The sequence below is a fragment of the Ruditapes philippinarum genome, unplaced genomic scaffold (genome assembly GCF_026571515.1).
Source record: "Ruditapes philippinarum isolate M1 unplaced genomic scaffold, ASM2657151v2 ctg8317_1_1_1_1, whole genome shotgun sequence".
Classification (NCBI taxonomy): Eukaryota; Metazoa; Mollusca; class Bivalvia; order Venerida; family Veneridae; genus Ruditapes; species Ruditapes philippinarum.
Genome location: NW_026862209.1, coordinates 8,460 through 80,548, shown reverse-complemented (window position 1 = coordinate 80,548; position 72,089 = coordinate 8,460). Strand labels below are relative to the sequence as shown.

At 33.5% G+C, this 72,089-nt stretch overlaps 2 protein-coding genes across 3 annotated transcripts; one reads left to right on the top strand and one right to left on the bottom strand.

The window, feature by feature from the left end:
* Positions 1-23,653: 23,653 nt before the first annotated feature.
* On the bottom strand, positions 23,654-41,531 carry LOC132718285 (small ribosomal subunit protein mS31-like). 2 transcript variants are annotated; one of them, XM_060701973.1, is made up of 9 exons: positions 41,418-41,531; positions 35,742-35,915; positions 35,048-35,179; positions 32,973-33,224; positions 32,389-32,432; positions 30,769-30,802; positions 30,092-30,165; positions 26,242-26,382; positions 23,654-23,956 (listed from the first exon to the last, which is right to left on the bottom strand). In XM_060701973.1, the coding sequence occupies exons 1-9, from the start codon at positions 41,483-41,485 to the stop codon at positions 23,706-23,708; spliced, it is 1,170 nt and encodes a 389-aa protein (XP_060557956.1). In that variant the 5' UTR covers positions 41,486-41,531; the 3' UTR covers positions 23,654-23,705. The 2 variants fall into 2 exon arrangements, with proteins under 2 accessions (XP_060557956.1, XP_060557955.1); XM_060701972.1 differs by lacking the exon at positions 41,418-41,531 and adding an exon at positions 40,115-40,260.
* A 20-nt stretch (positions 41,532-41,551) lies between these two features.
* Positions 41,552-58,158, top strand: LOC132718284 (osteopetrosis-associated transmembrane protein 1-like). Its single transcript, XM_060701971.1, has 7 exons — positions 41,552-41,565; positions 42,474-42,693; positions 43,768-43,882; positions 44,735-44,850; positions 46,693-46,821; positions 49,509-49,674; positions 51,741-58,158. Exons 1-7 carry the CDS (start codon positions 41,552-41,554, stop codon positions 51,941-51,943), a joined length of 963 nt encoding a protein of 320 aa, XP_060557954.1. The 3' UTR covers positions 51,944-58,158.
* Positions 58,159-72,089: the final 13,931 nt, after the last annotated feature.

Here is a 72,089-nt window from a genome sequence, read left to right as displayed (position 1 = left end):
GACAACAATATAAAACATAAGCAAATAGAACAAAGACAGATATATACAAACAATAACAAACCAACCATTTATTCCCGCCAAAAAGTCCTTTGTTCTCCAAGCCAGCTTGTAAATTAGGTCACCTAGACATTCTAAATCATAGCTAACACGAACTGACAATGGGAAATCAAGCAGATCATTAAATAAACACTAATCTACAATATAAATAAAGCATAAAAAATCAATACTTACAGTTTAAACTTGCTAGTACATTTAAATTATCGCTCTGTAATAAACCCTCTGTCTTCCTTAATGGCTGCCTGTTTGTTGATGTTTTTTCATTGGCTTACATTGTCACGTGATCAAATCAACATAGGTGTGGACTAAGTTATTTCCATTGCAGTTCTGACTTTAATTGTTTTTATCACAATTTAATCCCCGAAAAAAATATGTTGAAACAATTCCAGAATTAACACAAATATTAAAATTACCGAAAACATTAAATGTTATATAAATTGTAAATTAAGGTTTTACATTTCACCCCTAAATAAAACATAATGGACTCCACCAAAAACAAGCGTCTCTCTCTTTATTTAATGATGTATTTACATGACCATGATCAACACATAAATCTCTAGACCAATTGTAAGACGAAACTATTGTAAAAATAATACTATGACCACAGCAGATTTCGTACAGAAAAAGTTCTCTGCCAGATATACTTCTAGGCACTACACTTACATTTACACACGATACGTCGATAACGATATCTTATTGAAGATTACTGACCCAGTTACGCTCTGTAGGAGCACATTTGTCTCGGAGCACATTTGTCTCACGAAATGTGACCGATGTGTTCGTAAACATTCATATTTGCGACAAATTGGAAATGAGACAGATGTGTTCGACACACAATAGAAAGGACACTCGAAGCACATTTGTCTCACATTTTTCCATAAAATTCTTAAAAGGTAATAATTATGCCCGTCCGTTTACCGGCAACCAGCCATTGTTCTGTGTTTCTGTATTTTTAGGTCACTTCCGGTCAGTCAAAAACTTCCTGCCTCTGCATGGGAGTCATATATTAAATTAAAGAATATCCCTGTTCTGCATGTCACAATGAAAATTTCTACAAGTGCAGCATCCAGAACCTAAACAAATATATATGCAGCAAGTCTATTGTTATCGTTATCAATTGTGATACGTTTATTTTAATGCTTAAAGTTTTATAAATGATTTATGGCACTAGCAATATTCTTAGCAAAAACAAGGTAGTATCTACGGTGGCATAAAGGGGACATACAATTTTCTTATTTATAACGTGCGCACACGATAGCTTTTACGTGACCACGCGATACTATTACGATAGCTATGACGTGCGCACGCGGATATGTATTCCGCATTTGGACACTGACCAGGATCCCCGCAAAGTTCGATCCCAGCAAACAAAAGACGTTGTACCAACGTTGTACTGACGTTAGACCCTGACGTTGGGTAAACGTTGGCAGAAGGTTGGATTTGAAAGTTTTTTAGACGTCAGAAACCGACGTCTATACAACGTCATAAAATGACCTTTATCCAACCTTTTCTGACCATAATCCAACCTTTTCTGACTATTATCTGACCATAATCCAACCTTTTCTGACCATTATTTGGACATAATCCAACCTTTTTCTGACCATAATCCAACCTTTTCTGACCATTATCTGACCATATGCCAACCTTATCTGACCAAATTTTCTGACCATGATTTAACCTCATTCAAAACTTTTGGAATATGATTTTTTTTCATTTTGAATCTCTTTAATAGGGTTAATAAATAAGCATTCTTATGATTTTAGCAATTTATTTTATACTCGGAATCACAAGTACAAAACAAGAAATGTGGTACTATAACAAATGCAAGATTTACATAATATTTTTTGAAACTATTAAACTTGACGGTATGTACTTTAATAACGCTTCATGTATTAATTAAGTATGTTTTAGAAATAAAATAAACAAAATCCTTAAAATCCTTCTTGAATATTAACACTGACATTTTATATAGCAAACATCCATGCATGTGTTTTTTCTTATATCACCACTGAACTGATCACTTTTCAATCATCTATCCAACTCACTGATTGTATATTTGTCTTTGTATTTTATAACTGAATCTAGATCTGAATGTTAAATTGAACAATATTCTGAATATTTTGTTATAACTATAAATAGCAATGTTCATGTATCTTCATTAGTCATTAGATTTCGTCCTCCTACACTATGTCGATCTGGGGCATACTATAAGCGTATCATTACCCTCTCCAACCTGAGATCTCATCACACTTTCTGAAATTAAAAAAATAAAATAATCAGTTATAAGCGCAAGAAATAAATCACTTATACATATTATAATTAAACGAAATTCTAACAAAACTCTCCAACTACTTAAAAAGATACTTATTATTTTTAATTTAGTTTAAACCATGTAGTTTCGTGTACCTACTGTATATATCTATTAATTTTGATAAAAATTGCTTCGTGAATTTCATTATAAAATCAAGGGTAATAAGATCACTGTATTTTCTATAATATTTTGAAATATACCTGTCACAAAATCTTGGTAGGTTTTCATTTTTCTTTTCCTCTAAATATTTTTATCTTCCTCCTGAACTTTTGACACATGTTGAATTATCATAGTTTTCACAATCTGAAAGACAAAATATAATCGTTTTAGAATTTAACCATGTGGTGGAAGGATATTTGTCTAATACAATAGGCAAAATCCAATTACTATTAATCTTATATAGTTAACTCATAAGCGCATGAAAAACTGATATAACAAATACCAAAATGAAATTAATTCTATTCCCGCAAAAATTCATATTTTTATTTTTTTATTCAATGTACTTTGTACAAATGCTCATACAACATCAAAGAAATTCACATGTTACTGTCATTTTTATAGATATCATCTCTGCCCAGCATGATCTGGTCTGCTAAGTGTATATAGGACATACTGGCTTAGTGTAAAAACGTTTTATGATACGAGCATACAACTTGTTGATAAGCAGGCTAATTAACAAACTATTACTTTTATTGATTTATAACTATGATAATGTGTTTTCTGATTGATAATATGTTGTTTGAATACATTAATAAAAAGATAGCTAGTCAAATACAATGTGCTTTCAGATAATTCTTAACAAAGTCGTATCATTTACATGTATCAAATGCCATGAATCATTATCAGAATATAAGAAACACATGGTATGCTAACAGTATGGGTATAGAACTTAAATTAACAATGAGTAGTTTAACAACTACACAGATATCAAAATCAAACTGCATCTGATACATGTGTAAATGACTGGCCCCTCATATAAGAGAAATTCATGTTGATAAGAAATAAGAGAAAATTTTATTTACCAGCATTTGAATAATAAGAGTCTAACGTGCTGCGATATTTCCTACCATTGATTGTGCATTTATTTGGCAGGGAAAAATGATCCGATTATACAGACTGTTCTATAGCAAATGATAAATCATAAAGTGTTCTTACGTGGAAACAAAAATATTTATCTCGCGAAATCACGTTACATTAATGATTAAGGTTTACCAGTCAAACATTTCAATGATCAAATAACCATCGAATCCATGCAAACATGCGGTAAATTAGCATTGAAAAACAATATGTACATGTTTGCCTACCTTTTTCTTTTGTTTGGAATATACAACTTTGTCTGTCAATCCGTCGTTTTTTTCCGCCAATACAATTGAATTTCAAATCCGATAAGTCGCAAATTCGAATTTACTTAATTATTTACCACTATAAAATGAAGCCCTCAAAATGATAACAGCTTCATTGTAAATTATATAAACACTTCTTAGACTAATTCGAGGAGATAAGATATTATTTAAACGAAAATAGAGCAAATATATTTCATACTGATCTGCGACTATCCGTTTACAGAGCGCCACCTATCGAATATCGTACGTTAGCCACCCACGTGATACTGTTGTTTTGATGGAGAAAATAAATAAATAATGTTCCCTTTCCAAACTTAAACTTAAAATTCTTGCTGTTTATGCTTTCATTTATATATATATTGGTTTCATAAATTAAATTCACCTATTGTCAGATTACCGACCAAAACCCGACGTCGAGTCGACGTCAAAATGAAACGTCTGTTAGACGTCGGGGATTCAACGTCGATTTGACGTTGTATGAAGGTCACCGACGTCGCGACCAAAATTCAACGTTGATCCAACGTTGGGTCAACGTCGGGTGTTTGCTGGGATGAATAGTTCGATGCCCTGTGTATATATCGAACCTACAGCGGTTAGGGACAAATGTTGTTTTTTTTAGTCAATCGGCCACGGATGCCCTTAAATGATCTATGGAAGAAAATAAGAAGACCATTACACACGTATTTTGTTTTCATCAGAAATATATGTATGTAAAAATCGTCATTTTCCAAGAATTGCGGCTTTCAGATCCGCCATTGAAAAAGCACTTACAACATGTATGAGTTCCTAAAATAATCCGGGTAATGCCATAATTATGGAATATCGGACCACTCAGAATCGTGCGAGACGCGACATTCCGATGAGACACGAAGCGAGGCACGATATTGTAACACGAGATCTCACAATGTCGAAGTATCCCGTACCACGAGATTTCAGAAATGAATAAATTTTTACTTCTTTAGATAGAGCAAGTATGAATTGATTGATATTCAAAAATGATTTCTGAGGAAGTTAGATGCTTGAAATCTAAAGAAATTCGCGATAAATGTGAAATAATGCGTCATAAAAGTAGCAAAATGTAAACGATGTAGTATTTTGACTTCAATACAAAATTCAAAATCACTTCAACTGTACAAACTGCAAAAAAGTAGCAGATGAAAAATGCTTTAGGTAATTAGCCAATGAGTAACTTTTTGGAGCTATAAAAGTATACCAAAAATACAAAGCTTTTAAGGAATACAAATAAAAGCATTTCTCAGGCATAATGGGCCTTTAAGTGATTTTATGTAGACTATAAAGGGAATACTACTTAGCGGTATATGACCTGGAATCAATTTCTTGTCTCGCGTCGACGAACGAGATGCGAAGCGAGACGCGAGATTTCGGCGAGATGCGAAACGAGTCACGATATTGTATCATTCAATATCAACCGATTACGGTGTTCCGTTTGGACATAAGTAACATTTTTGACTCCCTAAACAGCTATGCGCAATGATACAAAGGTGAAATTGAGATGGTACGATGATTAAAACACGATGACACGATGGTGAAATCAAAGTATCATCACGTTTTCATCATCGAACCTTCGTTGTTTCACCATCGTACAATCGTTGTTTCACCATCGTACAGTCGTTGTTTCACGTTCGTACCATTATGTTTTCACCATCGCACCATCGCGTTTTCATCAACGTAACATCGTGCCACCGCGCTGTCACCATTGTACCATCGTGAACGGGATTTTGTTTGTTTCAGTGTACGCCTTCAGGTTAAGCCAATCAATTACTTGAATTAGAGATAATTATTATGATCAATAGTTTTCATTAAGAAAGTATAAGCAAACATATTGCTGATTACACTGACTTGACATGAGGTAAAACGGCGAACCTCGATTCTAAAAAAGAATTTCTGCCGTGGGAATAATGTGACAAATAATTCATAAAAAATGACATGAGACAAATGTGCTTTCTTGTCCCTTAAAAATCTTGATCGGAGCACATTTGTCACACAAATGAACTTTTTGGGGTAGACATTTGAGGTCTCATTTGTCTCATGTTGGACAAATGCGACCGCATTGGTCTTACGTAAGACAAATGTGCTCCGAGACAAATATGCTCCTACAACGCTCGGTTTTAGTGTGGGGATTGCATTCATTGAACGCCGCCTTTCCTTGTTGATCTTGTTTATCATATTTTACACATATTAAGTAACATAAAACACATTTTGATCAGTAGAGGGGTGTGGCATTTAGACCAAATAATCAGAGCCGTCATTAAGTACCTCTGTAATAAAGGGATGTCCCCCAAGGAAATCCATGAAGACTTCATGGATACAATTGGGAAGGAGTCCCCTTCCTATAGCACTGTGAAAAAAATGGGATGCTGAATTTAAGAGGGACAGGGAGAGCATTGGAGATGATGAGCGGCATGGGCTACCAAAATAGGCCACCAACGATGAAACTGTCGAAGCTGTGCAGTGTCTGGTCATGTGCGACAGAAGGCGAAACCTGCGAAGCATTGCTAGGTAAGTGGGTATAAGCTTTGGTTCAGTTCAGGCAATTCTGACTGATGTCTATGGCATTTAAAAGTTTTCGCTAGGTGGGTCCCCAGACTGACGACCAGAAACGGACCAGACTTGACATTTCAAGATATGTTTTGTCTCGCTACGAGGATTAACCTGATTTTATCTACATGATCGAGACTCAGGATGAAACATGGGTCCATCAGTTCGATCCAGAATAAAAAACCCCCAGAGGATGCAGTGGGAGCACCATGGCTCACCCCTCCAAAGAAATTAAAGAGGTGCCATCAGCAGGGAAGATGATGGCTTCAATTCTTTTGGGATAGTCAGGTGATAATCATGATTGACTATCTTGAGCAAGGTCGTACCATAAACGGTACGTACTATGCTGACGAATTGAGACGTCTGCGTAAAGAAATCGTGCGTAAAAATAGGGGCAAACTGACTCAAGGCGTTCTGCTCCTGCACGACAATGCGCCAGTTCACACATCCCAAGTTGCGATGGCTGCTGCAACTGATTGAGGCTTTGAAATTCTTCAATATCCCCCATATTTTCCGGACTTGGCCCCCTCTGACTTCTACCAGTTTCCGAAACTGGAAACCAAGCTTCGTGGTAGACGTTTTGGAAGCAATGAAGGTGACATGGAGGCAGTCCAGGAGTTCTTTGAAGACCAAAATAGAGTTATATTTTGAAGGGTTAAACAAGTTGGAGCATAGGTGGGAAAAGTGCATTAATGTAGAGGGCGATATTATGATTAGTTGGGTTCTCTGACTGCCGGAAGTACATCGGGCCGAGGAAATTTTGATCAATCCTCTTACACTACTGTGAAAATGATCTGTATTAATTATATAAATATTTTGTTTTTTGCATGCAAACTATATTCTGCTGTGGGAATAGACATTGAACATGTTCGAGATATATATGTAAACAAATGGATTCAGCTGATTGGAGATGGTGTATCAATATCAGAAGAGGACTTGAAACAGTTCTACAAACGACATCTCCTGATTGAAGTTTCAAAAGACAATTAAAAAAGTGTCTGCAAAAGATACCAGGAAATACCAGTTTGACCAATGACACTTGTTTGACAGGAGAGGTATTGTTCCCAAAAAAATCCTTGAAAATTATTGATGACCTTCAGAGAATTTTAGGTAATGAACAAATCAAAAACGTTCAGCAAAATAAATAATCAAAATATCAAATAATGCACGGCATTGGTAGAAAATAGTGATATTTCATTAGAACTTCTCTTGTAACTAGGTGACATTACTAAATTTACCAAATTACATCAAACAATAAAATATGATAAGATATTAACATTTTATAAATATGTATTTTTTAAGCAATCTGTTATTCCTTATACACAGGTATTTGAGTTATTTACCGAAGATATATCCATTTATCAAATATTAAAGACACTTATATCTGATTCAATGATAACGCTTTGGGCGCAGATAAATGCTGCTAAACTGCAGGCATTTAAATGTGAAAGCTTGATTATTTAAGTATATGTGTGTGTTTGCGCGTGCGTGCGTGCGCGCGCGCGTGTGTGTTTTCGCAACACATGTTCAAATTGCAAGATGTACGTGTATTCGAATGTTCATGAAACACGTCCACAAAGGCCTTAGGACACTTTAACGTTGGTACATAATTTAAACAGAATTTGATTTCTGTAATGTTGTAAACATTTGAGTCTTTAATTTATCACAATACAGGGACCTGGTAATCTAAAACATAATAATGTTTTTGTATGTATTTTTACGCAAAGAAGCAAACATTTTCTTGAGGAAGTATCTATTTGAATAGGCACAATCAAACCGAGTCTGCAGCATTTTTAATTTTGCTGTTTTGGATTTTCTTCAGGGATTTTTTTTCTATATTTTTGCTTAAATACAAATAAGTTTTACACACACACTTAAGGCATTACGTGTTATAGTTTTGTTACTACTTTATATTTTTCAGACATAAGAACTCACCGAACAGAAACTAAACAAACATAGTTATTTATGGAAATGTTTTGTTATGATAAACGCTCTCTATTTCTCCTTTATAATTGAAAGACTATTGAAACATTTCTCGGAACTGAAAGAGGTAAAGGCATTGGAAGTATCAACATCTTTAATTGCTTACATTATTCTTCACTTAATATGTTGACAAGGTTTTTCAAATTATTGATAGTATAAAACTAAACTTAGACAACTTTGAGTATTTACAAATGTATCTAGGATTAAAAGTTATTCTAATTAAACGATTCTTTAGAAAAATAAAAGACTAGTTAAACAATGCTTGTCAATCGGTAGTTGATATACTTTTAACGAGGAATCAAAAATAAATCTTTAAGAATGGATGATATTCTTTCCGAGAGAATAATTTACAGATAAACAAAAAAAAAAAGAACTACGTCGTGTTGGCACTATATACTTAATAAAATCGTCACAAATTGTTACGAAAATAGAAGACATTCAAAGTTTTGCTATAAATACAGGAATCTTTTCCATCGAGTGGTGTAAAAAATAAATATTTCACGACTCTTGATAGCAACAAGTGAATATGATAATTTTCAAGCAACGAGTTGAAAATAACTCCCGCTTTTATAGACCAAACTTGAATTTTTTGTTCATTATACGTTTACTTTTTACCTAATAATTTGAAAGTCTTTCCCTTTAATTGTGTGTATTGGCTGAATTTAGAAGAAAGTAATCCGACAAGACACCAGTGAAAATACAAAAAAAAATGAAAATATTTCTTTTATTTCATGAATTATTTCTTAACATTTCATTTCTAAGTATATCATAAATAGGTTTTTTAATACCATACGCGGGGCGTCCGTGGCCGAGTGGTTAAGATCGTTGACTTCAAACCACTTGCCCCTCACCGCTGTGGGTTCGAATCCCGACAGGGACTTTAGATTCTTTCATGTGAGGAAGCTATCCAGTTAGCATACGAAACGCCGGTGGTTCTACTCAGGTACCTGTTCGTGCCTGAAATAATGCACGAAAAGGCACCTGAGGTCTTCCTCCATCAATAAAGCTGGAACGTCACCAAATGACCTGTACTGTGTCGGTGTGACGTAAAACCAAAAAAAAAACAACAACAACAAAAAAAAACAACAAAAAAACAAGAACGTGTTTGTTAAACACAAATGCCCCCGGCTCCGATTCTTGTCAGTAGCAATATTTCAAAAAATGTTTACCAATTCACTCAGTTATGGACAGAAACATTGCCAAAAAATTGTAAACACAAGTTATATAGCTTGACAGAGTCATGGCATTTTGTAATTTTGAAATATATAAGTTGCCAAGTCATTGCTGTGACTTGTGAAGTGATAAATATTCAACTTTATCAAATATATATAAATGTAAGAAATCTATACTTGGCACCCTTGACCTTGACCCACTGACACCTATAGAATATCATGCAAGTTATCTTCCTACCAAATATGAAATACACCTGTCAATAAATAAAGGCTGTATGGGCAAAAATGTTAAAATCTATTTTGAGCATTGATGCCCTTGATCAAACTGACCCCTAACTCCATCCAAAGGAAGAATACCATGCAAGTTATCTTCCAACCAAATATGAAATAAATCTGTCAATAAATAAAGGCTGTATCGGCAAAAGTGTAAAAATCTATTTTTAGCACTTGTGACCTTGACCCAACTGACCCCTAACTCCATCCAAAGTAAGAATAACATGCAAGTTATCTTCCTACCAAATATGAAATATATCTGTCAATAAATAAAGGCTGTATGGGCAAGTGTAAAAATCTATTTCTAGGTTAACCTCGTACGGACGTTCCAACATTTTGGGTTTAGGGGCTATTTTCTTTGTTTTCTTAAGGGCTACTAGCCCATAAACACTTTGATCACAGAATGAACCTATTGTTCTCTTTTGTTCTCTTTACTGTTATATAGCCCCTAAACCCAAAATGTTTGCTCGGACGTCCGGACAGACGGACCGGGGGCATAAAAAAAAACAACAAAAAAACAACAATAATACCAGACGCGTTGAAATTGTTTAACTGTTTTAATGCTTTATGAAATATAATACGTCTATGGTCAACATACGGTCAACCAATATACAATTAGTAAATGAGGATCATTTCTAGTCATATCGCAAAAACAGACACTGACTGCTCTGTATTATGTACCAGTTCTAACAAGAAAAACAAGAGCCATGTCAACATGGCCATCCCCGGCCGAATGGGTATGCTCATTGGAAGAATGTATATGTAGTAGAGCAGAATGATTCAATTTTAAGAGGTCTTTTGGTAATGAAAACTAAAGGCCGAAGTGATGACAGATTTGAAACCTATGTGAATACTGATGACTGACAATAACAAAGGGCAATAACTAAAAACATAATGCAGGGTAGGTTATCATTCTTGTGTGCTGCACCCCTCCTCAGTAAAATCTATCCACCAATGAAGTTTCAAGTTGATACCTCAAATATTTTTTGAGATAAGCTCCGGACAAAATAGTATGAAAAAGAACAAAGGGCAATAACTCAAAAATTATATAGGGAAGAGTTATCATTCTTGCGCACAGCATTCCTCCTCAATAAGATCTATCCACCTATGACATTTCATGCTGACATCTCAAACAGTTTTGAGTTATGCTCCACTCAGGTGAAAAATCAAGCATGAAAAATAACAAAGGGCAAAAACTCAAAAATTATGAAAGGTAGAGTTATCATTCTTGTGCACTGCACACCTCCTGAGTGAGATCTATGCACCTATGAAGTTTCATGTTGATATCTCAAAGGCCTTTTGAGTTATGCTCTGGAAAAAAAATAATTTTGAAAAATAACAAAGGGCAATAACTCAAAAATAATGCAGGGAAGAGTTATCATTCTTGTGCACTGCACTCCTTAATGAGATCAATCCACCTATTAAGTTTCAAGTTGATATCTCAAATATTTTTTGAGATAAGCTCCGGACAAAATAGTAAGAAAAAAACAAAGGGCAATAACTCAAAAATTGTATAGGGAAGAGTTTTCATTCTTGTGCACAGCATTCCTCCTCAATAAGATCTATCCACCTATGACATTTCATGTTGACATCTCAAACCAATTAGAGTAATGCTCAACTCAGGTGAAAAATTAAGTATGAAAAATAACAAAGGGCAATAACTCAAAAATTATGAAAGGTAGAGTTATCATTTTTGAGCACTGCACACCTCCTGAGTGTGATCTATGCACCTATGAAATTTCATGTTGATATCTCAAAGGCCTTTTGAGTTATGCTCTGGACAAAATGAATTTTCAACAAGAACCGGTTGAACCGGGTGATGCTCCCCGAGAAGGTTCTGGACACAGGAAAGTATAAAAAAAATGAAAAAGGGCAAAAACTCCAAAATTAGGCAAGGGCGGAATTATGTTTTTTTGCACTGCACTTCTATTCAATGAGATCTATCTATCTATAAAGTTTCCTGATGATATCAGAGTTATGTGTCCGGGTAAAATTCAAAGTGTAAAAATGAACAAAGGGCAATAACTCCAAAATTAGACCAGGCTTTGTTTAGGTTCTTTAAGCATTGCAGTTCTATCCAATTATATCTAGCTACCTACAAAGTTTCATGTTGATATCTCTAATAGTTTTAAAGTTATGTCCCAGACAAAAGTCAAAAAGTAAAAATAAACAAAGGGCAATAACTTCAAAATAAGGCAAGGCAGAGTAATGATTCTTAAGCACTGCACTTCCACCCAATGAGACCTATCTATCTACAAAGTTTCATGTTGATATCTCTTATAATTTTAGAGTAATGTCCCGGACAAAGTTCAAAGTGTCAAAATGAACAAAGGGCAATAACTCCAAAAGTAGGCAAGACAGTGTTACAGTTCTTGTGCACTGCAAACCTACTTAATGAGATCTATCTACCTACAAAGTTTCATGTTGATACCTCTTATACATTTAGAGTAATGTCCCGGACAAAGTTCAAAGTGTAAAAATAAACAAAGGGGGATAATTCAAAAATTAGGCAAGGCAGAGTTATGGTTCTTGTTCACTGCACACCTACTCAATGAGATCTATCTACCTACAAAGTTTCATGTTTATACCTATTATAGTTTTAGAGTTATGTTCTTGACAAAGTTCAAAGTGTAAAATAAACAAAGGGGGATAATTCAACAAGAGGGCCATGATGGCCCTGAGGTCGCTCATCTGTATATAGGCCCCCAACCCCCACTCCAACATTGCAGGGCCAATTTAACCCAAGTGCTTTTATTTGCACAAACTTGGTAGACACCCATAAGAAGATGTTTCATGCTAAACATCTAAGCTCTAGCTCATTGGGCTTTTTAAAAGAAGATTTTTTTAAAGTTTTTACTATACACATATAGTTAAAAACAATGACACCCCTGGGGCCGGGCCAGTTTTGACCCCAGGGCTTTTATTTGAACAAACTTTGTAGACACTTACTAGAAGATGTTTCATGCTTAATATCTAAACTCTAGCTATTTGGGTTTTTTCAAAGAAGATTTTAAGTTTTTGCTATACACATATAAAGAAAATCAATGACCCCCCGGGGCGGGGCCAATTTTGACCCCAGGTCTTTTAATTGAACAAACTTTGTAGACACTCACTAAAAGATGTTTCATGCTTAATATCTAAACTCTAACTCTTTTGGTTCTTTAAAAGAAGATTTTTTAAGATTTTACTATATGCATATAGGGAAAATCAATGACCCCCTGGGGCGGGGCCAATTTTGACCCCAGGGCTTTTATTTGAACAAACTTGGTAGACACCCATTAGAACATGTTTCATGCTAAATATCTTAGCTCTAACTCTTTTGGTTCTTTAAAAGAAGATTTTTTAAGATTTTACTATATGCATATAGATTTTACTATATGCATAAAATCAATGACCCCCTGGGGCGGGGCCAATTTTGACCCCAGGGCTTTTATTTGAACAAACTTGGTAGACACCTATTAGAACATGTTTGATGCTCAATATCTTAGCCATAGCACTTTGAGTTCTTTAAAAAGAAGATTTTTTAAGTTTTTACTTTATAATATGCATATAGGGAAAATCAATGACCCCCCGGGGCTGGGTCAATTTTGACCCAGGGCTTTTATTTGAACAAACTTGGTAGACACCCATTAGAACATGTTTCATGCTAAATATCTTAGCTCTAGCTCTTTGGGTTTTTTAAAAGAAGATTTTTTAAGTTTTTACTATATGCATATAGGGAAAATCAATGACCCCCCCGGGGGGGGGGGGGGGCAATTTTGACCCCAGGGCTTTTATTTGAACAAACTTGGTAGACACTCACTAGAAGATGTTTCATGCCAAATATCTAAGCTCTAGCTCTTATGTTTTTTTAAAAGAAGATATTTAAAGTTTTTTCTTTCGGTTGCCATGGCAACCAGAGTTCTGCATGGAATTAAATTCTTTGAACAATTTTTAAAGGTGACCACCAAAGGAACATTCCTGTGAAGTTTGGATGAAATTGGCTTAGTGGTTTATGAGGAGATGTCATTTAAAGTAAAAGTTTACGGACGGACGATGGACGGACGGACGGACGAAAAGCGATCACAAAAGCTCACCCTGTCACTTTGTGACAGGTGAGCTAAAAATTAGGCAAGGCAGAGTTACGGTTCTTGTGCACTGCACACCTACTCACCTACAAAGTTTCATGTTGATACCTCTTGTTGTTCAAGAGTTATGTCCTAGACAAGAAAAGTGGACGGACGACCGGACAAGGCGGTGACTATATGCTCCCCGAAATTTTTCGGGGAGCATAAAAATAACAAAGGGCAATAACTCAAAAAATTATGCAGGGTAGAGTTATCATTCTTGTGCAATGCACTCCTCCTTTATGAGATCCATCCACCTATGAAGTTTCAAGTTGATACGGTTCTTGTGCACTGCACTTCCTCTCAATGTGCTTGACCATTGTATGAAGTTATATTGAATTCCAACCATTAGTCTTCAAGTTATGCTCCGGACAAAAAAAGCAATGGAAAAGTAACAAAGGGCAATAAATCTGTAATTAGTCAAGATCAGAGCTGCATTACTGGTACTGGTATTGCAGTATGTACTGCAGTGATTTTACAAGTACTGCATGGTACTGATACTGAATTACTCTTACAAAATTTTGCTACTACTGGTACTGCATTACTGTCTTAAAAAGTGGTAGTGCTACTGCATTACTAGGCAGTACTTTTGGTTTTGATAAAAATAGCATCAATTTTTCTCAAAAAAAATAAAGCTGTAAATTACATTATTTTATTTTTTGTGAAAAAGTAAGTTATCAAATCTATAGATAATTTGCTGCAATATTCCTTCAAATGTTAACATAGTATTCATCATAAAAAAAGCACCAAAGACTTTAAGTATAAAAATTAAATTGAGATAAACAGACTCAATAACTATGGTATTTACCCTAAATATCCTTATTAAAATCTTTTATTACTTTGTATTACTAGTAAAAAAGCAAAATAATCACTAATTAATTGCTTCTATTCTAAATAATCCTATTTCAAGTGATATTGTTAGCACCAAAAAAAAAAATTGTTATTTACTTTGGTATAAATTGAACAGAGGTGTGAAGGTGTGAAAGGAAACAAAAGACTGTTGTGTTTTAAATGAAAGACCTTTGCATTGTATTACAGTTGACTGGTTAATAAACAATAAGATTTGACATGATTATGATATATTGTTTGTAAAAAGTATGTAAAATCATTAATGTTATAAAATTGTAATGTTAACTTTAAAGTAAATTATGATTTTATTTCTTTGCTGAATAATATTTGCAATTATTTGTTTGACACTGTGTATTTATTCAAAATTTGATGAATATATAAAAGTAATGGTACTGCTACTTAATTACTTCACCAAAAAAAGTACTGGTACTGCAGTACCGAGTCAAAATATAGTACTGGCACTGGTAATGGTACTGCATAATTTGCCAAGTACTGGTACTTAAGAACTACACCCATAGTACTGATGCAGCTCTGGTCAAGATGGAGTTATGGTTCTTGTGCACTGCACTTCCCCTTATTGTGCTTGACCATTGTATGAAGTTGTTTTGAATTCCAACCAGTAGTTTTCATGTCTTGCCATGGACAAGGAAAAGTAACAAAGGGCAGTAACTCTGTAATAAGTCAAGATGGAGTTATGGTTCTTGAGCACTGCACTTCCTCTCAATGTGCTTGACCATTGTATGAAGTTATAATGAATTCCAACAATTAGTCTTCAAGTTATGGTCCGGACAAAAGAAAGCAATGGAAAAGTAACAAAGGGCAATAACTCTGTAATTACTTTTGATAGAGTTATGGTTCTTGTGCACTGCACTTCCCCCTATTGTGTTTGACAATTGTATGAAGTTGTTTTTAATTCCAACCAGTAGTTTTCAAGTTATGCCCCGGACAAGGAAAAGTAACAAAGGGCAATAACTCTGTAATAAGTCAAGATAGAGTTATGGTTCTTGTGCACTGCACTTTCTCTCAATGTGCTTGACCATTGTATGAAGTTATAATGAATTCCAACAATTAATCTTCAAGTTATGGTCCGGACAAAAGAAAGCAATGGAAAAGTATCAAAGGGCAATAACTCTGTAATTACTTTAGATATAGTTATGATTCTTGTGCACTGCACTTCCCCTTATTGTGTTTGACAAATGTATGAAGTTGTTTTTAATTCCAACCAGTAGTTTTCAAGTTATGCCCCGGACAAGGAAAAGTAACAAAGGGCAATTAATCCGTAATTAGTCAAGATAGAGTTATGGTTCTTGTGCACTGCACTTTCTCTCAATGTGCTTGACCATTGTATGTAGTTATATTGAATTCCAACCATTAGTCTTCAAGTTATGCTCCGGACAAGGAAAATGCAACGGACGTCTGGACTGACCGACCAACCCGCCGACCACCGGGTGACTCCTATATACCCCCCCAAACCACGTTTTTGGGGGTATAAAAATACAGGATTTACAGAACATGAATGGACAAAATGAATTTTCAACAAGAACCGGTTGAACCGGGTGATGCTGCCCGAGAAGGTTCTGGACACAGGAAAGTATAAAAAAAATGAAAAAGGGCAAAAACTCCAAAATTAGGCAAGGCGGAATTATGTTTTTTTGCACTGCACTTCTATTCAATGAGATCTATCTATCTATAAAGTTTCCTGATGATATCAGAGTTATGTCCCGGGTAAAATTCAAAGTGTAAAAATGAACAAAGGGCAATAACTCCAAAATTAGACCAGGCTTTGTTTAGGTTCTTTAAGCATTGCAGTTCTATCCAATTATATCTAGCTACCTACAAAGTTTCATGTTGATATCTCTAATAGTTTTAAAGTTATGTCCCAGACAAAAGTCAAAAAGTAAAAATAAACAAAGGGCAATAACTTCAAAATAAGGCAAGGCAGAGTAATGATTCTTAAGCACTGCACTTCCACCCAATGAGACCTATCTATCTACAAAGTTTCATGTTGATATCTCTTATAATTTTAGAGTAATGTCCCGGACAAAGTTCAAAGTGTCAAAATGAACAAAGGGCAATAACTCCAAAAGTAGGCAAGACAGTGTTACAGTTCTTGTGCACTGCAAACCTACTTAATGAGATCTATCTACCTACAAAGTTTCATGTTGATACCTCTTATACATTTAGAGTAATGTCCCGGACAAAGTTCAAAGTGTAAAAATAAACAAAGGGGGACACTTACTAGAAGATATTTCATGCTTAATATCTAAACTCTAGCTATTTGGGTTTTTTCAAAGAAGATTTTAAGTTTTTGCTATACACATATAAAGAAAATCAATGACCCCCCGGGGCGGGGCCAATTTTGACCCCAGGTCTTTTAATTGAACAAACTTTGTAGACACTCACTAAAAGATGTTTCATGCTTAATATCTAAACTCTAACTCTTTTGGTTCTTTAAAAGAAGATTTTTTAAGATTTTACTATATGCATATAGGGAAAATCAATGACCCCCTGGGGCGGGGCCAATTTTGACCCCAGGGCTTTTATTTGAACAAACTTGGTAGACACCCATTAGAACATGTTTCATGCTAAATATTTTAGCTCTAACTCTTTTGGTTCTTTAAAAGAAGATTTTTTAAGATTTTACTATATGCATATAGGGAAAATCAATGACCCCCTGGGGCGGGGCCAATTTTGACCCCAGGGCTTTTATTTGAACAAACTTGGTAGACACCTATTAGAACATGTTTGATGCTCAATATCTTAGCCATAGCACTTTGAGTTCTTTAAAAGAAGATTTTTTAAGTTTTTACTTTATAATATGCATATAGGGAAAATCAATGACCCCCCGGGGCTGGGTCAATTTTGACCCCAGGGCTTTTATTTGAACAAACTTGGTAGACACCCATTAGAACATGTTTCATGCTAAATATCTTAGCTCTAGCTCTTTGGGTTTTTTAAAAGAAGATTTTTTAAGTTTTTACTATATGCATATAGGGAAAATCAATGACCCCCCCGGGGGGGGGGGGGGCAATTTTGACCCCAGGGCTTTTATTTGAACAAACTTGGTAGACACTCACTAGAAGATGTTTCATGCCAAATATCTAAGCTCTAGCTCTTATGTTTTTTTAAAAGAAGATATTTAAAGTTTTTTCTTTCGGTTGCCATGGCAACCAGAGTTCTGCATGGAATTAAATTCTTTGAACAATTTTAAAGGTGACCACCAAAGGAACATTCCTGTGAAGTTTGGATGAAATTGGCTTAGTGGTTTATGAGGAGATGTCATTTAAAGTAAAAGTTTACGGACGGACGATGGACGGACGGACGGACGAAAAGCGATCACAAAAGCTCACCCTGTCACTTTGTGACAGGTGAGCTAAAAATTAGGCAAGGCAGAGTTACGGTTCTTGTGCACTGCACACCTACTCACCTACAAAGTTTCATGTTGATACCTCTTGTTGTTTCAAAGTTATGTCCCGGACAAGAAAAGGGGACGGACAGACGGACGGACGGAAAGACGGACAAGGCGGTGACTATATGCTCCCCCGAAATTTTTCGGGGAGCATAAAAATAACAAAGGGCAATAACTCAAAAATTATGCAGGGTAGAGTTATCATTCTTGTGCAATGCACTCCTCCTTTATGAGATCCATCCACCTATGAAGTTTCAAGTTGATACGGTTCTTGTGCACTGCACTTCCTCTCAATGTGCTTGACCATTGTATGAAGTTATATTGAATTCCAACCATTAGTCTTCAAGTTATGCTCCGGACAAAAAAAGCAATGGAAAAGTAACAAAGGGCAATAAATCTGTAATTAGTCAAGATCAGAGCTGCATTACTGGTACTGGTATTGCAGTATGTACTGCAGTGATTTTACAAGTACTGCATGGTACTGATACTGAATTACTCTTACAAAATTTTGCTACTACTGGTACTGCATTACTGTCTTAAAAAGTGGTAGTGCTACTGCATTACTAGGCAGTACTTTTGGTTTTGATAAAAATAGCATCAATTTTTCTCAAAAAAATAAAGCTGTAAATTACATTATTTTATTTTTGTGAAAAAGTAAGTTATCAAATCTATAGATAATTTGCTGCAATATTCCTTCAAATGTTAACATAGTATTCATCATAAAAAAGCACCAAAGACTTTAAGTATAAAAATTAAATTGAGATAAACAGACTCAATAACTATGGTATTTACCCTAAATATCCTTATTAAAATCTTTTATTACTTTGTATTTACTAGTAAAAAAGCAAAATAATCACTAATTAATTGCTTCTATTCTAAATAATCCTATTTCAAGTGATATTGTTAGCACCAAAAAAAAAAATTGTTATTTACTTTGGTATAAATTGAACAGAGGTGTGAAGGTGTGAAAGGCAACAAAAGACTGTTGTGTTTTAAATGAAAGATGATTGCATTGTATTACAGTTGACTGGTTACTAAACAATAAGATATGACATGAATATATGTTGTAAATATTGTTTGTAAAAAGTATGTAAAACTATAAAGTTGTAAAATGTTATGTTAACTTTAAAGTAAATTATGATTTTATTTCTTTGCTGAATAATATTTGCAATTATTTGTTTGACACTGTGTATTTATTCAAAATTTGATGAATATATAAAAGTAATGGTACTGCTACTTAATTACTTCACCAAAAAAAGTACTGGTACTGCAGTACCGAGTCAAAATATAGTACTGGCACTGGTAATGGTACTGCATAATTTGCCAAGTACTGGTACTTAAGAACTACACCCATAGTACTGATGCAGCTCTGGTCAAGATGGAGTTATGGTTCTTGTGCACTGCACTTCCCCTTATTGTGCTTGACCATTGTATGAAGTTGTTTTGAATTCCAACCAGTAGTTTTCATGTCTTGCCATGGACAAGGAAAAGTAACAAAGGGCAGTAACTCTGTAATAAGTCAAGATGGAGTTATGGTTCTTGAGCACTGCACTTCCTCTCAATGTGCTTGACCATTGTATGAAGTTATAATGAATTCCAACAATTAGTCTTCAAGTTATGGTCCGGACAAAAGAAAGCAATGGAAAAGTAACAAAGGGCAATAACTCTGTAATTACTTTAGATAGAGTTATGGTTCTTGTGCACTGCACTTCCCCTTATTGTGTTTGACAATTGTATGAAGTTGTTTTTAATTCCAACCAGTAGTTTTCAAGTTATGCCCCGGACAAGGAAAAGTAACAAAGGGCAATAACTCTGTAATTAGTCAAGATAGAGTTATGGTTCTTGTGCACTGCACTTCCTCTCAATGTGCTTGACCATTGTATGAAGTTATAATGAATTCCAACAATTAGTCTTCAAGTTATGGTCCGGACAAAAGAAAGCAATGGAAAAGTAACAAAGGGCAATAACTCTGTAATTACTTTAGATAGAGTTATGGTTCTTGTGCACTGCACTTCCCCTTATTGTGTTTGACAATTGTATGAAGTTGTTTTTAATTCCAACCAGTAGTTTTCAAGTTATGCCCCGGACAAGGAAAAGTAACAAAGGGCAATAACTCTGTAATTAGTCAAGATAGAGTTATGGTTCTTGTGCACTGCACTTCCTCTCAATGTGCTTGACCATTGTATGTAGTTATATTGAATTCCAACCATTAGTCTTCAAGTTATGCTCCGGACAAGGAAAATGCAACGGACGTCTGGACTGACCGACCAACCCGCCGACCACCGGGTGACTCCTATATACCCCCCCAAACCACGTTTTTGGGGGTATAAAAATACAGGATTTACAGAACATATAAGGAAAATCAATGATCTCCTTGGTGGGGCCAATTTTGACCCTAGGGGTTTTATTTCATCAAACATGGTAGACATCGGCTAGAACATGTTTCATGCCAAATATCTAAGCTCTACCTCTTTTGGATTTTCACAAGACGATTTTTAAAGTTTTTACTATATACATTTAAAGGGAAAGACAATGTTAGAATAGAAACTTGATATCAGAAATAGAATACAAGAAAAAGTAAATCTGCAAATTTTCTGCCTTCAAATAATATTAAACGAATGATAACAAAATTTAAATCGCAAAATAACAGATTTCTACAAATCAGTAGGCGCGGCCATGTTTGTGTATTTGTCGTATAAAAACAGATGTGCGTGATGTCATTTCCCAACATCTTAAGATTTATGATAAATCTAGTAGAATCGTGGCGGAATATAAAGGTATTATAAAGAATTGACCAGACAAATTAGTTTTAACAGGATGCGTAGAGAAGATACTTTTGGTTCAAAATGCGTAACAATAACCAAAAAACCAGAGCCACCGCAAATAAAACTAGAAATGTGTCCATAGGACACGGATGCCCCCACACGCCACTGTTCTGTCAATCTTATGACTCTAGGTCAAATATTTTTTGGACTACATGTGCCACAAGTTGAAAACTAAAAATCAACAAAGGGCCATAATTCTGTTAAATTTGGTCACAGCAAAAATTCCTTCCTTTACTACCATCTACACATTAAGGTTGTTAATCCCTGGAAGTTTAAGCAAAATCTGCCATCCGGTTTAAGAGAAGTTGTGTTCACAAAATTTCTACATAGTATATAATGAAAAAATCAACAAAGGGCCATAATTCTGTTAAATTTGGTTGCAGCAAAAATTCCTTCCTTTACTGCCATCTACACATTAAGGTTGTTCATCCCTGGAAGTTTAAGCAAAATCTGCAATCCGGTTTGAGAGGAGTTGCATTCACAAAATTTCTACATAGTATATAGTGAAAAAATCAACAAAGGGCCATAATTCTGTAAAATTTGGTCCCAGCGAAAATTCCTTCCTTTACTACCATCTACACCTTAAGGTTGTTCATCCCTGTAAGTTTAAGCAAAATCTGCCATCCGGTTTAAGAGGAGTTGCATTCACAAAATTTCTACATAGTATATAGTGAAAAAATCAACAAAGGGCCATAATTCTGTTAAATTTGGTCGCAGCAAAAATTCCTTCCTTTACTACCATCTACACATTAAGGTTGTTCATCCCTGTAACTTTAAGCAAAATCTGCCATCCGGTTTAAGAGGAGTTGCGTTCACAAAATTTCTACATAGTATCTAGTGAAAAAATCAACAAAGGGCCATAATTCTGTTAAATTTGGTCGCAGCAAAAATTCCTTCCTTTACTACCATCTACACATTAAGGTTGTTCATCCCTGTAAGTTTAAGCAAAATCTGCCATCCGGTTTAAGAGGAGTTGCGTTCACAAGATTTCGGGACATACGGACTGACGGACGGACGTTCTGACGGACGGTCGGACAAGTGCAACGCTATATGCTCCCACATTGTGAGGGCATAAAAACGCAATTCTATAAATAGAAAAACGCAATTCTATAAATAGAAACCAATGACTTTATGCAGACACATGTCGATTTTAAAGGCTACATACGCCCCTACATGTATAACATTAGCCACATGCGACCATAAAACAAGAAAATTAAAATATTTTTTATGTCAAAATGCTAATGTAATTGATACCGTTAATTAATCAGGACGTGGAATTTACATATCGAGGTGACAACCTATACATGTTTCAATGTAGCAGTGGAAAAGTGCATGTATATCAATAGCAAAATTACAAATTAAACAATGTGATAAGATGAGGAAGCTCTCCAATCATGTGCACATTGTACATGCATTTTTTTCTGGTAACAATATCATTAGAAGCAATCGATGTGATATTCCCAGCCTCCCAAGTGATTTTAAAAAGGCAATGTTAAATTTTATGCAGTGATAATGCTGATTAAGAATGGTGTTTTTCCCACAAAATTTGAAGTGCATGAATTGAACTTTAAAAGTAAATGTTGACAAATATTTTCCAAATCTCGGCTTTACAAGCAAGTTTTGATGAGCCATCTCAGTGCTGGGAATCAAAACTGCGTCATATCCAACAAAATGTGAACACATTAAAAAGAGATGTTTATTTTCCAAGAAAATAAAATATTTACGAAATGATACGACACAGTTGAAAATAAAATATGATATGCCGCAGTTGTATTTTTTGGCAGTCTTTTCAACAGGGATAATTTTGGCAATATATGTCCATTTTATGGAATAATCACTTGCACTTGATAAAAAACCCAGATTATTTGCGGTGTATAGCGATGTTCTGTTGCTTTTGATTATTTAGAATACATTGTGTCATGTCTAATGTAACATTTAATTTGAAAGTTTATAGTTTAACATGAACATGTTACTTAATTTATCATAATTTTTTAAAATAATTTCTTATATTTTCCTGTATGTTCAATATTATCCCTATTTTTTGGCAAAAAATATAGAAGTCTATGAACGTATTGCGTGTATCTATTTATAGAATGTATTGCGTGTATATATTTATAGAATTTTCTATTTATAGAATTGCGTGTTTCTATTTATAGAATTTTCTATTTATAGAATTGCGTGTTGCTATTTATAGAATTGCGTGTTTCTATTTATAGAATTTTCAATTTATAGAATTGCGTGTTTCTATTTACAAAATGTATAGAATTTTCTATTGATAGAATTGCATGTTTCTATTTATAGAATTGCGTGTTTCTATTTATAGAATTGCATGTTTCTATTTATAGAATTTTCTATTTATAGAATTGCATGTTTCTATTTATAGAATTGCTTGTTTCTGTTTATAGAATGCGTGTTTCTATTTATAGAATTGCATGTTTCTATTTATAGAAGCGGGCCAGAATTTTTCTGAAGTTTTGTGGATTCAGGTTATATTGTATTATCCATCATTTTTTCTTTATAATCAATTATATACTCGTATCAGAGCTAACCATAAATTTCAAAAAATAATTTTACATCATTTACTAAAATTTCATTAAAAAGAAATGTTTATTTGAAAGAAAATAATGATTTTTTTTTGCTATTTCTGCTATTAATTTTGCTTTTTGGCATTACCAATCTACTTTGAACATGAGGCACTAGTTACATGGTCACAACTGAATTCACTACAATTCAAAATAGATTTCAAAAGTCAAAAAAACATCAATCTATAATTGAAACATTTTATTAACACTTCACACAAACTTCAGCTATTCAAACATCATGCCTGTGATTGTATGACACCATCCTTGCCAAGTCGAGGTTCTAAAATGTCATATTTACTCTTGAAATATTCCCTATACCAATCTATATGTTCACGTTTCTGTGTCACGGTCAAGTAGGGGTTCTTTGAAAGGGCGATGGTTACTAGCTCCATAAAGTGACGTATTGGTCCTTTCTTAGGAAAATCAAGCAACTGATCATCTAGGAATACATGTTCATAAAATTCTACATTCATTTCCTCCTCCCAACCTACAAGACAAGGTAAATACAATCATGTATTTCAATAAACATTTATTTGTACATCAACAACCATGATATCTTTATCAGCAAAGAGGCTGACATTATTCTTAAATATCCTGTAATACAATTTTTCTATGGTTTTATATTATAAATATGATGCTCAAATTAAGATTTGTCAATATTGGAAGTTCCAAGAAGCATTATTTATAAAGATATTACCGAATTTAACATTTCATGTAAATAAAGGGAGGTAATAAAAAATTCATTTTCTAGAAAGTGTAGGTCAAAATTTTCAATAAGAAATGAATGCATATACTTTAACAATTACATATATGTACAAATATTTGCAGTACATATTTTACATATTCTTCGATGTTTGAAAATTGTTTTATAAGCATAATTATATACATATATAAAATTTCACTTATACAGGATCTTTAACATGGATGGTTTTATTATAAAACGATCTTTATTATACATAATTTTCATGACTATCTTACTGCATTGTACAAGTATACTACATGTACATGTATTTACTATATACATGTATAAACAAGGCAACTAAGTTAAATTTAAATTATTTAAATAGTATCTTAATAAATGATAACTAACTAAACTGTGAAAATGACAGCTTAGTGATAGCAATGTAAATGATAGCTAACTAAATTAAATTATCTATATCTAACTATATAATAAACAAGAACAAGAGGGCCATGATGGCCCTGAGGTCGCTCACCTGTATATAGGCCCCCCCAACCCCCACCCCCCCCCCCAAAGTTGCAGGGCCAATTTAATCCAAGGGCTTTTATTTGCATTAACTTGGTAGACACCCATAAGAAGATGTTTCATGCTAAACATCTAAGCTCTAGCTCATTGGGCTTTTTAAAAGAAGATTTTTTTTAAAGTTTTTACTATACACATATAGTTAAAAACAATGACACCCCTGGGGCGGGGCCAGGGCTTTTATTTGAACAAACTTTGTAGACACTTACTAGAAGATGTTTCATGCTTAATATCTAAACTCTAGCTATTTGGGTTTTTTCAAAGAAGATTTTAAGTTTTTGCTATACACATATAAAGAAAATCAATGACCCCCGGGGCGGGGCCAATTTTGACCCCAGATCTTTTATTTGAACAAAATTTGTAGACACTCACTAAAATATGTTTCATGCTTAATATCTTAACTCTAGTTATTTGGATTTTTTCAAAGAAGATTTTTAAAGTTTTTACTATATGCATATAGGGAAAATCAATGACCCCCTGGGGCGGGGCCAATTTTGATCCCAGGGCTTTTATTTGAACAAACTTGGTAGACACCTATTAGAACATGTTTGATGCTCAATATCTTAGCCATAGCTCTTTGAGTTCTTTAAAAGAAGATTTTTTAAGTTTTTACTATATGCATATAGGGAAAATCAATGACCCCCCGGGGCGGGGCCAATTTTGACCCTGGGGCTTTTATTTGAACAAACTTTGTAGACACTCATTAGAACATATTTCATGCTAAATATCTTAGCTCTAGCTCTTTGGGTTCTTTAAAAGAAGATTTTTTAAGTTTTTACTATATGCATATAGGGAAAATCAATGACCCCCCGGGGCGGGGCCAATTTTGACCCCAGGGCTTTTATTTGAACAAACTTGGTAGACACTCACTAGAAGATGTTTCATGCCAAATATCTAAGCTCTTATGGTTTTTTAAAAGAAGATATTTTCTTTCGGTTGCCATGGCAACCAGAGTTCTGCATGGAATTAAATTCTTTGAACAATTTTTAAAGGTGACCACCAAAGGAACATTCCTGTGAAGTTTGGATGAAATTGGCTTAGTGGTTTATGAGGAGATGTCATTTAAAGTAAAAGTTTACGGACGGACGGACGCCGGACGAAAAGTGATCACAAAAGCTCACCCTGTCACTTTGTGACAGGTGAGCTAAAAAGATAACAACCAGAATGATAACTAAGTAAGATAACTAAAATAGTGATAATCATGTTTTTTAATGGATGGTGCAAAAGAAATCCCAAGCAAAGTGTCCAAATGGCAGTACTAAATACCAGATTTGAAGGTTTGATGGCAATATCACTTTGCTAACTTTTATCATCCAAAAACCCTTTTTCTCTTTGTAATTACAGTGACCTTGACCTTGAACCTAGATGTTCTAAAAGCAATCCCAACCAGGGTTTTCATATAAACTTGCTGCTGAAGGTTACTAATTTAATAATACCCACCTTAAATTAATTACAACAATGTCTGATAATACAATTCATTATCAAACAATTAAACAAAGTAAAAACATTACCAGCTTCATTATCTATAGGAAATGTCCAGAGTTTCCCTTCCCTTGTCCATTGTATTTGCTCTTCGAAGGCATTAGACGGAGGATAAAAATTCATTTCATTTCTTTCCTCTTCCTCTACTTCATCAAACAAACTTCTTTTCTCTGAAAAATAATTACCAAATATTCGAACATACCTTGCTATTAATTTTTGCTTTAATTTATCAAAAATACTTAAACTCTTCGCCTGCTAGTGGCAACAGAATCTACCCATACACCAGTGCAGACCAAGACCAGCTAGCACATTCAGTTGTCAGATCAGTGTTTACACTGTTTGCTATTCAGTCAGTACATGTTTAACTTTGAAATTTTCCAAAAAAATAATAAATGGTTTTATCCAGATTGAAAGATGGACAAGTCCATTTAACATAATAGTTCTGGTAAGGGTTCATGCCTGCTAGGCCTAATGAGAGGTACGTCTTATCACTTGTTAAAATGTTAAATATTTCTTATACAGTCGGCATCGTACTTGCCTCCACCTTTATTGAGCGACTTTTTTATTAAGCGGCCGCATAAAATCCCTCCCGATGATTTTTACTATATAAGTTAATTCCATTAAACGACGATTTTATATCGCGGCCAGCGGCCACTAAATGTCCGCCCAAATGTACAAAATTCAGTGTTAAAGTATCTATTAAACGGCCGTGACAAACAATCGTTCCTACGGACATTCTCACCTGTGTAATTAGCGAGTAGGTTTAAACAAACAAATATTTTTCATGGTCATCGGTCTTAAAGTATCTATTAAACGGCCGTCAATTAGACCGTCACAAATAATTGCCGTTTATAAACGAAATTAATAACAATTGCAATCGTTTTAAAATCGGAAAGAAAGAAACAGTTTAATTTCCGATAGTAATATTTATTGTGACATATTTTGTCAGAGCAATAACGTATCACAACACCGCATTGGCACAGTTTTGTCATGTGCTCAGAGTGACCTCCCTTCCAGAAAATCATCGAAAATGACGTCGGAACGAGCGAAAAAATGACAGAAAACTAACAATACCGGATAAATTGAATGAGGAAATCATGCATGGAATTGAGTCTGAGTAAATAGCAAATGCCATCGTTTGTAGTAAAAATAAAATCGTGAAACGTAGTGGACTAAACATTACAGCCTTTCATTGCTGATGGTGTAGATCTAGATGCTCATCTGATGCTTTATAAAATACATGTAGTACCCCATTAAATATGACCCTTCGACAAAAAAAAAAAAATAAATTAAAATAAAAATATATATAATGATAATCTAAGATCTCTCAAACTTTAATGTTTTGAAATCGGGGTAGTGTGAAAACTAATTGCTGAAAAAATCATGAACTTTAAAACTCATTGCATGAAAAATATCTATAGAGGTCTGGCTGATGATTTGAAAGTATGTTCAGCAGAAGATGTGTATAGATGTGTATGAACATATTAATAATATATGACAATATGCTTTGTTTCAAGGTCAAAATGACCTGTTAATAGTATTATGAGCGTAGATCACATTTGTACACAAATTTCTACTAAAAAAAACAAACACATATTGATGACTTTTTTAAACAAAAGGCATAAATGTAATTATGAAACTGTAATACATAATGATTATATAATATTGTACAGTTTTTGTTTTTATAAAAATATGTTATTATATCTATGACTTGTCGTATAATAAAGTCTCGAATTTTCCAGAATTCTATTGAGAGACCACTTTATTAAGAGACCACTTTTTGGCAGTCCCTTGAGTGGTCTCTTAATACAATGTCGACTGTATATCAATTATATTTGGAGTTATTATAATATCTGAGTCCTTTTAAACTTACATTATTATGAATGTGGAATGTGTTTTTATATTGTTGGGCATTAAATCATAAACAAGAGGGCCATGATGGCCCTGAGGTCGCTCACCTGTATATAGGCCCCCGGAGCGGGGCCAGTTTAAAAACCCCAGGGCTTTTATTTGAACAAACTTGGAAGACACTCATTAGAAGATGTTTCACAATGTTAAGTTTTTACTACACACATGTAATGAAAAACAATGATTTTAAACCCCCCCCCCCCCCCCCGGCAGGGCCAATTTTCACCCAAGGGCTTTTATTTGATCAAACTTGGTAGACATCCATAAGAAGATATTTCATGCTAAACATCTAAGCTCTAGCTCATTGGGTTTTTTAAAAGAAGATTTTTAAGTTTTTACTACACACATATAGTTAAAAACAATGACACCCCTGGGGCGACGCCAGTTTTGACCCCAGGGCTTTTATTTGAACAAACTTTGTAGACACTTACTAGAAGATGTTTCATGCTTAATATCTAAACTCTAGCTATTTGGGTTTTTCAAAGAAGATTTTTTAAGTTTTTACTATATGCATATATTGAAAATCAATAACCCCCCCGGGCTGGGCCAATTTTGACCCCAGGGCTATTATTTGAACAAACTTTGTAGACACTTACTAGAAGATATTTCATGCTTAATATCTAAACTCTAGCTATTTGGGTTTTTTCAAAGATGATTATTTAAGTTTTTGCTATACACATATAAGGAAAATCAATGACCCCCCGGGGCGGGGCCAATTTTGACCCCAGGGCTTTTATTAGAACAAACTTGGTAGACACCCATTAGAAGATGTTTCATGCTGAATATCTTAGCTCTAGCTCTTTGAGTTCTTTAAAAGAAGATTTTTTAAGTTTTTACTATATGCATATAGGGAAAATCAATGACCCCCTGGGGCGGGGCCAATTTTGACCCCAGGGCTTTTATTTGAACAAACTTGGTAGACACTCATTAGAAGATGTTTCATGCTGAATATCTTTGCTCTAGCTCTTTGGGTTCTTTAAAACAAGATTTTTTAAGTTTTTACTATATGCATATAAGGAAAATCAATGACCCCCTGGGGCGGGGCCAATTTTGACCCCAGAGATTTTATTTGAACAAACTTGGTAGACACTCACTAGAAGATGTTTCATGCCAAATATCTAAGCTCTAGCTCTTAGGGTTTTTTAAAAGAAGATATTTAAAGTTTTTTCTTTCGGTTGCCATGGCAACCAGAGTTCTGCATGGAATTAAATTCTTTGAACAATTTTTTAAGGTGACCACCAAAGGAACATTCCTGTGAAGTTTGGATGAAATTGGCTTAGTGGTTTATGAGGAGATGTCATTTAAAGTAAAAGTTTACGGACGGACGCCGGACGGACGCCGGATGAAAAGCGATCACAAAAGCTCACCCTGTCACTTTGTGACAGGTGAGCTAAAAATGAAAATACATGTACTAATCAAGTTTATCAAATAAATAAATCAAAGCTCTTTCTTGGTGCTACATGGTGTGTATCAGTATTTATACCATCTTTGTGAATTCATATGTTATTTTGTGCTAAAAACACAAATCTGGGACAGACGAAAATCAAGTAGGGCTAAATGTCACTTGACAGAAGCAACTTAAAGGAGGTATGGAGGCCACAACCATAAAATGAGCTACAAAATTATTATCACAATATGTTGCATTGCCCATCACATCAGCATGTTCTAAGGGTTTAAATGAACCACTGGTTTGATCATGTATGTATCATACATTTTACACTTAAACATTATCTTGAGACAAATGGCAGAATGTAAAGTCTAAAATATAATTTTGTTTGATTGGGATTTACATCACACCAACACAGTATAGGTCATATGGCTACATACTAGTTTTACTGGTGCAGGAAGACCTAAAATGCCCCTCTATGCATTATTTCAGACACAAACAGGCACCTGAAGTGTAAGTAAAATTCTCAAAAACACTCTGCTTATTGATTCACAGTATGAACCACAAAATGAATAAGTATTTACCAGGTTTTGCTGATTTCATATCCTTGGGTTTAAAGATACCCAATGGTTTTCCTTGAAATAATTTAGATGGCTGCCTGTAATGATACAATATATAACATAATAGAAGTGAAAACAAAAACTAGATTAACTCTTTCACATGCATGCCAATGGCCACTCATTCAGTGTATTAGTCTACATTCGGTAGAGAATCATAAAAATCTCCCCAAAGCGTCTAAATTAAAAGAATGATCTGAGTACATTTCCATTAAAATGACAATACAGTGAAAGAAAAGCTCTGGTATGGCAGCTTGCTCGACTATTCTCAGTGCTTGATAGTAAAACAAGAGCCTGGATACTGTAAAAAAATTTAAGTTCAAAAAGAGCTGTGATTCTGTCAAAATCAACATTAGAGTTATGGGCTTTGGACAGTGACCTCCTATCATGCTCTCAAATAAGACATTACTATAATTTTCATGACATTTTCCAAAGTAAAAGGGGCTTAAATATTACAAAACCATAAGAATTGGTCAAATTTACTGAATTGTATAACTAAGCGTTCATGTGACCTTTTCTATGAAAACCTTCATCAATATTCAAGAAAATGTCCTTTTTCTCCAATAAAACTAATTTATGAGCATGTATTACATCAATATTTTCAAAGTTAAATTATTTATGGGATAGGAAAACAAGCAGCTTACCTGAATCTCAGTCTCTTAACGTCTTTTTCCTCATCTGAAAAGATTATTTAAAAAAATAAAACACAATAAAATTCTTTTCAAGACAGCTGCAAGATGGACAGTTTACTTAACTATTCTTAAAGTAGCACGCCTCTAGATTCATGATAATTTTTATGAAAATTTTTCAAACGTAAAAAGTAAAACATTGTCAAGTAAACAAAGAAAATAATTTGCAAAATATAGGAAAATTACCAAAAAAAAGAAAGTCAGAATATGCAAAAATAACCCTTACTGCCTTAGTCACAAGGTAGAAATAGCTTGATTAATACTGCAAAATCAGTCATTAAACTGTCTAAAGTAATAACAACTAACAGATTATAACCGTTGGTTAAGTATGATATCTGTGTTTGTAAGGATTTACTTATTGTTAATTATGCTAATTTAAGAATAAAGATATTTCAAACCATTTCAACCCGTATATTGATATATAATCGTTGTAAACTTTAATTGTCATCTGATTTACGGTAAACTTCTATCAATTTTATTAAATTAAAGATACTACCGGGGTGTAATTTTCACACGTCATTTCACCTGATCAAAAGATGCATACCTTTTTATTGTTGGGCATTACATTTGTTTGCAAGCAAGCAGTATAATTGTTTATAATTACTATACAGTTTTGCAGTGACGACGATAAACAAATGCGAATATGTACATGCAAATATAATAGGTAGAGTAATGTGACTTTGACTTTGATACTAAAGACAAGTTGCAGACTTTAAATCACGTTTTGTCCAGAGAATGTGCCACAGAGATAAAGTCCGCAGAAATAAAAACATGCCAAAATTTGGAAAAACTGCAGAATTTGGAGCCCGCAGAAAAAAACACTTATAAGGTACCAAGTTTGATCTCAATATTTATAATAGCTTGCTAATTTAAATATACCCAACTTAAAACAAAACAATGTATGATAATACAATTAATTATCAAATAATTTAACAAAGTAGAAACATTTCCAGTTTCATTATCTAGCAAAAAAGTCAAATTTTAGGGCAGATAACTCGAAAATGAGAATGGTAACCCCAAATTTTTTTCACTTAAAATGTTTCTGTTATCAAATTGCTAGCTGCATTTTATAAATTTCATAACAACAGAAATAGCTGGATTCTGTTTTAAAATAAGTTTTATTTGTGTTACGTATAACATTTACTGCTTTTTGAAAGCCTAACAATGTGACATTTTGATCTGCCTGTGCTCATGTACAATCATCAATATGTTAAGATTTGTATACAAAATAAGTGTTACAGACTCTCTGAGAGATATAGCTTTTACCATCTCAATTTCTGAACAATATTTGATCAGATCGATTACAACACTTAACAAAAGTTTAACAAATTATAAAAATGCTTAGTATTTTGCAAAATGTCTTTTATGCATTTATTAAATGCAGCTTGCATACTACATGTATAAAAATTGATTACAACGTTAGTGCAGGCTATCATGAACTGTCTTACGACAATGACAAATTGCAGACCTCTTGGCCACCATATTGACTGTAAAAAGTAAACCTTGTCAGGGTTAACATAGGTAGTATATTATAAACAGAGACTGAGTATAAGTAACTTGAAACATTATACTTACCTTTACCTAAGCTTGGACTGATATTTAAACTCCCCAAAATAGTACTGAAAAGAAAATGTCACCAAAACAAATATATCAATGCAGTGAAGAAGACAATTTGTAATCATATTTTAAATCAGGGCATGGAACAAACCAGAATGAATCTTATTATGACTGCTCATATGTCAAGGCCATTCTGGACGTTTCCTGATTTTAGCAGCAGGAAATTTAGTCCTGCATATTCTACTCAATTCTAGGTCAATTGGTCTAAAACAGTATCACAAACAAAACATTGCATTCTTTTGTATAAACCACATCAACCAGTGAATATGTATATATGCAAGTGTAGGCACTGGATAGCAAGTCATCCAATTTGCATGAAATTGTTATAACACTGGAAAGGTCTATAGGTTTAACTAAAGTTTATTAATCAATTTACACGCAATCGATTTCGGACCATCTGCACATTCAATAAATTCACAATTTTTTTTGTTCCATGTACATTATTATGCTCCTTCAAAAATGAAAATTTGGAGTTGATAATTTTCTACACTGACCATTATATAATATAGTAAATTTTTATCCTATTAAATATTTAAATATACCTTATATCTGGTTCTTGTGGCATTTTCTTTTCCTCTGCTTTACGCATTTTTATAGCTTTCTGTATTTCGGGTGATTCTTGAATATCCTCTACTATAGGTGGTTTTGTTGCTGGTGCAGCCCCTTGTTTCTGATTGGCCGTTGTCTCAAATTGGCCCAACAGTTGAGAAATCAGATCATGTTCTGACTCTCCTGGTTCCCCTGGTAACTTCTTGGATAGTTCTATAGCTTCTGTTACCAGTTCTTTATCAATACTGTAATATTAATACTAAATTAGTTGATGAATTATCATCATACAGTGCATATGTACATTTATCACATAAACTACAACACAGGATTGTAATAAAGCCATTTAAAAACACTGATATTACACTAGTCGTAGAAACACTGACATGACATCATTTGTGTTACATACAAACATAGTGTTAAAGCATTACATTACTATAGGTGTGTCAATGAAAATTGGCTCTTTTGGACTTTCAGCCATTTTTTTTTTGAATATGTGATAATAGAATGTTATATTCATGCAAACTCAATTCTAAATTTATTTTAACTTGTTGAATAAAACAATATTAATATGCTTGCCAGAGACTCACACAATATGATTTTATTCATCTCGTTCAATAAATTTAGTATTAAAACTACTCTCATTCAATAATCTCTATATATAAGAGGTTCGTGACAGCTTTTAACAGCTAACCTGAGGATATGATTTGCATGAGCAAGATCTCATAATTGAAATATGTTGTAATATATAAAATACATTGTAAACTACAAATTTGTTTTGCTTCATTCTAAGTTACCTCCCTTGCAGTTTCATTTAAAGTAACAAATACTATAATTCAAAAACAGAAATTGAAAACAAAAGTATCTTGTAGACAATGTCAATATTGTGGTGATAAAAAAAACTTTAAAGCTCAATTTTATGAATATGTAAAAATACTTTGTCATGGTCTTAAAAACTAAGCATTCTTATAGTTCTGTTCAACTTTTTATATAATAGCTAGGGTAGTGTTGAAAATCTGAAATTATGATTTTAAAAGGAAAACCCCACCATAACACTGAAATCTGAAAACCCCACCATAACACTGAAGTTTGTATACAAATTTTAACATGCAAATGAATATTATGATAAATTCATGCATATGCACTGGTAATTGAAACCTTACATTGTTGCACTTTTAATAAGCAATTTAATGGTTTTCAGTAACATTTTTCCATCTTATCGACAAATTATTACAAACAAACTTTTACCATTATACCTTCATGGTGAACTTGGCCTACCATTCACAATAGTATTCAATGAATAAAAGAAGTAATAATGGTGTTAAATGCAGAAATATACCCTTTAATTAGGACAAAAATATTCCCAGCTATTGTTGTTTATTTATGTTCACAAATGTGGAGTTTTTATGCAAAACAGAATTCAATTGAACTTTAGATTTTGCTAGGAGGTTGTAGCTTATATAAAACTCAGTAGTTTGGACACCAAAATAAGAACAGGAGTTGATGGGAACCAAAGTCTGGAAACCAAAATAAGAATGGCAGTCGATATAAACGAAATGTAGCTTATTATTTCTGTTTATATGAAATTTATAAAATGCAAATTTAAAGGTAATAGATTTTCAGAGAAAGTACTTGATCAGAAAAAACCTTTTCTCAAAATTTCACTTGATGGCCTAGTTTTTGATAATCTTGGTCTTAAAATCATTACATACATCATGAATTCTGAGCAGATTTCAATATTTTTTTAGATTTAATATCCAGTTAATTAACAAGTTTTTCCTTATGAACTGCACCAGTTATCTAGTTTTTTTTTACCCGGAGTGATCTGTAATTGAACACCTGTCTCATTTACATTAATCTGAAAATTAAGATAATGATGATCCAATCAAAAGTGTGTTTACCAGAGAAGCCTTAGTTTTTACCCTGGTTGACCTATAGTAAAACTTGACCTTAGTTACATAATCAAAACAGACATTTTCTTTCTTACAGAAAACATAATATGTAGGTCAAATATGTAGGTCAAGTGAGCCGCAGATAAAGGAAAACAATTTCTTTTAGTAAAAGGTTATACCTGTGTTCAATCTTTTTAAGATTTGTTTCCACATTATGTTGAGATCCCCATCTCTCTTCACTAGCCTTCATTTCTCTCAGCATTGAAAACATATCTAACCCTTTTTCATCTGATTTCTGTGAAGATTTAACACTGAAAATATTACAAATACATGTAGTTAAAATTCTCCATTGAAAATTGTGTCAACAGTCACAAAGACCTGTACTTTGCATGTGGCACGGCACTACCTCACAGTAGTGAACATTTGCACCCAGTCATAATGAATTCTCTCATTGCATGTAGAAGTATTACTCTTGACAAGTGTTTTCTTTAGATCTCTAAGTGTGACCTTGACCTTTGACCCACAGAACAGATTCATGTAGGCGACACAACGTCTAATGGTGGTGAACATAAATTATGTGTCAAGTATTATTAAGACCCTTCATGAGAGTAGAAGATTATGCTCTGGTCTACGTATCTGATACAGTTTTTGTTTTTTTAAATATCTATAGTGGCTCCCATTATGTATCTGATATACGTAGTTATTTTATAATAATTAATGAAGCTGTGAGAAATGGTATGTGTGATGATAAGAAAGGACAGATTGACCGAATGACAGAACAGCAACTACTATTCCCACAGACAAATTTCTGTAACCATAAAAAGGTTCGTGCAAGCATGATCCTTGCATTATACAAAACATACTTTAACTTACGTTTTAACCTCGGAATCCGAGTCTGAACTACTGCTATTACTGGAATTTTCATCATCTGAACTTGAAGAACTTGACGACTCTGATCCCTTGTCTGCATCTTTGTTACTATCTTGTAACCATGGTGATGAAGTTATTGTACGTTTAGTGTTTATACATGCTGCCCCTGCAGGTACCCTACATTACAAGGAAAAGAATTTTTCGTTCATAGATGTTACTTTCTATTGTAAAAAAATTAGTTTCAAAATAATTAAATATCTAACTCTTTGTAATTGAGTTGAGATACATGTACACACACTTATCGTGACAGTCATTTGACTATATATATATATATTCAAAATTTCCAATATTGTTAAATGAAAAATAATAAGATGAAATGATATTATTATATAAACACAAATAATCACAAGCACAAACCAGTAGTGCACAGTCTTTAGCATAGCATTACTCCAGTTTTTACATGAAAATGACAATCATTCAGTCTCATTAACATCAATGATCATAATTGAGCCGCGTCATGACAAAACCAACATAATGGGTTTGCGACCGCGCAGTCTGATCAGGATCCATGCTGTTTGCTATCAGTTTCTCTACTTGTAATAGGGTTTTGAGCGAACAGCATGGATCCTGATCAGACTGCGCGCATGCGCATGCTGGTCTGGATCCATGCTGGTCGCAAACCCATTATGTTGGTGTTGTCGTGACACGGCTCATATTAAGCACATAAGTGACATACACCATTCTCATCTGCTATAATATATCAATCAAAACTATCTTGATTTAGGTTTATTTTTAACAAACTTTTTTTTGAGGTTCAACAGTTTCTGACCCTAAAACGTTCTTTTAACATCGTTTCCTGAGCTGAGGTAATAACTCTATTGTTTTCTGAGCCCTGATCTGATACAATTAATCAACAGTAAAAGTTCTTTAATCCATAATGATAATCCAAATTCTATCTAGGTTCTTTAATCCATAATGATAATCCATATTCTTCCACATTTATATCATATCTAACGATGATACTAACCCTTACCCATAACACTTTAAACCCTCAAAGTTATCTGAGAGATTTTGAGAGAAACATAATCTGATATTATTGAAGAAATAATACTGTGTCAAATATGCTAAAAATAGCAGCCGACACATAATTTCTAAAGTCTAGCCTAGTAATTAACTATAATCTACGACCAGCAATAATAAATAAGGAAAAAAATCCCTTTCCGTAGATTTTTCCTTGAATTGGGAATTTTCTCCTTGAAAATGGGAAAAACATATTTTTTTTATATTTGGAACATAAGCCAATATTGGCCATCAAAATTCGAGGTGCAACGTTATGTTCTGATGCATCGAAAACCTACGGCAAGTCTATTCAGTGCCGATTCAATTACAATATCAAATATCAGAATTTCGTTTCAATTCACAACCAAAAATAAACATCCAATCAGTGAGAGCATTATGTTGTATTTTCTCACAGGAAATCATAATGGATTCAAACGTCAATGTAAACAAAATAAATCTAAAAATCCTCCAACAAAACTTAAATTCAAAGTGTGGAAACACTTCAGGTTTTGTGAGGGTAAAGAATTAAACAAAGCAACATGTAAGATATGCTTTGCCGGCGTGTCATGTCCAAAGTTGGTAAACAGGCCTCAATGAATTTTTTCTAGGGTTACTCGCCCTGATGGGCGAGTAGCCCTTCAAATTTACTCGCCCTTCATACAATGTACTTGTCCTGCAATTTGACTGACATACAAAATTTGTAAAAATAAAAAAAACTCAAATTTAATATTTATCGGTCTATATCGTTATAATTGTATATCATTATAATTGCCTTTATTCATTTACATATTGTTAAATATTGTTTATAACACTTTTCATTCCTTTGCTAGATCTGTATAATTTTCAACATTACCTGAACACTTATTTAATGTACACGCCCATAAAACATTGTCGAATACTGCTGTTGTTACGGAATGGATTCATTATACGTTTATATCGTATGCATTTAGTAAAGTTTTATACCTACTCATAAGGTCAAATTTCAGTTTTCATTTGACAGTATTGCGATCAAAATGGCCTCTGTAGTTTGATTTTTTTAAACGGCAGAATCTCACTTGCCCTGTCAGGTGAGTTGAATCAATTATTTTCCTCACCCGACCCAAACTTTCAAGGCCTGGTAAATACCACTAACTTCATGCAACCACGCTTCAGTTACAAGCCAAGGTGCTTGTTTGATTAGAATTGTTTTCTAAATAATTTGAAATAAATCACTTTTTAGTAAGTTTCATGAACACTTGTACAAATCATAAATGTAAGTTAGGGATAAAATAAGTTGAGATAACTAAAAAATAAAAATAATAAAAAAACTAGAAATGTGTCTATAGGACACAGGTGCCTCCACACTCCACCGATATGTCAATCTTATGTCTCTAGGTCAATTTTTTTTTTGGGGTTACATGTGCCCAAGTTTTAAAACTAAAATTCTTTTATTAAGTAAAGGGCAAATACTACAAATACTGAATAAATCCACAAGAAAACCCCAAGGTGCATAAGTACACATGCTGACCAACATTCTTGTAAACTTTCAGGCTTTCAGGTCATAAACTTTTGAGTTACATGCAACACAAGTTAAATATTGTAAATTTTTACTAATTCAAGGGCAATAACTCTAAATATACTAAAAATATCAATACGAAAATACCCTACAACTACACATGCTGAGCAACATTCCTGTACGGTTTCATGACTCTAGGTCAAATACTTTAGTTACGTGCAACACAAGTTGAAAATTGGAAATTTTTACTAAGTCAAGGGCAATAACTCTAAAAATACTAAATTTATCCACATGAAAATATCCAGATGCACAAGTTACACATGCTGAGCAATATTCTTGTAAGGTTTCATGACTCTAGGTCAAATCTTTTTAGTTATGTGCAACACATGTTGAAAATTGGAAATTTTTACTAAGTCAAGGGCAATAACTCTAAAAATACTAAATATATCCACATGAAAATACCCAGGTGCACAACTACACATGCTATGCAACATTCTTGTAAGGTTTCATGACTCTAGGTCAAATACTTTTTTAGTTACGTGCGACACAAGTTGAAAATTGCGATTTTTTACTAAGTCAAGGGCAATAACTCTTAAAATACTAAATATATCAACGATGAAAATATCCAGGTGCACAACTTCACATGCTGATCAACAATCCTGTAAGGTTTCATGACTCTTGGTCAATTACTTTTTGAGCTATGTGCGACACAAAAAAGGGAACGGACGGACGGATGGATGGTCAAGGGTAAATTTATCTAAATGCCCCCCCCCCCCTATAGTGGGGGCACAAAAATTGTCAAGGGCATCAAACTTTTACAGCAAATAAGCAGAATTGTCAACTAAATATGAAATAAAAATCACACATGAATCTAGTCCAATATATTAGACGTTACAGGCTTGTTATAGTTTTTGTCGGTCAAGCCTGACGTCTAATAGTTATTGCTCAAAAACGCATAGCATCATAATAAAATGAAAAATTGTCTATAATCTTGCCTTTCAAGCTTTATTCAAAAGCTTATCTTCTTTTCTTTCAATTTCATGCTCAATCACACACAAAAACTCTCAATGAATGTACTTATCAATTTAAAATAAAATATAAACATCAATCTATTTTTGTCTATCAGCCATACTGGTTAAGCAAGGTGCTTTACAGATTGATTCCAAATTTTTGAACGGAAAAATATATTCGAACACACTGACGGTGCATGGGCAATTATTTCGTTAAAAAAATATTTCGTTAAATTGTTCTGACTCAGTTAAACGCTTGCATTTGAATACGCCAATCAGATTTCGCGCACTTTACGGCCGCCATTTGTTTATCGGCTGTAAAAGGAATTTAAATACATGAGAGGATTTAATCATGATTTTTCGGATGTGACAGTTTAATTATTTTGACAAAAGGTATTTATTTTTTAGTTTTGTTCATAAATAGGTCAAAAATTATGTAAATACACGCTGTCTTCATTGTTTTTCGTTCCGCCCGATTTTCTGTCGGAACATGCTATGGGTTTTTGAGCAATTTCGATATGACGTTGCTTTGCCCAGAAGCAAAAATATCTCAAAGCGACGTCATATTAATAGGACTAACATGAATCATATCGAAAAAAATGGAATCGGGGTGTCTGAAATCGAATCGAACTTTTGGTGTATCATTGCAGCCTTAATCAAAATACCTGGGGAAAAATGAAAAAAATCACTGGGATTATTTATCCGAGAAAAACATACTGATAATACCGATTTCTAATAAATATCAGGTTGTATTCCTCAATTTTTCGATTGTGGCAATCTAAAAGAAACAAACATATGTCTACAACATTTACCTTAAACCTGTCACATAAGAGTTTCGGCGATTTATTTCTATCACATGAAGAATTCGACAGAAAACACATGATAATGCTCTACCTCCAGTCATTTTTTTAAACGGTGTTACTGTAAGTTTTCCACTTCCTGTCAAAATGAAAGTTGCGAAGTTCAATTACTAAAAATCACACATTAAACTTTGACGTTTGTAGTTAATGAAATTATGTGGGCTTTGTGCTTTAGAAATTTAATTCCTTTACTTTTATTCAACTTTTATTTAATGACGTCATGTAATGATGTTCCGCAAACGATGATTTGGCGATGACATATTTGAAATGGAAACAGATGCAGAACCAGGAAACTAATGCAGACCTAGTCCAATATATTAGACGTTACAGGCTTGTTATAGTTTTTGTCGGTCAAGCCTGACGTCTAATAGTTATTGCTCAAAAACGCATAGCATCATAATAAAATGAAAAATTGTCTATAATCTTGCCTTTCAAGCTTTATTCAAAAGCTTATCTTCTTTTCTTTCAATTTCATGCTCAATCACACACAAAAACTCTCAATGAATGTACTTATCAATTTAAAATAAAATATAAACATCAATCTATTTTTGTCTATCAGCCATACTGGTTAAGCAAGGTGCTTTACAGATTGATTCCAAATTTTTGAACGGAAAAATATATTCGAACACACTGACGGTGCATGGGCAATTATTTCGTTAAAAAAATATTCCGTTAAATTGTTCTGACTCAGTTAAACGCTTGCATTTGAATACGCCAATCAGATTTCGCGCACTTTACGGCCGCCATTTGTTTATCGGCTGTAAAAGGAATTTAAATACATGAGAGGATTTAATCATGATTTTTCGGATGTGACAGTTTAATTATTTTGACAAAAGGTATTTATTTTTTAGTTTTGTTCATAAATAGGTCAAAAATTATGTAAATACACGCTGTCTTCATTGTTTTTCGTTCCGCCCGATTTTCTGTCGGAACATGCTATGGGTTTTTGAGCAATTTCGATATGACGTTGCTTTGCCCAGAAGCAAAAATATCTCAAAGCGACGTCATATTAATAGGACTAACATGAATCGTATCGAAAAAAATGGAATCGGGGTGTCTGAAATCGAATCGAACTGTTGGTGTATCATTGCAGCCTTAATCAAAATACCTGGGGAAAAATGAAAAAAATCACTGGGATTATTTATCCGAGAAAAACATACTGATAATACCGATTTCTAATAAATATCAGGTTGTATTCCTCAATTTTTCGATTGTGGCAATCTAAAAGAAACAAACATATGTCTACAACATTTACCTTAAACCTGTCACATAAGAGATTCGCGATTTATTTCTATCACACGAAGAATTCGACAGAAAACACATGATAATGCTCTACCTCCAGTCATTTTTTTAAACGGTGTTACTGTAAGTTTTCCACTTCCTGTCAAAATGAAAGTTGCGAAGTTCAATTACTAAAAATCACACATTAAACTTTGACGTTTGCAGTTAATGAAATCATGTGGGCTTTGTGCTGTAGAAATTTAATTCCTTTACTTTTATTCAACTTTTATTTAATGACGTCATGTTCCGCAGATGATGATTTGGCGATGACATATTTGAAATGGAAACAGATGCAGAACCAGGAAACTAATGCAGACCTAGTCCAATATATTAGACGTTACAGGCTTGTTATAGTTTTTGTCGGTCAAGCCTGACGTCTAATAGTTATTGCTCAAAAACGCATAGCATCATAATAAAATGAAAAATTGTCTATAATCTTGCCTTTCAAGCTTTATTCAAAAGCTTATCTTCTTTTCTTTCAATTTCATGCTCAATCACACACAAAAACTCTCAATGAATGTACTTATCAATTTAAAATAAAATATAAACATCAATCTATTTTTGTCTATCAGCCATACTGGTTAAGCAAGGTGCTTTACAGATTGATTCCAAATTTTTTGAACGGAAAAATATATTCGAACACACTGACGGTGCATGGGCAATTATTTCGTTAAAAAAATATTCCGTTAAATTGTTCTGACTCAGTTAAACGCTTGCATTTGAATACGCCAATCAGATTTCGCGCACTTTACGGCCGCCATTTGTTTATCGGCTGTAAAAGGAATTTAAATACATGAGAGGATTTAATCATGATTTTTCGGATGTGACAGTTTAATTATTTTGACAAAAGGTATTTATTTTTTAGTTTTGTTCATAAATAGGTCAAAAATTATGTAAATACACGCTGTCTTCATTGTTTTTCGTTCCGCCCGATTTTCTGTCGGAACATGCTATGGGTTTTTGAGCAATTTCGATATGACGTTGCTTTGCCCAGAAGCAAAAATATCTCAAAGCGACGTCATATTAATAGGACTAATGCAGACCAAGTTAAAGATGATGCCCTATCAACATTACATAAGTCTAATCGTTCAAGTATTAAACCCAATTGTAAAGCGTTTATAACAGAATTTGGATTGCGCTCTTCAAGATTCATCAAATGTTCAGTTGATAATGCGAGACCTTTTAGATTTTGTGAAGGATGTGTTGTACATTATCAAAGATCTAAGACAGTTTATGGTGATATTGTCCATGTAAGGTTTCAAGTATTTGTAACTTATATGAAAGTAGGCAAAGCCTATGTACAGGGAAGTCAAATGAAATTGTTCATTTTACTTTTTTTGTTTTAAAGTTGTCATTTGGTATTTCATCATTCATGCACCGCTTTGGTTTTTCAATCATGACTCCTCTCAAAAAGTTGCGATCGAAAAGTTGGGATTGTTGTATTATCAGAATACCCCCGCAGATTATCATTGAGTTACATTAAAAATGGCGGCACCAAAAACTATACTGAACCAAAAAAGAAACTTTTGCAAAGTATGTGCCAGTTGTTCAAGGGTACCACTTAGATGTACACACTTATATACATGTAGTAGCTTATAAAACTCTTTTTTTTTGCAAAATCAGTCAGCTTATCCCAGTATAAAAGCCCGATATGTTTATTCAACGTAAAAATCCAGTTTCAAAAGGATTGAAAAACTGTACTATGTAACATATCTACATTCAAACTTGGAGAAAGTTTCTCTTAAATGTTTCAGTATAGAAATGTCACTAAGCACTGAAAATTTTAATGATAGGTATTGAAATCCATATATTTTTTGTTTTTAAATTTTATTTCTTTTTAAGTATAATGTAGTCAGTATAGCAGTGTACAAGCCAAAGCTATTCAAACCCAGCCTTTGATATCCCCTGTATAAAGTTGCTTAGCCTCCAGATCAGAGCCAATATATTTCAAGAAAATCAACTTATTATAATAAGAAAAAAATGTACTAAGATTTTAATAAAAGTAAATGATTCAAGTTTGAAGTAATAATTTACATGTTACGTGGGGTTAATGACTGACTAAATTGCATTATTTATCACCACAAACATGAAGAATGCAGTAAGGCCATTTTTGGACCTCTTTTTGGTAATTAGCGTGGAAATTGTGAGTGCCCATTTGCAATTTGTAAATAATATTAGTAGATATTCATATACAAATTATTGATATCAATCACAAGAAACAAGAGTAATAATTTTAACAATTTCCTGAATCGTTTTAAAGAAAAACAATAATTTGACATTAGAACGTTTTGATCCTTTTCACCTCTCAATGGCTCTCATTGCAGAATGATGAATCCTTAGATAATTGTCGGAAGGAATTGTTAAATTCAGATCGTGTTCAGGTGATCAGTAGTGTTCAGAGAGATATTGACAGGATTTGGCAAACTGCTGATTGTAAACGTAAGTTTTTTTAACTCAACATTGATTAAATAACATGCAAGTAATAATAATTTATCTTCAAATTAAAATTGACACAAACTGGAGCACTTGTCATTTTATTTCGGTCTGATTTTGGTGTATTTAAAGTATGATTTCCTGAATTGATAGATATAATAGTGAATAATTTCTCAGAACTATTTTACAATGTACTGATAAATCATTGTTATACATAAATTTTTGGCCTGTTTGTACATGACACAGCACAGACTGTGAAGGTAGTCTGAACTCCAGTCAGCCCCCACCATCTGGGGACATACCCCTGATCCCTTGAACCTTTTGCGTAACCCAAATGCCCTGCACCCCTCAAATAACATTTGGAAAGACATTATCTTAAATGCATGTCAAGACAAAATAACATGTCATGATTTCACACATCATTAATTTTGTCAGTAACGGATACTTAACGTATATATATTCAAAACATATACATTGATATTTACAGAATATATAATTATTATGTCATGGTCAGTACACTGCTTTAAAGCGTATTATAAATTAAAATTTAATGTTGAAGCATACATTGTGACATTTAAAATGAACTTGTTCAACCTTTGATTTTGGTATGAAGCTACAGTATAAAATACTGTAGTTTGTGTAAATAAATTGGTGATATTTGTTACATGACACCCTCCTCCACACACTTTAAATAAACATATATTTCCCTGCAAAAAAAAAAACAACTACAAAAAACAGCAATTTAATCCATTGAAAAGTATTTGATTTCCTGTTCAGTTGTTTAATTAATCAGCTGCTTAGTGTACAGATATTGATAATGGTATTGAAAGTTAAAAGTTTTTGTTTTTTTTATTTCAGAATGTTTTTCCTCTATATCAGAAGATAAAAATGGTACAGTTCACTATACACTGACAGAAAGAACAAAAGAATTTCTTGCTGTGTATAAAAACTTTACAGAATGCATACCAGCAAATGTAAGAAACACTAGTCAATTTACTTTATGAGTTTGATTTATCATAATATTTCATTTATTTTGACATATTTCAATTTAGCAAACTTAACAACTCAATCAGAAGCATAGTGGTAGAATATTCTGCCTTTTTGTGTCGCCTTGAAAAGGTGACATATAGGGGTTACTTTTGTCGGCGGTGTCGGCGGCGGCGTCTGTTTCGGCGTCGTTGTCGGCGTCCCCTAAAGCTTGTCCGGAGCATAACTCAGTCACTATAAGTCTGATTGACTTCAAACTTGGTATGCATGCTTCTTTCAATAACCCGAAGTGCAGTGCTTAAGGACCGGTACTCTGCAGTTCTTATTTTTGGAGTTATTGCCCTTTGTTAATTTTTATACTTTAATTTTGTCCGGGCCATTTCTCTTCAACTAAAAAAGCTATGGACTTGAAACTTCATAGGATGATAGATCTCATTAAGATGAAATGCAGTGCACAAGAACCAGTACTCTGCACTTCCTAATTTTTGAGTTATTGCCCTTTGTTAATTTTCATACTTTATTTTTGTCCGGGCCATTTCTCCTAATGTATAAAAGCCATGGACTTGAAACTTCATAGGATGATAGGTCTCATTAAGAAGAAGTGCAGTGCACAAGAACTGGTACTCTGCATTTCTTATTTTTTGAGTTATTGCCCTTTGTTTATTTTCATACTTTAAATTTGTCCGGGCCTTTTCTCCTTAAGTATAAAAGCTATGGACTTGAAACTTCATTGGATGATAGATCTGATTATTAAAAAGTGCAGTGCACAAGAATCTGTACTCTTCATTTCATAATTTTTGAGTTATGGCCCTTTGTTAATTTTCATACTTAATTTTTGTCCAGGCCATTTCTCCGAAAGTATAAAAGTTATGGACTTGAAACTTCATAGGATGATAGATCTCATTAAAAAAAAGTGCAGTGCATAAGAACTGATACTCTGCATTTCTTATTTTTGAGTTATTGCCCTTTGTTGATTTTCTTACTTTATTTTTGTCCTGATCATTCTCCTCAAGTATGAAAGCTATGGACTTGAAACATCATAGAATTTGATAAGAAGTGCAGTGTACAGAAACTGCTGTTCTGCACGTATTATTTTTTTAGTTATTGCCCTTTGTTATTTTTCATATTTCATTTTTGTCCTGGCCATTTCCCCTAAACTACATTGTTCACAAGGCGACACATCCGACTCGCGGAGTTCTAGTTTGCTGGAGGTTTTTGTTTCGAAGCCTTGTCATACCAAAGAATGGTATGAATTCTTAAACTATAGGAACAACAATAACAATAGGCATATAAATTAAAGACCCATTATGCCTCAGATATGCTATCATTTTTTATTTTCAAAAACACTTTTTTTTGTATCTTGTTACAGTTTCCAAATGATTAATCATTTGCCATGTACATGTAGATGAACTATCCTATACTTCTTTTGCTTTGTTGGCCTTTGGTATAAATATAGTGAAGTAATATTTTGTATCAAAGCCATAACACTACTTTGTTTACATTTTGCTACCTATATGATACATTACTGCAATGTCATTGCATTTTTCTTTTGTCATTTAAACATCTTCCATGCTTTAACTTCATTATTAAAACATTTTAAACTAATGGAATTTAAAACAAATATGGATTTCTGAGGCATAATGTGCCTTTAAATGTAGAGCCAGCCTAGTGAGCCTAACCTTGTCAGTGTGAATTAATGAACAAGCAAAATTTACACCTAATTTTCTCTTTAAAATAACAGGTTAATTTGTGTGGGTGTGGTCCAAGGCAAAGGTTTGATTTATATTCTACAACAATTGAGTTTTAAATATTGTCTCAAATGATTTCAGAGAACAACATACAACCATTCAGTATGTACAAACTGTGAACCGTATTACAATGAGATGAACACAAAGTTTGATAAGATGTTGAATGATCCACTGGCACCACAGCATGTTTGTATGGATATAGTTGATATGGTAAACATTTATATTAATTTAAGCCTCAGTTCAACAAATAGGCTTTGAAAGTGAATTGCGTATTACTCCATTATTTCATGTGGAATTGGGTATTGGCTCCATTTAATTGGGTATTCTGAAACCTGTTACCCTATGATTTTAAGATTGATTGGGTATTTAATTATGAAAATATGAGTTTCATGGTTAATTATGTTTTTTTATTATCATAAAAATGACATATATAAGAACATATAAACAATCAATCATGACAGGATATAAATGTAAGTTAATTTAAAGATGAGACAATAATGTTATGTTTAAATATTATCGCTGAATTTACTGAATATCATATCAGCCTGGTAAACAAATGCGGTCAATGAAACGGAGTGAGTGGGGAACAGCCTAGCAATATTGTTATTTGACTCTATAAATTAAATGTTATATAGGTAATTGTCCCCCGCCTTTTCGAAGAAAAAAGGGGGATATAGAAATAGGCTCCGTCCGTCTGTCCGTCTGTCTGTCTGTCCGTCCGTCTGTCCGTCCGTCACACTTTTGTGTCCGGTCCATAACTTTGTCATTTATGAAAGGAATTTGAAATAATTTGGCACAAATGTTTATTATAATAAGACGATGTGTCATGCGCAACAACCAGACCCCTACCTCCAGGGTCAAGGTCACACTTGCTCATTCAAGGTCAAAATTGCCTATTTGAGGGTATATGTCGTGTCCGGTCCATAACTTTCTTATCTATGAAGGGATTTTGTAAATACTTGCCATAATTGTTCACAATAATCAGACGATGTGTCATGCGCAAAAACCAGTCACCTACCTTCAAGGTCAAGGTCACACTTGGAGGTCAAATATTAACATAGTCTGTTACAGGGTATATTTCGTGTCCGGTCCATAACTTTCTTATCTATGAAGGGATTTTGTAAATACTTGCCATAATTGTTCACAATAATCAGACGATGTGTCATGCGCAAAAACCAGTCACCTACCTTCAAGGTCAAGGTCACACTTGGAGGTCAAATATTAACATAGTCTGTTACAGGGTATATTTCGTGTCCGGTCCATAACTTTCTTATCTATGAAGGGTTTTTGTAAATACTTGCCATAATTGTTCATAATAATCAGACGATGTGTCATGCGCAAAAACCAGTTGCCTACCTTCAACGTCAAGGTCACACTTGGAGGTCAAATATTAACATAGTCTGTTACAGGGTATATTTCGTGTCCGGTCCATAACTTTGTCATTTATCAAAGGAATTTGAGATAACTTGGCACAAATGTTTGTTATAATAAGACGATGTGTCATGCGCAACAACCAGACCCGTACCTTCAGGGTCAAGGTCGTACTTGTTCATTCAAGGTCAACATTGTCTATTTGAGGGTATATGTCGTGTCCAGTCCATAACTTTCTTATCTATGAAGGACTTTTGTAAATACTTGCCATAATTGTTAACAATAATCAGATGATGTGTCATGCGCAAAAACTGGTCACCTACCTCCAAGGTCAATGTCACACTTGGAGGTCAAATACTTACATAGTCTGTTACAGGGTATATTTTGTGTCAGGTCTATAATTTTTTCATAGATCAAAGGATTGTGAAAATACTTCGCACAAATAGTCACTATAATAAGAGGATGTGTCATGCACAACACCTGCTCCCCTACCTCCAAGGTCAAGTTCACACTTAGAGGTCAAAGCTTAACATGATAGATTTTTAAATTCCGTGTTTCATTTTATTTTTTTAACAAATTTATTGTTACATTTGCAGATCTAGCATTGATCATGATTTTGGACTGAATGTCCTGAGATCCATACCTCAATCTTTTGAAATAGCACAATTTTATGCTTCATATAAAACTCCCGGGGCGGGGGACGTTGGTAACTCTGTTACAAATTCTTGTTAATATTGTTATAGTTGGAAAAAATGATTGTTTATAATTTTGTAACAAACTAAGACAGAAATCTATATCTGACAGACCCAAATGATGGAAATAGCCAGACACAGCTCTTATATTGTTTTTTTTTCTGTATTTCTAATTTGTTTTCCTTTGAACTTGAACAATGTCCTTAGCATATTGACCATGCTGTAACTGTTACAATGTGAACAATTATATAGAGGATATTTGTTTGTTTTGCATGTAAGATTGAAATATAATTTCACTGAGTGAACACCAGATGCAATATTTTCACGAGTGGCGTAGCCACGAGTGAAAATATAATAGCTGGTGTTCACGAATGAAATATTTTTCAATCTTATATGTAAAACAAATAAATTTTCTTTTTATTTCATGCTTTTTAAGTGATTTTAAGAATTTTTTTTTACTGGTTTTGTCGCGTAACGTCACGCATTCTCCTTTGTGACGTCATCACATCATGACGTCACATAATCAATTTTGAAATATAGGTCTGTTAAATTTCTTTAATTTTGTTACGTTTTTAACATGATGTATGATAACATCGAGTTTCTTTTCCTAAAGAAGCAAAATTTACGCACGACGGCATTAATTTCTGCCTGTTATTCCATTTAGTTATGATTTTCTTTTCATCAGCATTCAGATATAGTCCGGCTACAGTGAAAATTATATTTTATAAATTTCACTAGTGGTTTATCAGAATATAATCATCTGATATATTACAATAAAACTCTGGAAAACATGAAATAAAAATATATAAACTTCCAATATATATATGTTTCTAGATGAATTATACACGACTGATATGGGGAGAGCAACTGAAGTGTACGGATGTAAACAGAGAGTATACAGCTGTTTTGACTATAGCTATTGGTTTCCTGCTCCTACCTGTATTCTTTTATGTGGGCCTTGCTGTATATGGAACCAAAAGAACAAGGAACCTGATAAAACGTAATGATTTTGTTACTGTCAGAAAAAAATATCTGTAAGCAATATTACCCCTACAATACTTCCTGAGTACATTAGAGACATTTTGCCAACAGTATTTTTTTTCAATTTTCAAAACCATCTGGCTTTCTGGAGGGCAAAATAAAGCATGATGAATCAGAAAAGGGAATCAAATTCCAGGAACTGGAATTTATCTACACAATTTATCCGAAGCAAAGATTTATCTGTTTAAACTGATTTTATCTGCCAAATTATTTCAGTTAAATGAATTATTAATACAAGATATAGTTTTCCAGAGTCTTCGGGAGTTATCATTTGTAAGTTTCCGCTTAGATCTAAATTTAAGACTTTAAACGTTAATGAATATCACCAAATGTATAAAAATTAAACTAATATAACAGAGTAAAGAGAAGAGTTTTAAGATTGTATTTTGCTGTCTGGCATATCAGACACTGGTGTTGGAAAAAACTGTCTTACATAGACAAGTCACATGCTTTAAATGATGTCATCCCCATATGCCTTTTATGATATAATTGCGTTCTTAGAATGACGTCATTGTACTGTAAATTCATATGCTACTATAGGAAAAAAAGTGCTAAATGAAAATATTAGTTTCATAATTTCTTTTCGAAATATAATTTGAAGTATGCAAGAAAAGGAATCAGACTCTGGCTATCTTCACAGATAGGAATATCTAGCTCTAGGGTAACTGTTCGGTTGAAACTCAGCAGAGCCTTGTTAACCTTGTTATCAGTTACCCCCAAGCTAGATATTCTGGTCTCTACCATTACCCTGTATAAGATTCTTAGGGAGAATTGTGCCTTAACCTTCTGATCCCCTACTGGCAAATTAATTTGCAAAACCACATGCATTTTATTTAGGATTAATATGTTGTTGACAGTATATCTGTATATATCTCTCACCACAAGCATTTTATAGTGAATTCATATTCTTTGTTTTGATTTCCAACTTCCAATCACTTGCCCCCTATCATTGTTAGTTTCAAATCTTGTCAGGTATTTCGGATTCTTTCCTAGCTTGCAGAATGTGAATTTTTGTGTCTCCTCTACGGAGTAGTGGCGACATATAGGGATCACTTCTCCGTCGTCTGTCTGTCCGTCCGTCTGTCCGTCCGTCACAAAACTTGTCCGGACTACTCCTCATAAACTACTAGTGCAATTTAATCCAAACTTTACAGGAGTGATCAGTACCAAGTCTTGTACATATAATTTCAGCATTTTCCAGTTCAATGATTTTTGTAAGAGTTATGGCCCTTTAATAATTTTTATTTTTAAAGTTTGTCTGGACTACTTCTCTTATACCACTAATGCAATTTCAATGAAACTTTACAGGAGTGATCTGTAGCTCAAGTCCTTGCGCATATTGCACGGGTTTTCCGGTTGAATGATTTTTGGCCGAGTTATGGCCCTTTGATTAAAAGGTGTTTTTTTCTGTGTGTTGCCAGATACACAAAAGCTTGTCCGGACTACTCCTCATAAACTACTGGTGCAATTTTATCCAAACTTTACAGGAATGATGAGTACCAAGTCTAGTTGTGCACTGTCCGTCTGTCTGTCCGTCTGTCACAAAACTTGTCCCAACATGAAATTGGCCATCATGAGGCAACACATGTGATCACGGATCGCTCTTGTTCTACTCAGGGGCTCCTTGGTGCACAGAGGTGCACTTGAGGTCTTCCTCCACAAGCACTGCTGGAATGTGGTCATATGATAATTACAGTGTTAGTGTTACCCATAATCCAACAAAAAAAACTACAGGTTAATGCTAATTTTGATTTGCAAAAATTTAAAAATTGAGAAAAAAGGTAACAAAGAGTATTTTGCAAATATGTGGAATTAGCTAAGCAAGCAATAAAGAGGGGGCTAAGCAAAACTTTTCTTTTAACACAAATCTATGATATGTTTTTGAAACCAGATAGCAGAAATCAACTATTTTCAAGCACCAAGCTGATGCAAAGCATTATGGTCATTTATATCTGTAATTGTTGTAATTTTTCAACTTTCTTATCCCTCTCATATATTGATATAAATCTTAGATTTTATTTATAGAAAAAAGACTGGCATTCTTCAATCATACCAAGACGTATGGAACATTAGACAGTCCTCCCCTCCTTACTGAAGATGGTGCATTAGATGTGTCACGTGACTCAGCCAACCAATCAGCATCAAGCAGCCAATCTTTAGAATCATATGATCAAGTAAACAGTGGAAAAAGAACTGTGAATAACAGGTCACCTTTTGTGTTTTCATGAAAGCAAGTTTTTCCATTGAATTGTGAGAATTAAATCAAATATAATTGTGAATGTCAAGTTATCACAAGTGAATTTGATTTGATATACATTTGAAGATAACATTTGAAGTTTAAGAAAAATAGAGTTGTAAATTCATAAAGATATTTGTAATATTTCGTTTGTAAGTTCGAATGTTCTAAAATAATACATAAATGATCATAAAAAACTAGTTTGGCCTACTTTTTGTGGGAAAATTGATGAAACAAAACGGAGATCCCAGAATGAAGGACTAAATAAGGATTCACCCCACAAATTTTTCTCCACATTTTAGTAACAGTTAGCCCCGGATTTTTACCATTCACTTCACTTTAAAATAATCCTAGAACACATACCTTTAATCATAAAAATCAGTAAATGATGACATTTAATGTATGCTTTTGTATTTGTATAAAGTAAATGACATTATTTTTTTTTAAATCAAGACATTAAGATAAATATATGTATTTATAGAATAAAATGATATAGTTTTTCTTAGTGACAATGTGTGTGTTTGTTAGAAAACCTTATTATTTGTCTCAGAGGGTTGGTATGCATTAATGTAATGCATATTTAGCATGAAGATTCTTATATAAATCTCTAGTTTAGAACATGATGTGAGATATAATAAAATATAAAGAATGAATAGAAAATATCATAAATAACAATGTATAATCATTCTGTTTTAAAGAGTCATGAAAAAAGTGATAGATAGAATGAATCCTTAACTTTGGTATGACATGGACAGAATGGATGCAGTTATAAAACTTGACTCATTTATTTACATGTACATGTAATAAAGTATATTGCTTGCATTTGTGAGACTATCAAACAGACCTTGCTTTTACTCATCAATCTTGTTTTTCCTGGTTGCGCATGCCTGGCTTGTTAAAATATATTAAGAAATGTTTTGTAAGTGTTGAAGCATGGAATTTTGTAAGGGTTGTTATAAAGTGTAATTTGAAGAGGTTGTAAATTAATAAAAGAGTATTTTACAAGTAACATGTATTTGTTTAGACATTTTTTAAGTTGTTTTGTTTTTAGCTCACCGGAGCACAAAATACTTAAGGCAAGTTTTTGTGATAACCCTGTGTCAGGTGTTTCTAGTGCATTCATAAATAGTTCACTTAACATCCACTGAACTGCTTGGCCAAAAGTGATTAAACTATATACAAACATTCCTTGGATGGTTATTCTATAAAAGTACTCAAATGGTACTGGTTTCCTGAACAAGACCACCAGTTTGAGAGCTACAAGATCATTAGTTGGTTTGTTACAAAAATTAGTAAAATCTTTCTTGTCTGTCCAACAAAATGGCCACCAGTTCTTAAAGTAGAAATAAGCCTTAAGCCCCTACTAAGTTGTTTAAAAATAAAAGGTAAAAATAAAAATAAGCTGTATAGTCTGGTACCCTTACTACTATTCTAGGATAGCATGGTAGCAGGGGCAGATAATCAGAATAATAATCTTTAACCCTTACCCCATGAGCATATTGTGAAAAATGGCCGTTTTCATTGAAAAGCCTCCTGTTACAAGTTCAAACTGCTATGAAACTATGAAAAATGCTTCAATACTAATCAAATTTGACACAAATGTTGACTGGACCATTGCCTTTGTAACGACATGCTCAGTCTTAAATTTCCTGTTACCAGGGCAACAAGGGGACGTCTCAAAATTGCAAAAAATCACTATTTTGCCTCAATTTTTTCAATCAAAATTTATTTCAAAGTGCTGCAACTTCTCAAGGGATTGAGATAGAGTCAAAGGCTTTTCAGCATTGGTTACATGTTACCTTATGATCGATCTGGGGTCATTTTTAGCCTCTCACAAGTCCAAAATTTTCTTGGCGATGAGGGGGACTACCGCCCCCCCCATCAAACCCCCCAAACAGAAGGGGGCACATCCCCCTTCTGGCAACCCCCTGATGTATCTTTTCAATGGGGGGCAGCGCCGAAAAAGTGCTCACTTTTTTAGCAACATTTCTCAAACGAAAACATGTATTTGGGGCCCAAATAGGACAATTTTTCACTTTTTTAGGCCTGAAAGAGGGGGGGGGGTCGAAAGTGCGTTGATTCACGTATATATGAGGTAAAGGGTTATACAACATCTCAACTGTTGGGCAAATTTAAATTAAATTTAATAGGAATTAACTTTGAGTGGTACTTTACAAACATTTCCAAAAATCATTACAGTGTGCTGAAGAAGATGGATGCTGGCATGCTAATTACACAAATAAAGATTACATTATATTTCCTCAACCCTGGCAGATTTTGATAAAACTTTATAAAATGGTAAATATGTCTTGATAATAAAATCTTGTCAATGTAAACCATATCCTCTGATGAGTAATTTAGGGCCATCTTGTTTCTATTTTAGATAATCCAACAAGTTTTTAATTATTTTACCTAATACAGTAAAAATGTCAAAGATGATGGATCAACAGCAGTTTGTTTGTTTTTATGTATTTTTATGTATTTCTTCATATTTTTGGCCTGTATGTCCAATTGATTGAGGTCGTTTTCTATCAGTCAAAATTTGCCATTGTAACTTATGCTTCTGCTCAAAATTCAAATACCCAGTCTTGAGTGATATGATGAATGGAGATGTTAGGCATAGAGACATAGGCATAGAAAGTTCAGTTATTGAACTTACTATTGTCATTGAGACTTTTTATTATGCCCCCATTTCGAAGAAAAGGGGGTATATTGCTTTGCACTTGTCGGTCCGTCGGTCCGTAGACCAAATGGTTTCCGAGTGATAACTAAAGAACCCTTAGGCCTTGGAACTTCAAACTTGGTATGGTGATTGGTCATGATCAGTAGATGACCCCTATTGATTTTGGGGTCAAGGGGTCAAAGGTCAAGGTCACATTGACCTTGTAAGCAAAAACGGTTTCCAATCAATAAGTAAAGAACCTTAAGGCCTAGGAACTTCAAACTTGGTATGGTGATTGGTCATGATCAGTAGATGACCCCTATTGATTTTGGGGTCAAGGGGTCAAAGGTCAAGGTCACATTGACCTCTTGGGTAAAAACGGTTTCCGATCAATAACAAAAGAACCCTTAGGCCTAGGAACTTCAAACTTGGTATGGTGATTGGTTATGACCAGTAGATGACCCCTATTGATTTTGGGGTTAATTCCGATCAATAACCAAAGAACCCTTAGGCCTAGGGACTTCAAACTTGGTATGGTGATTGGTCATGATCAGTAGATGACCCCTATTGATTTTGGGGTCAAGGGGTCAAAGGTCAAGGTCACATTGACCTCTTAGGTAAAAAACAGTTTCCGATCAATAACTAAAGAACCCTTAGGCCTAGGAACTTCAAACTTGGTATGGTGATTGGTCATGATCAGTAGATGACCCCTATTGATTTTGGGGTCAAGTGGTCAGAGGTCAAGGTCACATTGACCTCTTAGGTAAAAACAGTTTCTGATCAATAACTAAAGAAGCCTTAGGCCTAGGAACTTCAAACTTGGTATGGTGATTGGTCATGACCAGCAGATGACCCCTATTGATTTTGGGTTTAAGGGGTCAAAGGGCAAGGTCACATTGACCTTGTAGGTAAAAATGCTTTCCGATCAATAACTTAAGAACCCTTAGGCCTAGGAACTTCAAACTTGGTATGGTGATTGGTCATGACCAGCAGATGACCTATTGTTTTTGGGGTCAAGGGGTCAAAGGTCATGTAACATTGACCTTGTAGGTAAAAACGGTTTCCGATCAATTAACTAAAAACGCTTAGGCCTAGGAACTTCAAACTTTGTATGATGATTGGTGGTGACCAGCAGATGACCCCTATTGAGTTTTTGGTCAAGGGGTCAAAGGTCAAGGTCACATTGACCTTGTAAGTAAAACGGTTTCTGATCAATAACTTAAGAACGCTTAGGCCTAGGAACTTCAAACTTGGTATGGTGATTTTTCATGACCAGCAGATGATCCCTATTGATTTTGGGGTCAAAGGTCAAGGTCACATTGACCTTGTATGTTAAAACGGTTTCGGATCAATAATAAAAGAACCCTTAGGCCTAGGAACTTCAAACTTGGCATGGTGATTAGTCATGACCAGCAAATGACCCCTATTGATTTTGGGGTCAAGGGGTCAAAGGTCAAGGTCACATTGACCTTGTAGGTAAAAACGGTTTCTGATCAATTAACTAAAAACGCTTAGGCCTAGGAACTTCAAACTTTGTATGATGATTGGTCTTGACCAGCAGATGACCCCTATTGAGTTTTGGGTCAAGGGGTCAAAGGTCAAGGTCATGACCAGTAGATACTTGATAACCCTTATTAATTGTTTGATCACTGGGTCAGAAGTCATGCATAATTACCTTATCACATGAATAATTGGCTGCTGATAGGGGGCATACATGTTTTACAAACATATCTTGTTTACTTCATGCTCTAACAATGGTTTTAATATAGTTTGGTTCTGTTAGTTGGTACATAACATCCAATATATTCCTTTTTGACATCATTAAATTATGACCTCACTTTTTTCCATTGAAAAATAATTCAATAATTCTTGGATTTTTGTTTATTAGAATACACTACAAATTTTCGGGGGGAATAAATTTTGCCATTTTATAATTGGAGGGAACCAGCCAAGAGAAATGGAGGCTGTATGCATATTGTTACATGTGAATGAGCATTATGTTGATGTCCATGTAATTATTGCTAACAATTTTACTTTTGTAGTTCTATTGAAATTTATATGATGTGCATGTATATAAATAAGATTTTCTTTCTGCATGCAAATATGGTTTTGCTATCTACAGTTTAATTATACCAGATTTCACTGTTACATTAATTTAGCAAAACACTATTCACTGTGATAAGTGAGTTACCTGCTTTATAATTTGTAAAAAATAAGAAAAAAATATTTTAAAGAAATTGAGTTGAACATTTGTGCAGTACTGGTATGTTCATTGTGACATTGAAAATTGTAATTTTCTTCTTTTTATATGCCCGAAAGAATTTCGGGCATATTATGTTATACCCCCTGGCGTCTGTCTGTCAGTCCGTCCGTTAGCAATTTGGTTTCCGGAGCATAACTTAAGTTCCATTTGGCCCACAATATTCAATCTTCTAAGGATGATTGTCCATATTGGGTAGAAGACCCCTATGTATTTTGGGGGTAACAAGGTCAAAGGTCAAGGTCACTATTACCTTAAAACTGAAAACAGTTTCCTCTCAATAACTTCATTATTAATCAACCTACAGCTGTAAATTTTTTCTAGGATGAATAGCCATGTCCAATACATGATCCTTATTGGTTTTAGGGTCATAAGGTCAAAGGTTAGGGTCACAATAATGATCTTTACACTGAAAATTGTGGTTCCTGAAGCATAACTTAAGTTCCATTTGTCCCACAGTGTGAAAACTTCATAGGATGAGTGTCAATAATGAGAAGAAGACCCCTATTAATTTTTTGGTCACAAGGTCAAGGTCACTATTACGGTAATGCTTTATTTAATTCCCATGTCTTACAAATGCTTCATCCTTACAAAAAAACACTTTCGGGCATATAATGCTCTGTCTAGCGGTGCTCTTGTTTTTCTTTGGGATGGAATGTTTCAATGGAGTGAGCTTCATGTATCTTAAGGGCTACTTTAGCCCTTTTGTCTCATATTATTGAGCTGTGTATTTTTTCATTAGTACAATAATAATATAATTGTGAGCTTATAAAGATAAGTTTGATGCTTCATTCAGTGCAATATTTATTTATGTGAACTATGCAGAAACCATTATGTTGTTTATGTCATAAAAAGCTTCATTCAGTGCAATATTTATTTATGTGAACTTATGATGTAAAAACCATAAGTTGCTTATGTCATAAAAGCTTCATTCAGTGCAATATTTATTTATGTGAATTATGTAGAAACCATATGTTGCTTATGTCATAAAAGAGTGTTCAAAGGAAGCATCTTATGACTGCTTATATAATATTTAGAGCTTTTCATAAAATAACACCAATTTGTTTATGTACTGTGTGTAATATGGGAATACTGAAGCCCAAATAATTATTTCATATTAATTTGTCATTTGGGTGAAAGTGTTATATGCTTATGCAGTTAAATATGGGAGATAATGTTGATGGATATTTATTTAGCTGCTTTTGACATTGCACATTTTCTTGCAATTTATTATATTCTTATAAATGAAATATTGAGAAAATTAAATATTGATGAAATAAATTAAGTATTTTTATTTTCCTTATTTTCACTGTAAAAATTTATTTTTCACTGCAGTGAAACATATTTTCCATATTTTCACTGGTGTCTTGCCAGACTAGTTTCTTCTAAATCCAACCAATACATAAAATAAAAAGGGAATTCTTCCTACTAATTAGGTTAAAAAAGGAGGAAGAGTATAAAATAAACAGAACATTCAAGTTTTTTCTATTAATACAGGATTTATTTTCATCTTTTATTATTTTACCATTTTCATGGAATTAAAATTATCATATTTTTCACTCGTGGCTTCTGCCTTTTTTGAAATTTTTATTTTCATACCACTCAATGAAAATAAATCCCGTATTCATAGAAGAAACTTGAATATCCTCTATTTATATGTTTTATATTGTATATTTTTTTGGGGCCATGTTGTCTTATGGAATTTGAATAATAAACTTATATTGAAAGTGAGAGAGAGTTACTTGTCATCTTTCCAGAAAACTATTTAACTCTTAGTTTTATATTGTATTATTATAGGCTGTTCTAGCAATACACCTAAGACTCATCTTGACATTCTTGTTTAACCCTTTCCCCCATGAGCATATTGTGAAAAATGGCCGTTTTCACTGAAAAGCCTCCTGTTACAAGTTCAAACTGCTATGAAACTATGAAAAATGCTTCAATACTAAACAAACTTGGCACAAATGTTGACTGGACCATTGCCTTTGTAAAGACATGCTCAGTCTTAAATTTTCTGTTACCATGGTAACGAGGGGACATCTCAAAATTGCCAAAAATCACTATTTTGCCTCGATTTTTTCCATCAAAATTTATTTCAAAGTGCTGCAACTGCTCAAGGGATTGAGATAGAGTCAAAGGCTTTTCAGCGTTGGTTAAACGTTACATTATGATCGACCTGGGGTCATTTTTACCCTCTCACAAGTCCAAAATTTTCTTGGCGATGAGGGGGAATCCGCCCCCCTTCAAACCCCCCTAACAGAAGGGGGCACATCTCCCTTCTGGTAACCCCCTGATGTATCTTTTGGATGGGGGGCGGCGCCGAAAAAGTGCTCAATTTTTTTAGCAACATTTCTCAAACGAAAACTTATGTTTGGGGCCCAAATAGGACATTTTTTCACTATTTGAGGCCTAAAAAAGAGGGGGGGGTGTGTCGAAAGTGCGTTGTTTCGCGTATATATGTGGTAAAGGGTTAAGTGACATGTCCAACCATAGTCATTTCTATATTCAAATTCAAATTTTATTTGTAAATAAAGGCCTCTGGCCCAAAATACAGTGTATACAGTACAACATCATATGTTTAAGGTTGTGTCATGTTATTATACATTTCATGTTTATAATTGCATGCACAATAAATGCAACTGAACTTATTTTGTCATCATCAGAACACTGCATCAAATTACAAAAATCTATGTATTCAAATCTACCATTATACCAGTTTAATAAAAAATGTTGTTGTTCATGTCTATATTTGTAACATTGAAAGTATACATGAAATTCATCTTCAAGACACTGTGTATCAAAATTAACATAACATAATTGACAATAACGATCTTCTCTTGGAAGACCAATATGACGTCCAGTTCCAATTAAAAACCTATGACTTGAACAACGGAATTTTGCAAATGCTCTTCTTTATATAAAATGATGGATTAATATATAAATGTCTTTCAGGATTTAACATAGTTAACATGTATCACAAGGAGACGAATCATTTATTTGTTGATATCAGTTTTGTTTTATTGTAATTGCATTTCAATTGCTGTTTCGGCGCAATTTGCAACGTCATCTGCAAAAAGAATACATGTTATATCATGAATTTAATTTGTAATGAAAATACTTGATGACCTATTGTTTGTAGGAAGCGAGATAACTTTTCCATATAAAGATTGAAAATTATTGTACTAGTTAGTCCCCTTGTCTTATAAAGTTATAATGTCCACAAGTAACAACTGATTAATATGAGGATTATTAATGGACAAAATTTCTTTTGATATTCACAATTGAATTATACTCTTAACACAAAGTAATTAATATGCTTACTTGACTGCTTTTGTCTGTATATTTGTAAGTGACCTTGGCCTTCAAGGTCAAATGTCTTAAATGTGCTTGTTTGATTTTTGCTCATTTCTGCTATTAGTGGCTGTGACTTTGTTATTTTTAGCTCACCTGTCACAAGGTGACATAATGAGCTTTTGTGATCGCTTTTCGTCCGGCGTGCGTCCGTCCGTCCGTCCGTCCGTAAACTTTTACTTTAAATGACATCTCCTCATAAACCACCAAGCCAATTTCATCCAAACTTCACAGGAATGTTCCTTTGGTGGTCACCTTTAAAAATTGTTCAAAGAATTTAATTCCATGCAGATCTCTGGTTGCCATGGCAACCGAAAGAAAAAACTTTAAATATCTTCTTTTAAAAAACCCAAAGAGCTAGAGCTAGAGATATTTGGCATATAACATCTTCTAGTGAGTGTCTACCAAGTTTGTTCAAATAAATGCCCTGGGGTCAAAATTGGCCACGCCCCAGGGGGTCATTGATTTTCCCTATATGCATATAGTAAAAACTTAAAAAATCTTCTTTTAAAGAACTCAAAGAGCTAGAGCTAAGATATTTAGCATGAAACATGTTCTAATGGGTGTCTACCAAGTTTGTTCAAATTAAAGCCCTGGGGTCAATATTGGCCCCGCCCCGGGGGTCATTGATTTTCCTTATATGTGTATAGCAAAAACTTAAAAAATCTTCTTTTAAAAAACCAAAATAGCTAGAGTTTAGATATTAAGCATGAAACATCTTCTAGTGAGTGTCTACCAAGTTTGTTCATATAAATGCCCTGGGGTCAAAATTGGCCCCGCCCCAGGGGGTCATTGATTTTCCCTATATGCATTTAGTAAAAACTTAAAAAATCTTCTATTAAAGAACCCAAAGAGCTAGAGCTAAGATATTTAGCATGAAACATCTTCTCATGAGTGTCTACCAAGTTTGTTCAAATAAAAGACCTGGGGTCAAAATTGGCCCCGCCCCAGGGGGCCATTGATTTTCCCTATATGCATATAGTAAAAACTTTAAAAAATCTTCTTTTAAAGAACTCAAAGACCTAGAGCTAAGATATTTAGCATGAAACATGTTCTAATGGGTGTCTACCAAGTTTGTTCAAATTAAAGCCCTGGGGTCAATATTGGCCCCGCCCCAGGGGTCATTGATTTTCCTTATATGTGTATAGCAAAAACTCAAAAATCTTCTTTGAAAAAACCCAAATAGCTAGAGTTTAGATATGTTTAAGCATGAAACATTTTCTAGTAAGAGTCTACCAAGATTGTTCAAATACAAGCCCTGGGGTCAAAACTGGCCCCGCCCCAGGGGTGTCATTGTTTTTAACTATATGTGTATAGTAAAAACTTAAAAAATCTTCTTTTAAAAAACCCAATGAGTTAGACCTTAGATGTTAAGCATGAAACATCTTCTTATAGTTGTCTACCAAGTTTGTTCAAATAAAAGCCCTTTGGTTAAAATTAGCCCTGCCAAGGGGGGGGGGTTTGGGTGGGGGAAGTCATTGTTTTTCATTATATATGTATAGTAAAAACTTAACATCATGAAACATCTTCTAATGGGTGTCTTCCAAGTTTGTTCAAATAACAGCCCTTGGGTTTAAACTGGCCTCGCTCTGGGGGCCTATATACAGGTGAGCGACCTCAGGGCCATCATGGCCCTCTTGTTTAATAGATTGTCTTCAAATTTGAACACAACAATCTTTTAGAATATACCTTCTAGTTAACCAGACAGACCTTGACTTTCACTCATACATGACCTTGACCTTTAAGGTCAAATGATTAAAATTTTCATTTTTTTATTGTAAGTGACTATAACTTTGTTATTAATGAACGGTTTGACTTTTTTTAAACACAATATTCTTTAGGATAAGTCTTTCATGTATATCTAGCTCAAATTGACCTAGGCTCATTCATGACATTGACTTTGATAATTTGACAAAGTGATGTGCGTGTGTGTACTTGGTTTATTTACCCTCGCCTCCGGAATGAACCATATGTTAGCGAGCATATACTTCATTTAAAACTGTCTTCATTGAACGGGGTACTGATATTATTTTAACTTTAGTTTTATCTGTACATGTGTTTACGTGATAAACATAATTCCCGTTATGAGTACATAACTTATGATAGGAATAAGATGGGATTATACTCCCATACCTACATTGTAGTTAAAATACTAAGTAGATTTGTAGAAATGAACAGCATATTTAAATAAAATAAAGTTAAAAGGCCAAGACGTTTATAAAGAGTACCCTCTCTTATAACAGGACAATTATAACATTATCATCATCTTTTTAAACAATAAAAAATCTTTTCAATGATACTTCTGTTTGTCACAACCACTTCCTAGGACCACATATAAAATCTATAAAATATTAAAACTATATAATAAACATATTTACAATTTAAAATAGTATATGTCTACATGGCTAGACAACAATTAAGATACTTAAATATTAATGTTCCAAAGTGCAACACCATCCACCACAGCATCCGATAAATTTAGACCTTGAAAGATATACAAATGATATAACTAGCTATAATTAAACCTAATGTACATTTGAGCCGTGTCATGACAAAACAAATATAATGGGTTTGAGACCAGCATGGATCCAGACCAGCCTGCGATCAGCGCAGTCTGATCAGGATCCATGCTGTTCTCTATCAGTTTCTCTACTTGTTATAGAGTTTGTATAAGCGAACAGCATGGATCCTGATCAGACTGCACGGAGGCGCAGGCTGGTCTGGATCCATGCTGGTCGCAAACGCACTATGTTGGTTTTGTCATGACGCGGCTCATTTAATTATTTGTGTGATGAGATAAGATGCATCCCCCTGTCACCCCAAGATAGACAACCTTTAAAAGTTACCCTTAAATTGTTTTACATAAGTCTGACTTTCGACCCCATTAGAAATGTTATGTAAACAAGCATGATTTATTATTGTGTGCTTTACACTAATTGTTGAGCATATAGGGCACATTTCTATTACTACTAATTGTATTACTTGTTATTTTACCTTGGTAACTAATCTCGGGGGGGAGGGGGGGTGTTGAATGGTCAATACTGAAAGATTTAGCACCCTTTAAGTAGTACTTGTACAAATAAACCAAACATTCAATAAGTTTATTGTATTTATAAAGTTATAATGATATAGAAAGTGTGTATAATAAAAGATATAAGCTATTTATTACTCATTTCAAAGGGGAGAGAAGATAACTCTAATTATTTGATCACTTATTAAATATTTGATTATAGTGTCTGTTTTTTTCGTATGTTTTAATATATTTATTTTGGATTTATTCCGAAAAAACTTGTTACTACTTTTGTTTAGCCTGTCCTAATATGTTAAGGTTTAAAAACTTGTTCAGTTAAAATGATTAGTATAACAAAAAATTGGTAACAGGATGTTTGTTGAATTTCTCTCCCTTGAACTGTAAATTATAAGCCACTATTGGAGATATAGTATCTGTTATTGAAGCTATTTTAGACAGGCATAATGGGGAAATTGCCATAACTTTTTTAGTTTTCAATGAAATTTGTTTGAGTTTTCTTGTTTTAGTTACTTAGATGTAACTGTTATTTAATATAGTAGATTTATATTGCATAACTAACTCTGTACCATTTCCTAATAGTTTATATTTAGGTAAAATTACCTCACATTTAGGTTATTTATTGTATTTTCTTTAATAGTAAGGCATCGTAGGGGATTTGCCATTACTTTTTTTATTTTTTTCAGTGAAATTTGTTGGAGTCAATCAAATATATCTGTTAATAAATATACTAGATTTATGTTGCTTTATTAACTTTGTTTTATTTTCAGAGATGTTAAATTTAGATACAATTATCCCTTTAAAATTGATTAAATGTATTTCTTTTAAAGGGTTTGGCTTTATAGGTAAAATTGCAATAACTTTTTTAGTTTTAAATGAATTTTTTTTTATCTTTTAGTCAATTAAATACCGGTATAGTTTTAATTAATACAAGCGATTTAAATTACTTAATGAACTCATATATCTTTCTTGAGAAGTTAAGATTTGGGTAAATTGCCCCCTATATATATTGTATATAGTGGATTTATTTTGGAATTTAGGCATCATAGGGAAATGGTCATATCTTTTTTTATTTTGATTGGAGCTTGTTGGGATTTTCTTTTATAAGTCAATTAGATGTAGCTGTTAATTAGTATTGTAATTTAAGATTATCTTAATGACTCTATCAAATTTCATCAGTAGTTAAGATTGGCTAAAATTATCCATTTCTAAGTGATTTTGTGACTTTTTGCACAGGAGCTTGAAATTCTATCAATAATCACTCAAAAGTCCTATCTAAAAAAATTCCATACATATATATAAAAAAGTGTTTTTTTTATATATAGGTATGGATTTTTTTTTTAGATCGGACTTTTGAGCGATTATTGATAGAATTTCAAGCTCCTGTGCTTTTTGTCAATAATTAGACATCATAGGAAATTTGTTATAACTTTATAAATTTTTATTGGATTTTATTACGGTTTTCTTCTTTAGGTCCATTAAATATAGCTTTTAAACACTACTGTAAATTTAAATTGACATATTTAGTCTATACGCTCATTCTCAATAAAACACAGCATTTGATGTTCCACTAGGTAGCTCTTATACGAAGGCTTTTCTTGAGGTCAAAATGTCGTTAGAAAGGTGGCTGCCACTTTGTCTAATAGGGACACTCTCAGTTTTACATTTCTATCTGTTATTTTTCTTTTACAAGTACCATTAATGCCCTAAAATGTAACATACGTTACTGTCGCCACCTAGAATTTTCAACTTTGAAATTGTGTTTCAGAAAAATAAGTTCCAGAATAAACGAAACATGTGCAATTAGTCATTGCTGTGTGTATATGCACTTTGATTATTGGTAAAAATTATATTTGACTGTTAAAATCTCATTGGTATAATGAATGATCAAATGTCGCCAAATGCATATAAATAAATAGTGACAAACCTAAAACAATAAGAAGTGAAACCCAAATTACATAATTGAATCGATGCATGCTTAATAATACAGCATATATATAATTATAAGTAAAAATAAGCTTGCAGCCTCTCAAATATCATTCTTTTTTCGGAAATTTTCATTTTTTATTCAAATCTTTTCAACAGCACTTTAAAAAGAAACATACGTTACCATTATTTAAGAGCCAATCCATTCAAAGAAGAATCCAAACAAGTAAGAATATTAACATGTGTGTAACTCTGAAATATTAACCACAAATTATGGCGGCTTAAACGGTCTTGCGTCATTTTTAACCCACTTTCAATGTAAAAATGAAACATACGTTACAGAAACATACGTTATCAACTTTTTAAAGTAAGTTTATCAAAAGGGAAATTGAAGTCAGAAAGCACGTATAACATCAACATTAACTTCTATTTGACATTAGTAAGTAAATTTTGTTAACTTTTGTCGTGTTTTTACTTGTTTAAGTAACCACAGTGAAACAAACGTTACTTTTATCAAACAGACTTTATATTGTTTGCACATGCATATATAAAAACATAAAATCGCATTTTTATGACAATAGAATGATGTGCATTTGATTCCTAAATAAAAAAATCGATTTTACATGTAAGTTTAAATTCCGCGATAAAGTTCATAAATAAGCGAGTGTGAAACATACGTTACTCCAACTTACAATTCAACAATTTTTGAAAATTAAAGATAAAGTTGGGATTAGCATGCCTGTTAGTAACAGTAACCTTGTATTAGATGTAAGAAGACACAAAAATGTTTTTACAAAGAAAAGATATGTTAATAATATGTTGATGTACCAGCAGAAACGTTAAAAATATATTACAAGATATTGATGTTCTCAGCAACAACTAATTCGTTTCTGCAAATAGCTTACTGGCCGTATTTCATTCTATATATAATAATGTAAAAATAATATCCATAAATATAAATTATTTTACAAAAAATAAAATTGTTTTCTCAACCTTTACTTGCATTTGAATAAAATGAAACATACGTGACATCCTATATGGGGATAAATATCGAACTGTTTAGTACTAAATTTTCCAAATATTAAGAAAGTGGAAAGTTGAATATTTTGAGAACAAAAATTGCTAATACAAAAATTGTGTATGCATTCGACCTCTCATATATTATATATGATATATATCCTTTGAATGAAGACATAAAATAATCATTTTCAAAATTGACTATTTTTGCTTTCTACGAATATTTAACTTTGAAGAAATTGACTGAAAATTAGCAAGGTACCCAACTTCTTTGAATTTTCCTGGGTTAGAAAGTCCCTCTAGATAGAGAATTTACAGATTTTGATATATTTTACAGACATTTGTTATTAATATGCAGCCAATATGTTACATTATTAGATCTGAAATCTACGTTACCGAAGAAATACAGTGTCATTACCGAAATAAATGCCATCCTGTTATATCATAGTTTCTTGTTTAAAATATTTCTGGCAAACTTGCAAAATACCCTAAACATTTACTTCAGCGATAAAAAATGACACAATGACAACATCAAATTTTTAATATTTTTCAACCTCAAATGCTTTATTTTATTGAGAATGGGCGTATAATGCATTCACCGAGAGATTAAAAATTAGGTAAAATTAACTCATCTATTAGTGAATTGACTACTTAACAATATTGGAGACAGTGTCAAGGGACTAAAACATGTAAGCTCAGGGTTCCTAAGGACATCTGTTTTTCCTTTTTATAAAAGATAGTATATAGGTGACAGAATTACATCTATTTTTAAACCTGTGGCCTGGGACTGAAGCATACAAACTGGGTCTCAGCTCCTACTTTGTTTACACTTGGTTTTTTAGTTTACTAGGAATATGTAAAATATGATAAAAAAGATCAACAAGAAATGGCGGCGTTCAATAAACGCAACCCCCACATGACCCAGCAACAAGAACCAGTGGCAAGGAGCCAAGGCGGACCGCAAACAAAAAACAGAACAGGGCACAAGGTAGAGCACGGACAGGTTAATCACTAAAATGATAAATAATTTGTAACTTAAAAATAAGTTCAAAGAAACCAAATAAATGATTGAATAATAGGAAAATCTATTCTTAGTGATTTATTTGCATTTTTAAGATATAGGTTTATTTACAGAATATGATCCAAATTGTTTAATAGTTTTGCTTATTAAATTTTATCTGTTTAAGTTTACAGTCTAGAATAAACTTTCCTAGAGCTGTGAAAATCACTTTATTTTTAGATCTAGGAAGATTAAATAGATTTTTATATGTGATGCCAAATTTTTATGTGTGATGCCAAGACCTGCTGTTTGAAAGCTGTCAATCAATGTGTTCCTATTAACTGTAAATTGACAGCAGTCAAACAGCAGGTGATATGAGTCAAATTTCACTCTACATTGGAGACATTAGTGGCAACTATACCTATGAATGTTGATCAGCACTGCCGGGTAATAGGGTTGTATCCACTCTGCAGCAGTCTGGTAATAATTCTATCTATTCTAAAGTTAGAAGAGTAATTGATAGGGCGATTAAAATTAACCCAACTGTATTGTTAACAATGCTTTATATTATTATCTTGATTATTAAGTGAATTTTTCCATTTAGACATTTTATGGTTTTTTTTATGATGGAATAGACTTCTGTAGGAGAGAGTGAAATAGACTCTGTGACATCTTTGAGGCTCAGCCCGGTCTAGCCGCCCAGTCTGCCTGTTCGTTACCAAAAACTCCTGTGCTGGACACCACATAATGTTTACTTCTTTGCCTGCAATTAGGCACTCATTGTAAAGACAGATAATTTCGTGTAATAACTCTGGTCTTGACTTACTTTTGTTGGTACCACAGAGGAAAGAGAATCTGAGAAAATGGCTACTTTATTGTGATTGTTTGCCATTATCCAGCACATAGTGTTTTTAATTGCCAGCAGTTTAGCTGTATAGATGGATATATTATTAATGTTAACCTGTCACTTTTATTCAATTTTAATGATGGAATAACTACAGCTGAAGGTACACCAGGCCAGAGTCTGGGTTTTTTTATCCATCAGTGTATATATGTAAATGTCCTAAATATTTCTCATAATATATGTTTTTTTTTCTGATTTTGGGAGATGCTGCAAATCAGATTTTGTTACAATTTACTGAGCAAAAGTTGGTAACTTGAGGGTCCAGTAGTTGGCAACTTGAGGGTCCTGAGGGCGGGACACTGGCCGGCCCTTGCTCAACGATGTCAATATCTTTAAGGCGGCAACCCTCCGCCAATTCCTGTGCTACTGAGCACCAAATGGGAGGGACGGTCTCTTAAACTTGAATTTTACCTGGTAGACTGAATCTATGATATCATTTACCGGATTATTGCGTTTGTCAGTATTTAATTCTTACATTATACTTAAGAGTCAGTTCTAGTCGCCTAATACTTGGTTGAATCCTAGCCTCCAGCTCCAGGTCTGAGCCGGGGATGGGACCAAGTGCACCCAGGCCAATCTAAGGGCAGTATTTTGTATAGCATCTAACCTTTTAAATTTAGTCTTGCTAGTGCCAGAATAGATTTGTGCACCATAATCTATTTTTGAACGTATTAAAAAATATGATAAACATGTTAGATCAACAAGGAAAGGCAGCGTTCAATGAACGCAACCCCCATATGACCCAGCAACAAGAACCAGTGGCAAGGAGCCCAGACGGACACCAAACAAAAACGGGACAGGGCACAAGACAGAGCACGGACTTATATAGTAGCAAGACAAAGAGACCTACTTTCTTGTCCTTTTATGTACAGCTATGAAATTTGGACGATGTTGAAAAATTTAACTTTTGATATCAGCTAACCTGGAATTTGATGAATTGACCTACTTTCTTTTCCTTTGATGTACATCAATAAAACTTGGACCACATGCACAGTTTAAGATGTAAAATTGAACTTTGATATCAGCTGACCTAGATAATTTGAGGAAGTGACCTACTTTCTTGTCCTTTGATGTATATAAGCTATAAAATTTGGACCTTGTGCACAGTTTTTAAATTGAAAAATTGAACTTTGATATCAGCTGACCTTGATAGTTTTGATAAAGTAACGTACTTTCTTTTTCATGTACAGCTTTGAAATTTAGACCACACCCACAATTTATATGTAGAATTAAACTTTGATATCAGCTGACCTATAAATGTAGATAATATGAAGAATTGACCTAATAATTTTCTTATACTTTTATGCACAGCTATGAAAATTGTACCATGTGCACAGTTTTAGATGAACATTATGGTTATGATCCATACTTGGATAAACAACAAGTGTGACTAGACCTACCCATTGAAATTTAAAAAAAAGAAAACTTTTGTTTTTGTTTAATTTTCTGTTTAGAAAATTTGTTTAAACCTTTAATTTGCTTTTAGAAAAAGTAAAAATAGTGGAGCATAATAAAACGCCCCCACCCCTCCGACTGGTGGTGGCTCTTGGTATATATTATTTAATTTAGATGTTGATATATTTACCCATATTTAAATAGAAAACAAAATGAATCATGTTATTACATGTTTGTAATCTGATATTAATAAAAGTAATTGTTGTTGTTGTATACACATTAATTTTTTTTGCATTTTTCAGTATTAAAGCTGCACGCTTCCAAATTGGCCAAAATATTTCAAGAAAATAAAACTTATACCAAGATTTTAAAGCAAAAAGATCCAAAAATCAAGTAATTTTATGTGCATGTAGAACGATGTTATCAATTTTTGGTATTGTGATTTGATTACCATCCCCTGTCCACCAATATTATGTTTAAGGTTTTGATTTTTTTTAAACTTTAGACTTAATAGTTGTAACTGTCTGTGTCAACCTGACACATAAAGATATTCGATCAATAATAGCACGGCTGTTATTTATATGATGATGTTTAATATTAATGCAACATGACTCCAGATGAGCGAAACTATTTCAATAAATCAAACTTGTGAAAAATGTAGTAAGATTTTAGGCAAAGTAGAAAGATTCAAATGATAATTTACTTGTTAGAGCGATTTATGGTGTGTGTTTTTCATTATGTGTAACTATATTTTTACTGCTTTCAAACGCAGTAAGGTTTTTTTGCATATTTTGACCTCTTTTTGTAATAAATGTGGGTTGTACTGAGTGCTATTGATAATGTGTAAAATAATTGCTTTTGGCTGCTAAACAATAATATGCATTTAATTTGATTTTCAAAATTTTCATCAAAATAAGCAATTATCTCGAGGCATGCTGCTTTAAGACAATCTGCTATATTAAAAAATGTTATATAGTATCAAAATCTGAACTTCTAAATATGTTATTTTTTGAAAGTCATATAAGCTATGGTAAAGATTTTTGTTGAAAATAAAGGTAGCTGCCATACAAACAATCTTGAACACTGTCCTCTTCATATAGGGTCTAGTGCACAAGAAGTGCACACGTGTAACCTTGATTATGACCCAGTTTGATTGTATAAGAGTAGAACACGCATGCGCGTTTTGGTCCGCCTACCTAGCGTTTTGGTCCGCCTACCTAACTAGGGATAACCCACGCGCTAGTGGATAACGACAATCCAATAACGAATAAGAATTACCCGCTCATTGCGTTGTGCGATTTTCCCCTCTCTTCATGGGCTCGAATGATTTACCATATTTGGTCATCTTTACAGTGATTAATTGACACAATGAAAAATACACATATACACGCTGGGTGGAGTTTCACTGACATTATTTTCAAATAAGACAAACATAATCATTGTCAACCTTCGTGATCAGTAAATGATCGACTAGGCCATGAAATCGATTTGGTACAAGTATAAACATCTGTTAATATAGAACGAAAATTGCCATTTAATTATTTAGAGGTTAACATGACATTATATCAACTTTTTTTTCAAGAATACAAGGAAATCTATGGTCATCATCATGCAAAATTAAAGTGAACGAATGAAAATTTATAAATTTTGTAATATAACTGTTACGTAAGTACATAGGATCATATATGGAACGAAACATAATTCACTAGCGTTACAACAAATACATGTATGAACATGTGCCCTTTCCTTCTACATGTACTCGTTTAATTGTTACTCGGGTCCTGTACGGTAGCTAACTGGACACCATCCCAGTGTATATTATCGGATTGTGTTCCTTACTAAAGCATGTTCTTAACTAAAGCATCTAAAAGCATTTTTAACTGCATTTATTTGAAAATTATCAGAAATTAGAATAATAATAATAATAATAGTACAAAAACAGCATTGAAGGATGTCGATATCCATAGAGTAAGTATAAACATATGTTTTTGATCATGTTAAATGTAAATGTATTGAATAAATCGATGAAATCGCGATCTAGTTATCTCTTTCCAGAACAGAGGATATAGTTGATACTATACATGTTTGTATCTGGTCACAGGTGCATACGTCAATAATTTATTATATACATATATACTCGTATATTGAGAAATATTGATTAAGCAAGATGCGTATTATCATTTTCCGTATTTTCCCTTTATGAAACATATTTTCCGTATTTTCACTCCCGGACTACTTTCTTAAAAATCCACTCAATACACAAATTGTAAGGGGAATTAAGTCTATCAAAAGTGTCACAAGTGTATAATAAACAAATATTTCACCATATAAGCGCAAAACGTATTTTGTGGGTATCGTACTTCAAAAAATCACTGTTAATATCACTGTTAACAAGAATATATTTTCGTCTTGCACTAAAATATGGTTTGTATATTTCTTGCTGGTTGAACAAAATGGATTAAGGGCCCTAAATAAATCCAGTACAAGCTATTGGTGTAAACATATTTAATTATGCTCGATTGTGACACACGTTCTTTCAACTGTTCAACTTATATTAATCATTTTAGAGTCCGCTTCTTGGAACTAACCAATACT

What these genes read in the sequence shown, in the direction of transcription:
- LOC132718285 (XM_060701972.1), bottom strand. Translation starts at nt 40,206, where the DNA reads ATGACTGGAGGTAGAGCATTATCATGTGTTTTCTGTCGAATTCTTCAT. An exon ending in CCACAAGAACCAGATATAAG is followed by an intron (nt 32,433 to 32,972) that starts GTATATTTAAAT and finishes TTTTCTTTTCAG; the next exon opens with TACTATTTTGGGGAGTTTAA. An exon ending in GTTAAGAGACTGAGATTCAG is followed by an intron (nt 30,166 to 30,768) that starts GTAAGCTGCTTG and finishes GTATCATTACAG; the next exon opens with GCAGCCATCTAAATTATTTC.
- LOC132718284 (XM_060701971.1), top strand. An exon ending in TTTATGGTGATATTGTCCAT is followed by an intron (nt 42,694 to 43,767) that starts GTAAGGTTTCAA and finishes CTCTCATTGCAG; the next exon opens with AATGATGAATCCTTAGATAA. An exon ending in AACAAGGAACCTGATAAAAC is followed by an intron (nt 49,675 to 51,740) that starts GTAATGATTTTG and finishes TTTTATTTATAG; the next exon opens with AAAAAAGACTGGCATTCTTC.